This window comes from Ursus arctos, unplaced genomic scaffold (assembly GCF_023065955.2).
Source record: "Ursus arctos isolate Adak ecotype North America unplaced genomic scaffold, UrsArc2.0 scaffold_12, whole genome shotgun sequence".
In the NCBI taxonomy this organism is placed as follows: Eukaryota; Metazoa; Chordata; class Mammalia; order Carnivora; family Ursidae; genus Ursus; species Ursus arctos.
Window position 1 is genome coordinate 32,610,286 of NW_026622786.1, and position 51,954 is coordinate 32,662,239.

Sequence of the window (51,954 nt, forward strand, 5' to 3'; positions counted from 1 at the left end):
GGAGAAGCCTGGGTCTTCATCAGACAAGAAAGCCACATGGAGACTGACTGACTGTTGCCAGTTGAAAGCTGCTCACTCAGAATAATTTTCTTGGGGTGAACTTTCTCTGCCCTGAGACTGTGCAAGTATTTGGGGATCAGCCTAAACCGCACAAACATGGAAGACCCAAGCTGTCCAAAGCCAGCCGTTGGGTTGCATAATTCACATGCATGTGCCCTTGCAGGACAGGGTAGCCAGAGGCCTGGCACAGAGTAAGTGTCTGGATATGCCAGGTCACAGAAATAGGCTTTTTGGGGTACTAGGCATCTGCCTCATTCCAAATCGTAAACTACACAAATGTGCATATTCTTTCAGAAGGCAGACCTAAAGGAATCTGGACTGCCTTGTCAGGCAGACTTACCATGATATCCTCCAATACAAGACACCCGGGACCCTTGATTGGTGGAGAAGCCCAGGACCCCATCAGGCAGCAAATCCAAATAGGGACTGACTGTTACCAGTTTAAAGTTCCCAGATTTGTGGTGAGCCAGTTTCCTCCACCCTTAAGGCTATGCAGTTGATTGGGGACAGGCCCAAGTCTCTCAGGCCTGGAGGGCCTCGGGGGCCCAAGGCTGGCCGACAGGATGTGTACTGTTCAGGCATCGGCCAGCAAGTCAGAGTAGCCTGGGACATGGATCAGGCAAGTGGAGGGAAAGGCTGGGTCACAGGAACAGGTCTTGGGAGTTCAAGGAACCTGCCTAATTCCAAGCTCTCACCTGCACAAATGAGCCTGTTCCCCCTGAAGGCAATACTGGAGGATACTACATTGCTGACTTGCCAGGGAAGATGTGGCTGGCTTTCCAGTATAGTCCAATAAATTACACCTTGGAGCTCTGGTGGGAGAAGCCCGGTACACAATCAACAGTAAGTCTAAATGGAAAATGACTGTAGACCACTTGCAGCTGCCACCTCAGAGTGGCACCTTTTGAGCTATGGGCTCCTTATATTCTGGAAACTATACATGTGTTTGGGCCCAGGCCCTAGGTCCCCAGTCCTGGTAAGCCCCAACTGCCCAGAGTTTACTGAGGGGGTACGTATTACACACGCGCTTGCAGCTCATTTCAGGATTATCAGCGAAGTGGAACATGGCAAGGGTTGGGAGAGTCTGATCACAGGAGCAGGACCTTGGGTAAACAAGGCATCTGCCCAGTCATAAGCCTTAACCTAGCCACTGACTAATATTCCCCATGAAGGCAAAATGTGAGGGTACTGGCAGGGACGGGCTGGGCTAATTCAACCTGGTTTCCTTCAACAGGAAATACCTGGGAGCCCTGATAATGGGAGAAGCCTGGGACACAATCAGACCGCAAGTCCAAATGAAAACTGATTGTTGCCAGTTTAAAGCTGCCACCTCAGAATAATTTTCAGTAGGTGTGCTCCCTCCATCCTGGAGTCTGTACAGGTGGTTAATCACGCATCCGAGCCCCACAGGCCTGGAGGGCCCCTGATTCCCAAGGCTATATGGTGGAATGTGTATTGTGCTCCTGCCAGCTGGAAGGCTAGGGTAGCCAGGGACCTGGAACAGGGCAGCTGTCTGGAGAGGCTGAGTCCCCGGAGCAGACTCTGGGGGAAGCAAGGCATCTGCCTATTCATAAGCTCTAACATACCCAGTGGGTAATCTTACCCGTGAAGGCGAAATAGAAGATTACTTGACTATCTTGGGAAGGAGTTGAGTGGACTGGACATAGTATCCTTCAAAAAGTGACATCTGGGTGCCTTGATGGGCATATTCTGATGTGAGTAGGTAATGCCAACCTGGGTAACTTCCATTTCTAAAGGTGAATCATATATAACCTAATTGTGGGATGAAAATCCAACAAATTCCCAGGAATGATGGAAATTCTTTGACTTAACCTGGAGCCTGATAACTAGTGTTCTATACAGGGTCAACAGTTCTTATCGTTATATGTAGGTGCTTATGCTACCACCGTGGAATTGAGAATTAACTAGGATCAAACTTATACTCTCTCCCCAAGGGGCATTTTATGGGCTCTACTATATTGAATAAGGGGATAGTACTTGGACCTGACCCAGACCCAGCCCCTCCCCACTCTTAGTGGGATGGTCCTGAAAGTATCATAGGAAGGTATAACCCTGGATACTCCCATTTTTCATGTCCAATCACATGCAAATATTGGACAAACTCATCAAAGAGCATCCCAAGGTGGTAGAAAAATAGACATAGTGTTTAGTTGTTGGAATTGTTAGATTCAAAACCCTGACTCTTGATAATTAGAGGTTTTCAAAAGTGGGCCCTTTCTCTTTTATAGAACTGCTTAATGAAGTACTGCTTAATGGAGGATTTAAAAAGAAATCTGAGGAATTGCATTTAGATATTAACTAAAAGAAGAAATTGAAACAATTGAAAATATAAGTGGTTATTGATTTCAAAGTTCATAGACATGTCTGGCAGTGTTGTAATTGTTTCACTACCTGGTACTGCCAAGCTGTTTGGTGTTGGGATAAAAATTTTCAGCTCACTGACAAAACATACTTATATTTCCTGGCATGGATATTATAAAATGAAGTGTCTTTTGTTTTAGTAGCATAATACTGGGGTTCATTTTTGAGGTCTGTATGTCATGCTACCTTCTTTCAACCAAAGTTCAAAAATAAACAATTACCAAAAAGTATTAGTACACTATAATAATTATTATTATTAATATTTTGTTATTTTGGTTAATTTCTCTTTTCATATTTCATACACATTTGTAAAGTCTATTCATGATGAAAGGATATACAAAGACCTTATTGCAGAGTTTTCTTCTTTATATAATATTCTAAATACAAGCTGTTAGAACCGTGGATTTATAGACACCACATTCTAATCAAATGACTTATCTGTTTTTGTCCAATGGTCGTAGGGTGAAAACAGTGTGGGGGAATAGTACAGTGAACACTTTCAAGTATGGCAGAATCAGGAGTGCCTGGCTGGCTCAGTGGTAGAGTATGTGACTCTTGATCTTGGGGTTGTAAGTTCAAGCCCCATGTTGGGTGGAGAGATTACTTAAAAATAAAATCTTTAAAAAAAAATGTTGGAATCATGGGGCGCCTGGGTGACTCAGTCAGTTAAACCACTGCCTTCGGCTCAGGTCATGATCTCAGGGTCCTCGAGTCCCGCCTCAGACTCCCTGCTCAGCGGGGAGCCTGCTTCTCCCTCTCCCTCTGCCACTCCCCCTGCTTGTGCTCTCTCTCTCTCAAGTGATTAAGTAAAATCTTTTTTTTAAATGTTGGAATCATCCTCTATTGGAATTTTATTGTCATACGGTGGTGCATCAGTATGGATTTGGTCAGGAAAATAGAACTACCACTATGCATTAGAGAACGATTATGTTTCATGTGGGAATTATGTCAATATAGGACTAACATAAATGATGCAGGGGAACTGGGGTGTGCAGGTCTATAGGGGAGACTTGGTGGGATAAGGAGTTACTAAGCACTTCAGTCTGAAGCATTCGTGCATGTAGAAAAGATGGAGCTTGTGGGAAATTCCAAAAACCTGTGCCCATCTGACCATACGTGTGAGCCTGGAGAGATCTGTGGAGCATCTGCTTCTGACCAACATTGTGAAGGAAGCCCAAACTGCCCTAGAATCATGGTGTTGGCTCCACTTCTGCCTTCCAAATAACCTTTGAAATTTGTATCTATAATGTATAAAGAACTCTTACGGCTCAATAATAAAAAGAGAAATTACCCAAGGAAAACATGGGTAAAAAATCTGAATAAGAGATTTCTCCAAAGCAGAAGATAATATACGTGTGGCCAACAAGCACATGAAAAGATGCTCAACATCATTAGCCCTTAGGAAGATGTAAATCAAAACCACAATGTGAAACCACTTCGCACCCACTACGGTGTAATAATAAAAAAGACAGGTAGTAACATGTGTTGGTGAGGAAGGATGTAGAGCAGTTTTGGCCTTCATACATTGCTGGTGAGAATGCAAAGCAGGACAGCCACTTTGGAAAACAGACGGGCAGCTTCTCAAAAGATTAGAAATACAATTCCCTTATGACCCAGCAATTCCATTTGTAGCTATATACTAAGTGTAATGAAGTCAGGCACACAAGACCTCATGTTGTATAATTCCATTTATGTGAAGTTAAGGTTGAAATACATTTAGTTTGGCTTCAGTTTGGGATGATGAAAAGTTCTGGGAGTGGACAGTGGTGATGGTTGCATGACAATGTGAATGTACTTAATGCCACTGAACTGTATATTTAAAAATGGTTAAAATGGTAAGTTTTATGTTATATGTGTTTTACCACAAGGGAAAGTTAAAGAATCTGTTTTACAGCTCTAGTGGGCCAGCAACATCTAAATGGTTTGTTATATAGTAGAATCAGTTGAATTTATGATCACATGAATTTAAACTCATTCTATATTGTGTCAGTATCCAAGTTCATCTGCAAGAATTGAAAAGAAGCACCCCTTGAGAGGCAGATGGTGATGTCACATCGTCCTCCTCGCAGCCAGGTAGAGAAGGGGCTAGCCAAGGAGCTATAGCTTTAACAGCAAATTAGTAAGTTGACCTTTAAGAATGAGCTGCTTACTCATTTCCTTATCATTTCAATGTACCAGTGCATGTGCAGAGGAAAAAAATAGTCAATATCAGCTGATAATACTGAAGAGTTGGGCATGCTAAAAATAAAAACTGATCCGATTCCTAATCAGAGTAGGTCTCGGGCAGGTCATTAGTGCCGTTTCCATTTTCCTCATACTCCAGAAAATGTAACAACCAAGACAAAGGAGGTGGGGTTTAGCTGATGGCTCTCTAAATTTCCTCCCACTGCAGGAATTGTATGGAATGGTAAAAGGTAGTCTAAGTGCTCCACTCTCCTTCTATATTTGTAGCATGATTATTAGAAACAGTATTCTGAAAGAGTAGTGGAGATGAGTGAGAAGGTAGACACTCCCGAGCGAGGAGGCTTAATGGAACCCACAGCACTGAATGTGAAATTCCCGTTATAGTGTGAGCTCTTGATGGTGATGAGTACACAGACACCTAGGTCTTCAGGTTTTGTATTAGATTCGTTTTATTACTATTATTGGGGTAGGAACACTCAGTATGAAAGCTACCCCCTTAACAAATCTGTAAATGCACAGTACATTACTGTCAGCCTTAGGCACGTGGTTATACATCAGATCTCTAGAACTGACTCATTTTGTAAAACTGAAACTCTATGTGTGTTAAGCAGCAACTCCTTGTGTCCCCCCTTTTATTAGATTCTGCTTTTTCCCTTTGGGGTGGCTCTAAAAGACAACCCCTGCCCGCTTCAAATCTTTAAGCCTCTCCATTTTTATTATGTGTACTCTGCTACTCGAGAAATGGTAAAAATGAAACATTAAGCCAGGGATAACATTTCCCCCCTCATAAATTGGGCCTGAAGAGGCTTTAGAGTGAGAACTGCCTAACGGTGAGACCTAAAACCCAAGTCAAAAATTTCCAAATTTCTCAACTTAAAGTGAACCAAATGTGTAAAGGGGGTACTTGAGGTGTGGCCCAACGACAGTGCACTTACGTATGTCTTCACACCAACACAGATGGGGTGGGCCATGGGGGGCCACACCAGCTGACTGTTGTGAAGGTGTTTTCAGATTTGGTTTCTGGGACAAGGATGAGATGCTTTTTCACATCAGGCCCATTTATAAGTCACTGAATTGTTCTCCTGGGAAGTCAGAGCAGGGTCTCTGAAGGGTCTCCCTGAAGGAAGAATAACCAGGTACCTGGGGCTGTACCCCAGGGAGTGCTTGTCATTGTCAGTGATGTGGCACCAGGCTGAGTCTCACCTCATTTAAGGGTGAGTGAGTGGAGAGAACACACTGGACTGAACTTATGTGGAAAAAGGGACGGGATCTTCTAGGGCCTCTCAGGAAGTGACATGTGAGGTGCTTTGGACTGCCATAAACTCATAATTATGCAATAATAGCTTTCCAGTGTCCAGGCATTTGTCAAGGCTCTTTCTTCTCCTAAATATCTATCCCACTAATAAAATCCTCTGTAATTTTAGTTTTCCATGTATGCCCTATATTCCAAAAACATCATCACTGAATTGAAGGTGTACCCTCCCTCTAGTGATGTAATCTTTAGCTTGCTGGCAAGGCGACATGCTTATAACGATCAACAGCCAAGCAAGATCCATTGCCTTACTTTTTGCATAGTTCTGAATTCTATTATTTTATTGTGTTTTTCGTGTGTGAGTGTGTGGTAAAAACCCAATTTACCCTTTTAGCAAATTTCGACTATACAATATAGTATTGTTAACTATAGTCACATTGTTAGGCATTAGATCTCCAGAACTTATCTTGCATAGCTGAAACGTACTTCCTGACCAATATCTCCCCATTTCCCTTTCCCCCAGCTCTTGGCATTCTACTCTCTGCTTCTATGATTTTACTATTTCGATTACATATATAAGTGAGATAATGCAGTATCTGCATTTCTTCATCTGGCTTATTTCACTTAACATCGTGTCCTCTAGGTTCAATCCGAATCATCACAAATGGCAGGATTTTCTTCTTTTTTAAGGCTGAATAATATTCCATTTCATTTATCTGCCACATTTTCTTTATCCATTTATTGATTGATGGACATTTAGATTGTTTCCATATCTTGGCTATTGTGAATAATGCTGCAGTGAACATATGGGTGCAGATATCTCTCTGAGATCCTGATTTCATTTCCTTTGGATATACACCCAGAAGCTGGATTGCTGGGTAATATAGTAGTTCTGTTCTTAATTTTTGAGGAACCTCCCATTCACAGTAGCAATAAAAATAATAAAATACTGAGAAATAAACTTTGCCAAAGAGGTAAAATATTTGTACACTGAAACTTATAAAACATTGATGAAGAAAAATAAAGAAGACACAGATAAATGGAAAGACATCTCATGTTCAGGGATTGGAAGGATTAATATTGTTAAAAGGTCAATATTCCCCAAAGTGATCTACATATTCAAAGCATTACCTATTCAAATCCCAGTGATATTCCGTGCAGAAATAGAAAAATCATCCTAAATTTGTGTAAAGTCACAAAAGACCCCGAATAGTCAAAGCAATCTTGAGCAAGAACTAACCTAGAAGCATCACATCTCCTGATTTCGAAATATATTAGAAATCTACAGTGATAAGAACAGTATATACTGGCATAAAAGCCAACATTTAGACTAATGTAACAGAGTACAGAGGCTAGAAATAAACACATCTAAGGCCAATTGATCTTCAACAAAGGTGGCAAGAACATACAATAGGGAAAGGATAGCCTCTTTTAAAATGATGCTGTGAAAACTGGATATCCACATGCAGAAGAATGAAATTGACCCTCACCCCACATCATATGCAAAAATAAACTGAAAATGGATTAAAGACTGGGGCACCTGGGTGGCTCAGTTAGTTAAGCCTCTGCCTTTGGCTCAGGTCATAATCTCAGGATCCTCTGCCCCTCCCCTCTACGTGCACTCTCTCTTGATTTTTCTCTCTCTTTCTCTCCAATAAAATCTTCTAAAAAAGTGGATTATAGACTTAAATGCTGTGCCACCCAGAAGCTTTTAGTTTGGGGTTGATTTTTATAGTTATATCACCATGCCGACCCTCTCTGATTTTAGAATGCTTTAAGCCTGTGAATCTTGTTTTTAAAGGGCCCGTACTCCTTTGTACACACATTTTTCTCAGCTGCAGAATTGCATTAAATAGATTTCTAAACAGAAACTGTTTTAAGTTTGTGTTCCTTCAGAAAGGTTAGGATATCCGCAGATTGTCACCAAATGTTGTGTAACAGGATGTTAAAATGAGACTCTTCCTGTCTGAGAATTTCCATCAAATAAACGCAATTTCTAAATAACATCATTATTTTTGGAGTTAAAGTGGTATAACATGAAAAAACTTCATTTTAGCTAAATTGTCTCATTAACTTCCATAAATTTAGGAAACCATTCAACCATTCTTTCATTACCAATATTTTACTCTCATTATGACTTAGACTACAATTTTTTTTATTTTTTTTAAAGATCTTATTTATTTATTTGACAGAGAGAGAGAGAGACAGCCAGCGAGAGAGGGAACACAAGCAGGGGGAGTGGGAGAGGAAGAAGCGGGCAGGGAGCCCAATGCAGGGCTGCATCCCAGGACCCCAGGATCATGCCCTGAGCCAAAGGCAGACGCTTAACGACTGAGCCACCCAGGCACCCCTAGACTATAATTTTAAATTTAAACTTTAAGAGATTTTTTTCGCAGCAATTACAAACCTGGGAAGCTAGTAGAAAGACTCCAAATTTATTTTCTTCCATTACTAAATAATAATAATAACCTTATTATTTTTAAGGTAATATATACTTTACTTAAATATATAAAATATAAATGTTAAATTTAAAAGATATAAAATGCAAATACAAATAATAAAATTTTTTTAGATCTTTTAGGCAAAAATATCTAGCTTTAAATTCTTCATCTCTAGACTTGCATTTTTATAGCCTCATGAACAAAAACAAAAGGGACGGAGAGAAGCTTTTAATCAAGTTGGCTGAAGGATTGTCTTCATAGAACTTGGGTCATATGCCCACCCCTCCTTCTACATAAATCTCTGCTTCTCCAGATATACATGGGCACTATACCTGGCCCAGCCAGGGTTCCAGTTTTGAAGCTGCTGTGTTCAGTTTCACGACTTACAAGACATCTGTCTGTGATACTGTTGCATACAATTTTGAGTTGGACCATTAAGCTCTAAATTTTGTATTTTTATACTTTACCAGGTCCCCCCCCCCAAAAAAAACCCCAAATCCATTCTAGTGTAAGCAGAGAAGAAAACTGGAAGACAATGGAAAACATATTAATGAATACCTCTGGACTATAAAATTAGGGATGTTATATATACACACATATATGTATTTTTTTGTTAATGAAAAAAGCACTATGTTAATAAAAGTACTTCAAAAAGGAGGGAAGAGAAAAGAAAAGACTAAGTAAAACAATTTTTTTAAAAAAATATCTTTTCTCCTTGACAAAAATACTCTTAAGAGAGAGGCTATTGAAATATTCTCATCCTGCCACTATTTTGTTCACATTCACATCTGGTTCTCTAGATTTGTTGTGCTGGATGAGGAAGACTACAGCACTAATGAAAATTCCATCAATACTTCTTTGGAGATGAGCAGAGACAAGAAAGCAGGGATAAATAGTAACATCATACAAAGTAGACTTTAATAGACTACAAGGGACAAAGAAAGACATTATATAATGATGAAAGTGTCAATTCAGGGGCGCCTGGGTGGCATAGCGGTTAAGCGTCTGCTTTCGGCTCAGGGCGTGATCCCGGCGTTATGGGATCGGGCCCCACATCAGGCTCCTCTGCTATGAGCCTGCTTCTTCCTCTCCCACTCCCCCTGCTTGTGTTCCCTCTCTCGCTGGCTGTCTCTATCTCTGTCAAATAAATAAATAAAATCTTTAAAAAAAAAAAAAAAGAAAGTGTCAATTCAACAAGAAGACATAACATTTGTAAATATATATGTACCCAACATCAGAACCCCTAAATATATGAAACAAGCATTGACAGAATTGAAGGAAGAAACAGACACATTTACGTAACAATAGGAGAATCAATACCTCACTTTAAAAAGAATGAATAGTAATCAGACAGAAGATCAATAGGGCAAGAAGACTTGAGCAACACTAGAGGCCAACTGGACCTAACAAACATATACAAAACTCTACACCCAACAGCAGAATGCACATTTTTCTCAAGTGCAAATGGTATCTTGCCCAGGGTAGACCTCACATTAGGACACAAAATAAGCCTTAATACATTTAAAATTATTGAAGTCATGCCACCTATCCTCATTACAGTGGAATGGAACTAGAAATAAACAGCTGAGGGAAAACTGGAAAATTCACAAACATGTGGAAATTAAACAACACACAACTAAACAATAAATGGTCTAAGAAGAAATGACAAGAGAAATTAGAAGGAGACAAAAACTAAAACATTACATACCAAAAAACAAATGAATAAAATAAAATAACATAATAATAAAATATAACATACCAGTACTTATAGAATGCAGCAAAAGCAGTGTTATGAAGGAAATTGGCTATAAATGCTTAGATAAGAAAGAAAAAAGATCTGAAATTAACCATCTACCTTTACACTTTGAGAAAGCAGAAAAAGAACAAACTAAACCCAAAGCTAGCAGAAGGAAGGAAGTAATAAAGATGGGAGCAGAGACAAATGAGATAGAGAATAGAAAAACAACAGAGAAAATCAACAAAACCAGGAGTTGGTTTTCCAAAAATGTCAACAAATTTGACAAATGTTTAGGTAAAGTAACTAGCTAAGAAAAAAGGAGAGAAGACTCAATTAAAATCAGACATGAAAGAGGAGATATTACAACCAATTTTACAGAAATAAGAAGGATTATAAAGAATGAAAAATTATATGCCAACAAATTAAATAACCTACATGAAATGGATAAGTTCCTAGAAACGCAAAGCCCACCAAGACTGAATCATAAAGAAATAGAAAATCTGAACAGACTTCTAACTTGCAAGGAGATCGAATCATTAATCAAAAACCTCCCAACAAAGAAAAGCTCAGGACCAGATGGCCTCACTGGTGAATTCTATCAAATACCATTAAATTAAATTCTTTAGAGAAGAAGTAAAACCAATCCTCTTCAAACTCTTCCAAAAAATTTTACAGGAAGGAACATCTCTAAACTCATTCTATAAGTCTAATACTACTCTGATATTAAAACCAGACATCAAACATACAGAGAAATTGAATCACTCTGTTGTACATCTGGAAGTAATGTAACATTGTGTCAATTATACTCAAAACAAACAAGAAAACTACAGACCAATATCCCTGATGAATATTTAGACAAAAGTCTTCAATGAAATACTATCAAACAAAATTCAAAAGAACATTAGAAGGATTATATGTCGTGACCAAGTGAGATTTACTCCTGGAATGCACAGATGGTTCACATGTAAAAATCAAGCAATGTAATATACCATATAAACAAAAAGAGAAAGAAAACCACCTAAAAATACCAATTGATGCAAAAAAGCATTTGCCACAATTTGACACCCTTTCATGATAAAAACACAACAAACCAGGAACAGAAGAAAACTACCTCAACATACTTTTCATCCATATGAAAAGCCCACAGCTAACATCATACTCAAAGGTAGAAAACTGATATTCCTCTAAGATCAGGAAAAAGACAAAGAACCTCACTTTTACCACTTCTTTTCAGCATAGTATTGGAAGTCCTAGCCAAACAATTGGGCAAGGAAAAGAAATAATAGCTGCTGAAATTGGAAAGAAGGAGATAAAATTATCCTTGTTTGAAGACAATATAATCTTATATATAGAAAACCCTAAATGTTCCACACATAAAAATTGTCACAATTAATTAGTTCAGCAAAGTTGCAGGATACAAAATTAACACTAAAAATCAGTTGCATTTTTATAAGCTTACAACAAACAAATTGTAAAGGAAGTTAAGAAAATAATTCCATTTACAACGGCACCAAAAACAGGGGCGCCCGGGTAGCTCAGTCTGTTAAGTGTCTGTCTTTGGCTTAGGTTGTGATCTCAGGGTCCCGGGATTGAACCCAGCATTGGGCTCTCTGCTCAGCAGGGAGTCTGCTTCTCTCTCTCTGCCTCTCACTCTGCTCATGCTCTCTTTCTCGCAAATAAATAAATAAAATCTTTTTTAAAAATAGCACCAAAAACAATAAATTCTTAGGAATAAACAAGGAAGCTAAAGACTTATACACTCAAAAACTACAAAACATTACTGAAAGAAATTAAGGAAGACATGGGTGTCTGGGTGGCTCAGTCAGTTGAGTGTCTGCCTTCGGCTCATGTAATGATCCCGGGATCCTGTGATCAAGCCCCATGTCCGGCTCCCTGCTCATCAGGGAGTCTGCTTCTCCATCTCCCTCTGCCCTTACCCCTGCTTATGCTCTCTCTCACTCTCACTCCCTTTCTCTCTTCTTCTCTGTCACAAATGAAATAAAGATAAATTAAAGAAGACAACAATAAATGGAAAGACATCTTGTGTACATGGATTGCAAGATTTAGTGTTGTTAAATTATCAAGACCATCCAAAGAGATCTATAGATTCAGTACAATTCCTATCACAATCTCAATGGCATTTTTTGCAGAAACAGAAACACATTTAAACAACAAAGTGTAATAAACAACATCCTAAAATTTACATGGAATCTCAAGGGACCCAGAATAGCCAAAACAATTTTGAAGAGAAACAATATAGTTGGAGGTTTCACACTTCTTGATTTTAAAACTACAATCAAAACAGTGTGATACTGGCATAAATAATGACATATAGACCAATGTAAGAGAATAGAGAGCCTAGAAATAAATTCTGGCTTATATGGTCAAATGATTTTCAATAATGTACCAAGACCATTTAATGGGAAAGAACAGTCTTTTCAGCAAACAGTTTTGTGAAAACTGCATTTCCACATGCAAAAGAATGAAATTAGATCCTTACCATACACTATATGCAAAAAAATAATTTAAAATTAATCAAATACCTAAACATAAGACCTAAAATTATGACAGAGGGAAAGAAAACATAAGGAAAGTGCTTCATGACATTGGATTTGACAATGATTTCTTTGAATATGACACAAAAGACAAAGGCAAAAAAAGTATATTAAAATTAAAAATGTCAAATATCTGTGCATCAAAGGATACAATAGAATGAAACATGATCTTCAGAATGGGAGAAAATATTTGCAAACCATATTTTTGATGAAGGGTTAATATCTAGAATATATAAAGAATACCTACAACGCAACAGCAAAAAACAACCCAATTTTAAATATGGGGAAAGGACTTGAGTACACGTTTCTCCACAGATGATATACAAATTTCCAACAAGGGTATGAACAGATGCTCAAGATCACTAATCATCAGGGAAATGCAAATCAAAACCACAACTTCACCTCACACCCATTAGGATGGCTCATATCAAAAAAAGGAAGAAAGACTATGACCAGTGTTAGTAAGGATTTAGAATAATTAGAACCCTCATGCTCTGTTGGGGATAATATAAAATGGTGCAGGTACTATGGAAAACAGTATGGGAGTGCCTTAAAAAACTTAAAAAAGAGCTACCATATGACCCAACAAAACCATTTCTAGGTATATATCCAAAAGCCTTGAAAGCAGGATCTTTTTTTTTTTATGTTATGTTATGTTAATCACAATACAGTACTTCATTAGTTTTTGATGTAGTGTTCCATGATTCATTATTTGTGTGTAACACCCAGTGCTCATTGCCATACATGCCCTCCTCAATACCCATCACTGGGCTAACCCATCCCCCCACCACACCTCACTCTGAAATCCTGTTTGTTTCCTGGAGTCCATAGTCTTTCATGGTTTGTCTCCCCCTCTGACTTCCCCCCTTTTGTTTTTCCCTTCCTTCTCCTAATGTCCTCCATGCTATTCCTTATGTTCCACATATGTGTGAAACCATATGATAATTGTCTTTCTCTGCTTGACTTATTTCACTTAGCATAATCTCCTCCAGTTCCACCCATGTCGAAGCAAATGGTGGATATTCATCCTTTCTGATGGCTGAGTAATATTCCATTGTATATATGAACCTTATCTTCTTTATCCATTCATCTGTTGAAGGGCATCTCAGCTTCTTCCATAGTTTGGCTATTGTGGACATTGCTGCTATGAACTTTGGGGTGCATTGCCCCATCTTTTCACTACCTCTGTATCTTTGGGGTAAATACCCAGTAGTGCAATTGCTGGGTCATAGGGTAGCTCTATTTTTAACTTTTTGAGGAACCTCCATACTGTTTTCCAAAGTGACTGTACCAACTTGCATTCCCACCAACAGTGTAAGAGTGTTCCCCTTTCTCCACATCCTCTCGAACATTAGTTGTTTCCTGCCTTGTTCATTTTTGCATCCTAACTGGTGAAGGGTGGTATCTCAATGTGGTTTTGATTTTAATTTCCCTGATGGCTAATAATGTTCAGAATTTTTTCATGTGTTTGTTAGCTATTCGTATGTCTTCTTTGGAGAAGTGTCTGTTCATGTCTTCTGCCCATTTCTTGACTTGATGATTTGTTTTTTGGGTGTTGAGTTTGAGAAGCTCTTTATAGATCTCGGATACCAGCCCTTTATCTTAATGTCATTTACAAATATCTTCTCCCATTCCGTGGGTTGCCTCTTAGTTTTGTTGACTGTTTCCTTTGCTGTGCAGAAGCTTTTTATCAGGATCTTAAAGAGAGTTACACACCCATGTTTACAGCATTATTCAAAATAGCCAAGAGATGTAAGCAACCTAAATGTCCATTAATGGATGAAAAGACAAACATAATGTGGTATATATGTATAATGGAATATTATTCAGCCTAAAAAAGGAAGGTAATTCACATGCTACAATATGTGGACATCATGCTAAGTGAAATAAACCAGTCACAAAAAGACAAACACTATAATTCCACTTATATGGGATATCTAGAGTAGTCAAATTCATAGAAAGAAAATGTAGACTGGTGGTTGTCAGGGACTGATAGGAAAATTGGGAATTACTATTTATTGGGTATAGAATTTCAGTTTTGCAAGATGAAAAGAGTTCTGGAGATTGCACAACAGTGCGAATATCCTTAACACTGTACTGTACACTTGAAAAAATAGTTAAGATAGTTATGTTATACATATTTTACCACAATTAAAAATAAATGTGATTGGTCACATTCCATTACATCAAAGGAAATGGGTCTATTTAAAACTGACGATTACAAATTTGTTTTCTGATATTGCATTCCATGTAACAGCTTTCTTGATTCACATCTGATTTTAGGGAATAATTTTTGATAGTATTATAAACAATGAATCTCTAACATCTCTTAGTACTTAGTTTTTACCATGTTATTTTCAAAAAGCCAATTTCACACAAACATTAGCAAAAATGTAATTAATACTCTCACTGTCTTTTTAATTCACTCAGAACATTTTAGGCAGAGGAAAGCAGACAATGAACCAAAGCTCACAGAGATTCCATGGCATGGCTCCTATCTATACCCATCCAGAAGGCAACACATTGTAGTAAAAGAGTAATTGATTACACAGTCCAGTTCTGTAGCTCAATACCATGGAATGCCTTAGATTCATATTTTTTTGTTATTTTTTCAGAATTATTGCTCATACTAAAGTTCAAATACTAGAGGGAGTACTGAGAAAAAATGAAAACAGAAAGAAATGTTTGTAGTATGTTAGGTTTTTACATTTTTTGTTCTTATTTCTTTGCTCATTTTAAAGAAATATCTACTTGTGAAATTTTCTTGGTATTTAAGAGAACCCCCAAAATGTCTAAGCTCCAGTTTTCCAAAATCTGCATCCACCCTAGAGGAAAAAAAAAAAAAAAGATAAAATATGACTTAAAATAATAGTGATTATTTCTGAACTATAAAATAATAATTTCTAAATTATGTGCATATATATCCCCTAATTTTATATGTATACATCTGCATTTTGTTGTATTTTTTAAATACTTATGTTAATACCAAGAAACCTTTTTTTTTTCCCAAAAAAGCGGTGAGATAAGAAGTAATCAAGTAAAAACTTAAAACAGACAAACAAAAACCTCTTCCCTGCTAAAGTACCCCTGAGGAACAGGTTGTTGAAATATTCTCAACCTACTTTGCTCACATTCACTCCCACTGCTCTGTATTTACAGGGGGGCCGAGAAAACCTAAGCCAACTGTGCGGGAGGGACGGGTGTGGAAGAAGCGAGGATTTTCTACTTCACCTCATTCACACTCAAGTATCCCGACGGCTAGAAGTGAAAACCCACATAGATGGAAGACGAATAAAGCGTGTTCTTTCGATTTCGGCCTCCATCCCGAACCTGAAAAGCATGGCTGTAATATCCGGTTTGTTGTAAGTTCTAAAGAGAACAGTCCGTATCCGTAGAAGCCAGACGCAGGAGCGCGAAAGGATAGGAGAGGGCAGCTGAGAACTTGTCCCCTGACTGCAGCGCCCGCCCTAGGTAAGTTCGCTCCTAAACTTGGTCTTCCATGCATATATCCGTTAACTAACAACAAGAACAAATTCCCAAGCGCAGATTCCACGCTGGCAGGTGGCAAAGACAGCAAAAGAACGGCGAGGGTGCCCGATAGTGTGTGGCCCTTGGGACGTTTTGCTTTGCCTGCAAAGCGACAGCGCGCGCGCCCGCGTGTCCCCGGAATGAGCTGCTCCTCTTCGGTCGTCCCTCCAGGTTTCCATAAAAAGCCTTGCACAGAAGGAGTGCATCCTACTGCAGCCACAGAAAGGGGGCTGAAGTCCTTTCTCAGACTGAAAGACTAAACCCCCGACCCAGTCGACCCTGTCGCAGAGGCGCTGGGTGGGGTCGCTCCCTCCACTTCCCAACGCCCTTCCTCCTCGGACAGGTCCTGCCTGCGCCCTGCTGGGCTTTGGAAAAACAAAAAGATGATCCTTACCTTAGAGACCTTTGAAATCTAAAGTTTGGATCGTCGATTGTTCTTCTATTAATAACATGCAATATTCTGAAGATACTACAAAGCTATATTACATGGAATAATTCAATGGCATTCTTCCTAATCCATTGTTAATCAACTGTTAAAAATAACTGTATGACCTAACTATATGGTTTGTTCATCATGCACTGTTTCTAAATGCACAATCCCCACAAATAATAACTGGCAGTATTATTTAAAATACAGGTTTTGAGCATTTAAGCATCACTCCAGAGAACTCTTACAGACAGTAATTTAGGAAACCAATGATCATATAGCTATATATAATAGAACTATCTCATTCTACTTGTTTATTTTGAGATGAATAGCTTCTTGCCTTGCTACCACAGTCCTGCTTTGCATTAAAAAAATTTTTTAATCACTTTGTCATATCATCTCTTCCCCAAAGCTCTTCAAAATATTAACTATGAGGGGCGCCTGGGTGGCGCAGTCGTTAAGCGTCTGCCTTCGGCTCAGGGCGTCATCCCGGCGTTTCGGGATCAGGATCAAGTCCCACATTGGGCTCCTCCGCTGGGAGCCTACTTCTTCCTCTCTCACTCCCCTGCTGTGTTCCCTCTCTCGCTGGCTGTCTCTCTGTCACATAAATAAATAAAATCTAAAAAAAAAAAAGAAAGAAAAATATTAACTATGAGAACTCTACATTTCCTCCTGATACAGTATTACAAGGCTCATGTTTTACTTCTAATCTCTTCTCCCGCTCATCCATAGAAAAGAAGAGAAATTGTGCAGAAGTCTGTTAAGAATCAAATTGAATTTTTTGACAAAAAGTATTTGTTACCCTAGTATTTCTCGGTAATTCCCAGGTTACAGAACCTATTGACACAGAACTTGTTTCAACACTCTGTGGCTTCACCGGCTCCTTGTAGAAACAGTACATTAACTGTGGAAAATTGAATGTACTGCGAAGTTTTTGTTATTGCCCTGTATCGTAATGAATTAAGCAGGAATGACCTTTTTTCTTTTTTTACCTGTAATACTGATAAGAAAGTCAAGATTTACAGAGGTAGGTTCCTTTTTCAAGGTCTCCCAGGCAGTAGATGATTAGAACTCTAGGTGCTGAAGCACAGCTGTCTCCCTCCAAAATCTGTACTAACATCCCCGCACGTCCCTCGGTCGCCCCTGCCTGACACTGGCCACAGTGCCCTTCTAGTCAGTGGTTTGTGCTGGCTCTGCCTCTCCCAACTCTGGCTTCTCATGGGACAATTTGCTTGTGGTAATCCTTGTCTCCTTCACACCAGCTTTTACTCGTGGGAAAGAATTTGGGTTCTACCCAAACTAATTCTTTGCCTTCTGGAATTTCACCCTCCTTGCCTCCTTAGATACTTATTTTTTTTAAAAGATTTTATTTATTTATTTGAGAGAGATCAAGCAAGCATGAGCAGGGATGAGGGGCCCTAGGGAGAGGGAGAAGCAGAACCCCTGCTGAGCCAGGAGCCTGATGCGGAGCTTGATCCCAGGACCCTAAGCTCGTGACCTGAGCCAAAGGCAGATGCTTAACTGACTGAACCACCCAGGCACCCCTTTGATACTTATTTTTAAGCAATACTTACATAGCATTTATTAGGTATGAAATATAATTTTAAGTGTTCTGTATGTATGTGTTCTAGGATATTTTTTTCTACTGGCCCTACAATTTAGTTACTATAAGAATTCCTGTTTCACAGATGAGAAAACAGAGGCACAGAGAGGTATCTTTCCAGTACACACAGCTTGTAAAGTATGGATTCAGTATTTGTGCCCAGGCAGTTGAGCTCCAAACATGCAGTATGATGCTGTCTTGTCTTTAAATTTGTCAGTCATCCCTTTCTCTCTGGGATCTTCAATCTTTCTCTCTCTGCCTCTCTCAATCTTATCTCCTCACTCTTGCTATAATTTCAGCTGTGCTCTACATCTCCCTGTCTATTACCAACACCTTTGACAAATCCCTTATGTGCCTGAAAATTCATGGATATTTGCCGTGTAGTTAATCATTTCTGCTTCTCAGAAGAAACAAATGGACAATATTTTTTATTCCCGCAAAATGTGGAGAGCAAATATAATATTGAAAGTTATGTAACGATGTATTCTTTATCCAGAAATCATGCTTAGTTGCAGACTGATATTTCACTTAGTGTCTCAAACCAAATAAGAAAATTGTAATTGTGTATCACCTCCTGTCCCAAACCTTACAGGATTATATTATCCAGAGTGGTGAGTTCACTTCTCTCTCTTGAAGGAGGTGCTCAATTAAGCCCAATGAGCATTGACTTGCTTGTGGGCATGTCCTCATAGGAGCACCTTTGTACATGAGAGCTCCTACCACTTCGGGTCCCATACTGCCTGAACGACTATTCGAGTAACCCCACGTTAGGCAGAGGGCTGGAAACAGTGTGGGGACATGTGAATGTTACTAAGCATTATCTTAGAATAAAGGCACAGCAAATGTTCTTTGGCTGGTCTCTATCTTTTGGTATGATGGAATATTCCATTCATTTAGATGAGAACAATCAAGTCAGAATCTAGCTCAGATGTGGGACTCTGTCAGATCTGGGAAGATCCTCAAACATCCTTATGACTGGCGTTCTTTGTTGTAAACTTATAAATGAGAAATGTTTTTCAGTTACATGAATGAATCCTGGACCCATGTATTTCTTTAAGCACTATGTATAAAGGTCTTGCATGTCGAGGCAAGCTGCATTATTATTTCTTCTTCCTTCTTTTACGCTCACTCCCCCAACCAATCTGCCTCCTGTTACTGCCCTTTCACAAAACCTGCCCTCATCACAGGCACTGATTACCTCCATTTTGTCTCTTTTTCGGAATATTCTGTATGTAATTCAACCCCCAACAACCCCTATCCATTGCTGCATATATCATCCCCTGCTTACTTTTCTCCAGACCACTTACCATCATCTAACACATATCTTAGCTCATTTGTTTTGTTAATTACCTGGCTGCCCCTACTAGACTAGAGCTCCACGAGGTGAGAGTTTTATCCATTTGTTCGCTTCTGGATACCAAGCACCTAGAACAGTACAGCACATGCAGCACTCAATAAATATTTGCAGAATTGATGAGCCGCCATGTTGTCCTGGAACTCTTAGAAACTCTTCTGACTACTCTTCTCATCTATCTTCATGTTTCATTCTGCCTCACCCCCAAAAGTTAGTTTTCTCAAAGCAAAGTCCTTTGCTTTCCTCATTGTATTCATTTTATGCATCCCCTGTCTATGGTGATTTTAAGATTCACTTTAAGATCAGTAAGATAAGAGATGTGAGGCTTCTGTACCAAGCTTTGACACACTAACTAGGGTACATACTTTTTCCTTGGAAATGGTGTGTATATTCCATACGCAGAAAGCTGATATGTGTGTCATTTGTATGACCATTAGAGGGGACTTTGGGATCTTGTGTTATATTGAACAAGCTCCTCTGGATTACAGGTTGCCATGGCATCTGAACTCACCACTCCGGCCCCCATTTGCCTGGTAGAAAACCAGAAGGAGCAGCTGACGGTGAATCCAGAAGCACTAGAGATTCTTAACAATATATCTCAGCCTGTGGTGGTGGTGGCCATTGCAGGGCTGTCTCGGACAGGAAAATCCTACCTGATGAACCGCCTGGTAGGACAGAACCATGGTAAGTGTTGTCCTGGGACTGGGGCCATTTGCCTGGAATCATTGCTAGTACAGACTGGTCATGCTTCTTCTAGTATCATCGTACGGAAGAGCCTAACTCCTCCCACTGAAGAAAAATTCTAATTCTCACCACCAAATTTACAACTTCAACCCATTTGTCCACAAAATCTTACTCTTTTATCTAGTAAAAAAGAAGAGTCTCCCAACCCTGTCAATAGATCCTTCTACTTGTCGTCTGGGTCCCATCCACTCTCATCAGCTTAGCCTCTGCCGTGCTCCCTTCCGTTCCTTTCGTTTGCATCACTTTTGCCCAAACTACATGATCATTCCCAGCCGCATAAAAATGTATTTTATTGTGTCATATTTTTAAAAGATAGAGAAAAGGAGGAAGGAAAGAAGAGAAAGAGAGGAAAGAGGGGAAAACCTGTTATTCCCAAATCTCAGAGGAGCGAAGATTCATTTTATTGTTCCATTTCATAACAAAAGTTTGATAAATTACACTCCTTTTCTTTCTGTATTCAGTATTTTCTAATGTGTAAACTATAACACACACAGAAAAGTGTATAAAACATTCACGTACTATAAAGTTATTAAATGAAAGGTGATCCCCTTCGTAATCACTGCTCAGGTCAAGAAGTTAAACATTACCAACACTGAAAGTCCAAATAGGGCTCACCAATGTTTTTCATTTTCATGTCACTTCTTCTTTGCTTTTTAAAGATGGTTTTATAGTCTATGGGTTTCAAAAAAGTTTAATTTGGTCTGCTTTTTAAGTTTATATAAACGGGGGCGCCTGGGTGGCGCAGTCGTTAAGCGGCTGCCTTCGGCTCAGGGCGTGATCCCGGCGTTCTGGGATCGAGCCCCACATCAGGCTTCTCTGCTATGAGCCTGCTTCTTCCTCTCCCACTCCCCTGCTGTTTTCCCTCTCTCACTGGCTGTCTTTCTCTGTCAAATAAATAAAATCTTAAAAAAAAATAAGTTTATATAAACGGAATTATACTCTATGCATTCTTTCGCATGTCATTTATCTCATCAAGGAGTTTATAAAAATCACCTACTTTCTTGTATGTATATGTAATTTATTTATGTTAACTGCTTTATAGTGTGGAATCGTATGAAGATGTCACAGTTTTTTCTCCATTTATTATTAATGAATGTTGTTATTGGTCCCAGATTTTATTGTTTATGAATTCAGCTCTCATAAATGTTTTTGTACTTATATTCTGGTACACACGTACTCAACCTTCCCCTGTTGATTATACGCAGAAATGAACTTGCAAGATCACAGAGTACGTATGTTTTCAGCCTTTCCAGATAATATCAAACAGCTTTTCAAACTTTAAGTTCAATTTACATGATTATTAGCAGTCATGGAGATTTTTTCACACCCTTATTACCATCTGGTAACTGTATAGTCATATGGCATATATCTCATTATAAATCAATTTAAGAACCTTTTCACATTTATTTGCTGTGCATATTTCCTATTTTTTTACTGCAAAAAATTTTATTTCTCCTTTGTTTCCTTCCTCCACCAACTTCATAAAATCTAAAAGTTTTACCTAATCCACAACATTCTTTTTTTTTTAAGATTTATTTATTTTAAAGAGAAAGAGAGAATGAGTGGGAGGGGGCAGAGGGAAAGAGAATCTCAAGCAGACTCTGTGCTGAGTGTGTTGACTGACACGGGGCTCCATCTCATGACCATGAGATCACGACCTGAGCTGAAGCAAAGGGTTAGACACTTAACCGACTGGGTCACCCAGGTGCCCCACAGTATTGTTGGTTTTTTTTTTATCATCTGTAATTAATCATATAAAATGTGAGGAAAAAAACACTAATCAATTTAAAATCTCAGCCCTTCGTGCTCAACGGGGAGTCGGCTTGAGATTCTCTCCCTCTCCCTCTGCCCCTGCCTCCCCAACTGTGCAAGCATACAGGTGCTTGCACATGCTCCCTCTCTCTCTCTCAAATAAATAAATCTAAAATCTCAGCCCTTTCTTCCATGGTTACAGCAAATTAGAATAAGTCTACAGCATTTAGTTACTTTAGCTGGTTCTGATACTGAGGCATACTTTTTTATTTGAGAATCAATGCCTAAAGACTCGATTAATTGTACAATGTTTGAATCATCAGTGGTAAATGTCCCGAGAGTTACAAGAAGTCTAAAAGTGGCTTCTAGGACTTGTACAACATCCACCATTGTGCTAATTACTGACAAGCATTGAGTTTTCTCTTCAATGTTATAGCCTTTATAAAAATAAATATAATAATTTGGAGTCAACATAGTCTATGGTTCAGAGAACTGTGAATGTTCTTATTGCTTCGTGATGTGGAGTTTTGTTGTTGTTTAACTAAGTTGTTGCTTATGGTTCTTACTGATATTTTAGGAAAATTTCCCCACTGTCCTATAGGACTTTCTGTCTCTTTAGAACATGCAACTATTATTTTCAAATGTATTAATTTCTGTCTGGCTCAGCACCACTAGAGGTTGAATCACAGTCCACTAAACTCTCAGGATCCCACACATCCATCCATTTCCCTCCCTCTCTCCTCCCCTCCCTCTTTTCTTCCCTCCCACCTTCCTTTCTCAGTCTATAGTTTCTCCTTCCTTCTCTCTTCCCTTTTACATTCCAATCTCCTTTTAGTTTCTAAGCAAAATATCAAGTCTTTATTTTTCCTTTAAGGAAAATTCTTGACCATCAATCAGAGAAGAACACTTCCTTGTCTGACCCAAATGAATTCATAGGTTTTATTTGAGGGATTAAAGAATTTTTAAAATTGAGAGATAAATATTAGCTAGGGAGTTTCAACAATGTACTTTTTCTTTGCTACTCAAGATGACATCAAATAATAACAAGGCAATTTCCCAGTGGACTACATGGTCACTTGAGCCCATCCCTGCTCTAAAATTCTAGACGCCTTCTAACGACTTCAGAATCTCAATTCCAAATTACTCCCCTATTCCAATACCATACCAATTTTTCTAAATATATTTTTGGTTTTATTACTGTCCATCTCAAAAGCTTAAGGGATTTTTTTAATCTAACAAATCCTGCCTACTTATCTAGGCATTCAGAGCCTCACGTTATGGATAACATGCCTACATTTCAAGACTGAGTCCTCACTGCTTTCCTACTAGGCAACTGTTGCAACAGAACTGGATTCGAGTGACAACTCAATGCTGTCCTTCCTATGTCAGTGTCTTCTCCATTTAGATGACTTTCTCTTAACAATAACCCAGATAAGGAAAAGGAGATGCTACATGAAGAGTGAACCAGAAACACAGAGTTCTTATTTCCACCCCCTCTCTAATTCTACTTAGGGATGCATGCTTTTTCTTTCCTCTTAAGGGTCAGCTAAAACTACACGGATTTGTAGAGTTTACGTTAATCTGTCATGTGACCTATTTGAACCTGTACAGGTGCAAGGTGAATAGGGGGCCCAAAGGGTTTCTTTAGAAAGTCCTTAATCTGCATAAATGTTAGATTGACTGTCACTAAAACGGAAAAAACTCCTCTCCCTGCTGGGCCCTTTCTTTCTTTTTTTTTTTTTTTTCCCGTTTTTTTATTTATTTTTTTATTATTATTATTTTTTTTTAATGATTTTTTATTATATTATGTTAGTCACCATACAGTACATCCCCGGTTTCCGATGTAAGGCTCGATGATTCATTAGTTGTGTATAACACCCAGTGCACCATGCAATACGTGCCCTCCTTACTACCCATCACCGGTCTATCCCATTCCCCCAACCCCCTCCCCTCTGAAGCCCTCAGTTTGTTTCTCATAGTCCATAATCTCTCATGTTTCATTCCCCCTTCTGATTACCCCCCCTTTCTTTATCCCTTTCTTCCCCTACCGATCATCCTAGTTCTTATGTTCCATAGATGAGAGAAATCATATGATAGTTGTCTTTCTCTGCTTGACTTATTTCACTTAGCATTATCTCCTCCAGTGCTGTCCATGTTGTAGCAAATGTTGAGAACTCGTTCTTTCTGATAGCTGAGTAATATTCCATCGTATATATGGACCACAACTTCTTAATCCAGTCATCTGTTGAAGGGCATCTCGGCTCCTTCCACGATTTAGCTATTGTGGACATTGCTGCTATGAACATTGGGGTACATATGGCCCTTCTCTTCACTACGTCTGTATCTTTGAGGTAAATACCCAGTAGTGCAATTGGGCCCTTTCTTTTTTACAAGTTTCACCACTGTAGCTCCTGGGCAACCTGGACTACCCTCTGTCCCTGTGTGTTGTTGACTCCTCCCTTGCAGGTTTCCGACTGAACTCCACAGTGAGATCTGAAACCAAGGGCATCTGGATGTGGTGTGTGCCCCACTCCACCAAGGAGAACCACACCCTGATCCTTCTGGACACTGAGGGCCTGGGGGATGTGAAAAAGGTAAGGCAGGGTGTTGAGAAAACTTCCTTGCTCTTGCCTATTAATTCACCACCTCAATTCCACTTCTGTGACATATTCCCACAAATAGCAGGTGCAAATTATGGATAATGAGGTTAAGTTATCTTACCTTGAACTTTTTCCTTGAGAGCACAAATATTTTGCTATTTTGAGGCAAGATACTCATCTTATTTTTAACGCAGGGTTAATGACACTTATTAAGCAGCTAAATCCAGGGCTCTCTGCTAAGTACTAGACACACTGCAGTGAAGAAAGACCCAGAGGCTAGTTGGGGAGATATCAGGTACTTAGTACCATCGGTACAGGGTGCCATGGATACAACCTCGTTTTAGGTAGGGATTAGATCTAAACTTTCCTGGTGAAATAACATGTGAACTCTCTAAATTGTAACTCATCAGGTCAATGGGACTGCCAGTTAAAGTGTATGAATTTGTGACTTTGAATACAGTAGTCTTGAAAATAGGGTTTAAACAAAGTAATCTATTTAAATAAACCCCAGGAAAGCTTTGCTATTCCAGGAACATTCATAATTATTTTAGTCTAAGTTTCTGGACTTAAGAGGTTAATTCTTCACTGACTTCTAAAAAGCATGATCTTGACCAGTGGAAAATATTGCAAACAGGGTACTTGTAGGTTTGTTGCCTTTACAATGTTAGGTGTGATCAGTAGTTTCTCCTTACTTTATATAAGTCTTAGTCTACATTGTTGCAGTGGTAGATTGTTCGATTCCAATAATGCCCCCCCCCCAAAATAAAGGAGAGATCTAGAAATTCTGAATTTAAAAAAATTTTAATGTTTTAAAACTTCAGAAGTTTTAAAGTCCTCCATATAAAATAAAGTATAAAATAAAAACAGAAGAGAAACTAAAACAATACCTATTAGGCCTCATGAATTCATCTCACCACGTGTTTGAATTTTAGTAAGTTTATTCCTTCTTCGAATGTACCAGCAAATTTTCACACTAAACAACAACAACAACAACAACAAATCCTACAACTTTTTACATACTATTACAGAACCCCTTAATTTAATTCCCAATGAATTAGATCTACCCTAATTATCTCCTTCCTCTGCCCCCCAAAAATGAAGAGGGACTCTTAATAATGTAAATGTTGTATTTTGGCCCAAACTTGTTTCTTTCTATCTAATTGCTTTTGTTTGAAGGACCAAAACATATTATATTATTAACAACTGATGGCAGCAGAACAGCTTGCTAAATTGAGAAGAGGTGGTGTGATTTAGGTAGTGTGTAATTCTGTTTTCCTGGCCTTCAGTGCCAGTCATGTATTATCCTGAATCTCCTTCCGAGCCTTTTTGTCTACTCCCACACTTTTACACATTGCTTCAGCCAAATGGAATAATTACACCTTTGTATGACTTTGCTTCTCAATTCTGACTTGGCTTGTGTTGGTCCTTTCATCTGCATGATCTCTTCATTTCCACAAGTCCGCAATTCCATCATTTCTTTAAAACCCAGCTATTTTCGAATTTTTAAAAAGATTTTATTTATTTATTTGAGAGAGAGAATATGAGCAGTGGGAAGGGCAGAGGGAGATGGAGAAACAGACTCCCTGCTAAGTGCAGAGCCCAATGCAGGGCTCAATCCCAGGACCCTGACCTCATGGCCAGAGCTGAAGGCAGATGCACAACCAATGGAGCCACCCAGGCACCCCAACCCAGCTATTTTTTTTTTTACCTACTGCCATCATTTCACAGTCAGATGTAATATCTTGCTCAGAATTCACAGGATGCTTTTTTTTTTTTTTTCATTTTTGGATTTACTGTGTTTTTCTTTTATATCTTAGCTTTTGGTTCTACTCCTGGAAGAGATCATTAACTTGGTTGCAGTTGTATGTTTAGTTACTGGGCAGCTAACCCAGAAAGTCAACGTCATATGGAACTTTGCATCCACCCAATCAAATGCACTGTCTGGCATTTAGAAGAAACCCAATGAATAGCTATTGAATTTAACTGAATAACATTATGTTTTTAATGTTGACCACAACACATGAAATTTGCTATAGGACTAATTTCCTGTTTATTGGTGCACACCTACTATGTTCCAGCCACTGTGTTATGGAATGGAAATGTTAACAAGTAAATGAAGAGTGGCCTCTTTAGCCTTTTGCTCTAATGTGCTTTCTAGGTTGACCCTAAGAATGACTCATGGATCTTTGCCCTGGCTGTGCTTCTGAGCAGCACCTTGGTCTACAACAGCATGGGCACCATCAACCACCAGGCTCTGGAGCAGCTGCAGTATCCTTCCAGAAACCAAGCCACCAAGTTTCATTGAGTTTACAGGAATGGTAATGTCATCTTTCCTGTGACTTAATTGTCATGGTTGAGGAGAAGAGAACATGGGACATTGAGTTATTTTTTATGAAATGTGTTTCTAAATATGAGCTGAAAATTGTGGTGTAGATAATTTCTCCTTCCTTAGCTAAATTCTCAGCTATGTGACTGAACTAACACAGCTAATCAGGGCAAAATCCTCCTCAACCTCTGAGGAAGTAGAGGACTCCACCGAGTTTGTGAGTTTCTTTCCAGACTTTGTTTGGACTGTTCGGGACTTCACCCTGGAGTTGAAGATAGATGAAACCCCAATCACCGAAGACGAGTACCTGGAGGATGCCTTGAAGCTGATTACAGGTCTCAGATCATGGTCTGGGTGGTGGAAGCTTCAACAGAGGGGTGGGATCAACTAAGCCCTATCAGTCAGCACTTGAATTCAATTTTTGTTTGACCTCGGATTGAGATGCAGTCTAATGGTGAGGGGTGATTGCTGAATGGCGTTTGGTGATTGTTTTTCATAGGTTATTACTTGTGAAACTCCAGCTGCTAGAGCAAGCTCATCGAGGAAATTTAAGAACCAATATTGAACCAAATGATTTTAGGCCAAATAGGTTTTGTGAAACATTTTTCTAGGTTATAGTGCTGTAACTTCCTAAGGCCCACATACTTGGGCTCCATGTTATGTGCTCCTTCTGTTCCATACGGACAAAAATAGCTCATCAGATGAGATGCTGGTAAACCTAGAATCACAAGAAATAAAAGGACCTAAATTTTGTTATGGAAAAATAGAAAAAACATAAAATTTACCATTTTAACCATTTTTAAGTTAATAGCTCTGTGGCAATAAGTACATTCACATTGTTGTGCAACAATTACTACCCACCCACTCCAGAAGTTTTTCATCTTCCCCATCTGAAATTCTGTACCTGTTAAAAACTAACTTCCTGGGGTACCTGGGTGCCTCAGTAGGTTAAGCGTCTGCCTTTGGCTCAGGCCATGATCCCTGTGTCCTGGGATTGAGTCCCTCATCGGGCTCCTTGCTCAGCGGGCAGTCTTCTTCTCCCTCTGCCTGCTGCTCCCCCTGCTTGTGCTCTCTCTCTCTCTCTGACAAATAAATAAATAAAATCTTAAAAAAAAAAAAAAAACTAACCCCCTAATACCCCCACCTACAGCCCTTGGCAACCGCATTCTACTCTGTCTCCATATAGCTACCTCATACAAATGGAGTCATACACTACTTGTCTTTTTGTGACTGGCTTATTTTACTAACCATTATGTCCTCAAGATTCATTCATGCTGTAGCACATGTTAGAATACCTTCCTTTCTAAGACTGAATAGTATTTTTTTTGCATGTATATACCATATTTAAATGACCTAATTTAAAAAGTACATTTCGTGTTTCTATGAAATATTCTATGAATATTTTACTAGTGCCCAGATAGTTACAAATTTCAGAGAAAGGATATTCACACAATAAGTGTCCAGGAAGAAAAAAATGTCCTTCTAGTAAGACGTGCAGATTTACATTGATCTTTCTGATGATTTCGCGTTCTTCTTTCTCAGTCTTGTACATTATGTTACCATTTTAATATTATTAATTTACTATATGTAAATTTTACATGCAGTTTATTTTTATTTTATTTTAGCAAGGTGAATAACTGATGGCACTTGGAAGTAATATTTTTGTTTCATCATTCATGTATTCATTGTTTCAAAGAACTTTTATTGAACATCTGACATATCCCCCAAAATCATTCTGTGAAGCTCTGTCAAGTCAGATACAATTTGATATAGACAGTGTTAAGGTCTCCACTTACCTTTAAGTTAACCTTATCCTATGGATGTTTCTGATAAAAAAAAACTCCAAACATATTTACTTGGTGTGATTTTTTTTTCTACTCTGAATTTTAGAAGTGTTTTTCTTACCATGGTATAATTAGTCCTCCTCCTGATATTTTCACAAGCAATATATTACTCTTCTTTCTGGCATTAATTCATTTTACGGTCCATATTTCATATCTAATATGGGGACAGTCAAATCACAAAAGGAATTCTCACCATTTTTTTTACTCATCAGTCATTTGATAAACATTTAATGAATACTTCAACCACTAAACTCCCTAACAGTGCTAAGGAAACCAACCATAAGTTGCTTCAGTTGGGACTGATGCCTCTCCTCCCATATTTTCTCGGCTCTGCTTCATGCAGAAATGAATTTCCTTGCCTGTGGTGATGGCCCAGGTTAATTTGAAATGATTGGGTTAAAGGAGATTCACAGGCAGAGGAGCTGCAATAATGCAAAGACGCCTGGAAATGAAAGTCCTGACCCTCTTACCTGAAGGCCACTTTCCAGTAATCAATTTTTTTTTCACCTTTGCAGGCACAAATCCCAAAATCCAGAACTCCAACTTGCCCAGGGAGTGTATCAGGCAGTTCTTTCCAAAACGGAAGTGCTTCATCTTTGACCGGCCTACAAGTGACAGAAATCTCTTATTCCATCTTGAGAAGGTGCCAGAAGACAAGCTAGACAGTACTTTCCAGGAGCAATCAAAGAAATTCTGTACCTATATTTTCAATCATACAAAGACCAAGACCCTAAAAGAAGGAATCATTGTCACTGGGAGCCGTGAGTCACCTTTGTCCCAAAGCATGTCTCTGTGTCAGTGTGTGTGGTGGAGCTTTGATTATACCCTGAATTTGTCAGTAATTTTGTTCACATCTGTGTGTAACTATGGAGAAGCAGATGTTCATGGCAAGAAAAGATATCCATGTGTGTTTATTGATTAAAGTCTCCCTATGTGAAGGTCTGCTGAGACTTAATATATCTCAGGAACCTAATCCACTAATCATAAAAAGGCAAGCTGCAGTTAAAGAGAGGACATCCGTATATTGAGGAATCCTATGGGATAACTTCTTGTCTTTAAGGAGAAAGCAGTTATTTTGCAAATTTACATGAGTCAGGCCATAAATAGGAAGCTAGGAGTTCCTGCAAGTCCACTGAGACAGAGAATTATGTGTGTAATCTTATGTGCAGGGCAGGCTTTGTGGGCATGTGACTTAAGCATTCCTGTAGTACCCTGAGTGGAGATGGGCCCGTACTTGCTTTAAGATTCTCTATCCCTGTTGACTTCTCGATCATTTTCAACTAGGAGTTCACATTTTTATTTTGTACCGGGCCACACAAATTATGTAGCTGGTCTTGTCTGTGTCTATTACTTCACCCATATAACCTATTCCTTTTCGTTCTCATTGAATGGGAAACCGTTTTTCCAGTGGTTTCCATGTGCATATTGTATAATTGGTCATTTAAATTGTAATATGATGAAATGGAGAACAATAAAAGAAAGAACAGAAAAACAGTAATGCTGTTAGAAAGGAATAGATTCCCAAGAAGAGAAAATAAAATTTCCTTGTAAATAAGGTGGGGTTTTTTGTGATCTTAGAATGATGCTCCATAAAGACTATAAGCCAATGATTGAGACCTTGGTATTTATCCTCAAATTTCCTGGCTCATTCAGGGCTGGGGACTCTATTGAAAGCCTATGTAGATGCCATTAAGAAAGGAGCAGTGCCTTGCTTAGAGAACGTGGTGACAACTCTGGCTCAGCGTGAGAACTCAGTGGCCGTGCAGAAGGCAGCTGACCACTACAGCAAGCAGATGGCCCAGCGACTGACGCTCCCCACAGACACGCTCCAGGAGCTGCTGGATGTGCATGCAGACTGTGAGAGGGAAGCCATTGCAGTGTTCATGGAGCACTCCTTCAAGGATGACAAGCGGGAGTTCCAGAAAAAGCTGGTGGTAATGTGTCTTAGCATTTATCCTTCCTGATTCCTGCCCTTCTGGATTCATGCTTAGAGTACATTTTTTTTCTACTCTATGGCTCATCTACCTCTCAGGGTTGACAAAGCCTGGGTCTTGTGAGTGACAAGGCTCTACCACGTTCCTGTTCACCTTTTTACTAAAAGATGGGCATTTTATTAATTTTCTATTGGTACATTTAAAAAATTACCATTAATTTATATAAACTTACCATTCTGTAGGTCAGAAGGTAGGCATAGGATGGCACCATACTCTGCTCAGAAACTGCTCATAGTCTGCTCACAGACTGAAAACAAGGTTTTGGCCAAAATGAGCTCTCAGCTGCAGGCTCTGGAGTGGCTCCAAGTTCATTCTGGTTGTTGACTGCATCCACTTCCTTTTCATTGTAGGACTCATGTTCCCTTTTTTGTTGGCTTTCAGACAGGGGGTGCTTCCAGCTCCTACAAGCATTTTTCATACACGTCCATGTTCTCCTTTCTACTTCAAACCAACAAATGACACATCACATTCTTTTCACGTTTTAGCTTTTTTGATTTCCTGCAGAAAACTCTCTGCTTTAAAAGAGCTCATGTTCTTTTCTAAGATTTCTCCACCTCTACCCTCTAGTTATCTCCGTTTCTTAAAGTCAGCTTGTACCATATAATATAGCCTAACTACTGGAATAAAATTTATCAAATTCACTGGATCCAGAACTATGTAAAGAGTATACATCCGAGGAAGAAAATCTTAGGGGACAATTTAATTCTTGGGGACAATTACCATGGGCATCTTCGCTGGAAGTTTGTCTCAGTCTATGACCAGCCTATGAGTGAAAAAAACCTCTTTGTTCATATTGAAGATGTGCCAGAAAGTCAGCTGTATTGTAATTTTCAAGAGCAGGGGAAACATTTATTTCTTTTTCTTCACACACTCAAATTCTTATTAGAAAAATTTGTGAAGAGTTCCAAACTCTGTTCAGAGTACGCTTTAGTCATTACCGGATGATTGAGTTGGGAGGGTGGTGAATGTGCACTTTCATCTATAGCAACACAAATTCTCTGAGGAAACTCTACTTCCAGCCATAATTCACATTCCTATTGCCATTGTTGATGGTTGATCACTGTTAATTATATTATAGCAGAAGGAACCATGGAGTTCATGTCTTCCAACCCAGGGAAGTAAGGGGACTTTCCACAGGTCACACAGAGAATTGGTCAGAACTAGGACTAAAAGTCTCTGACTCCTGGTCTGTTCCATGTTCCAATCTACTCATAGGTGATCCGGATGCTTATTCTAAGAGGATAACATTGGACTTTCCCTTCTAAGCCTCTTTCTATTGGATTTTTCTACATTACCCTGGCAGGACACCATCGAGAAAAAGAAGGAAGATTTCTTGCAGCAGAATGAAGATGCATCTTTCAAATATTGTCAGGCTATAATGGAGCAGCTTTCAGAGCCTCTGAAGAGAAGCATTTCAAAAAAAACTTTCTCTGTTCGTGGAGGACACGATCTCTACTTAAAAGCAAAGAGAAAGGTTGAACTTGACTATGAACTGGTGCCCAGGAAAGGAGTTAAGGTAAGGAATAAAAGGAAAGAGGTTGAACAGTAGAGTGGAGTTAGGTGGTCTTTTTTGTTCCTTGTGAATATCTAAGACTCCAGCACCAATTATGGGGAAAAATCAGAGCAAGGCAATAATTCCACATTTTCGGTTTTTACATCTACAATTAATTAGGTAGAGACTGGAAATAATTCCTCCCAAAGAAAAGATTCACAATCATGAATTCGGGTGAAGCAAAACATTTCTTTCATTTATGAAACATGTCTTAATATTTGGGCTGGGTCCCTGGGGAATGCAAATATTAGAGATACAACTTTTCTCTCAAGATGCTGAGGATTTTACCAGAGATACAGACAAATAGTGAAGTGGATAGTGTATGATAAAGGTTATACTGGTATTCAAAGATACTAACAATGATGGTGATGATAATAAGAATGGTTAACACATTGAGCACTAACTTTCTTTACCACACATGGTCTTAAGTGCTTTTGTTGGATTATTAATTTAATCCTCAGAGTAATATTATGAATTAGGTATACTACTATCTACATTATGCATTTGAGAAATGCAATGCACAAAGAAGTTAATAAATCGCCTAGGGTCATATGAACAGTAAGTGGTAGAGCTGGTAGGGCAGATCAGTATCTTGGTGGCCATTCAAAGCTCAGATGGCAGTTTAGGAAATTATACAGAAGGTAGTTCCTAGAAGTTTAAGATGAAGTATTTATGGATGTCAGCTTTGTTGAGAAAGGCTAGAAGAGCTTCCAGGAAGAAGAAAAGAATATCCAAATACATATAAACAATAGGTATAATGTATTTGTAGAATTATGAGTGTGATTGGCTATAACCCATGGTGAGGTTTGGTGGGGGGTATCAGTGAAAAAGGGGTCTCAAGAACTAGGAAGACTATGATGGAGTTTTTCCATTATCATCAATAGACTTGGAATTTATACTGTAGACATAGAAGGATGGGAATTAGGGATACACAATTTACGGGGTCACATTTGGAGTTTTACTGAACAATTATTTCCATAGCGAGAGACTAGATCTTTGTTGCCTGACATGTATTTGCTCCTTGTTGGTTCCTCAGGCAAATGAGATCCTCCAGACCTTCCTACAGTCACAGGCAGCAATAGAGGAATCCATCGTGCATTTAGACACAGCCCTCACTACGGGAGCCATGGCCTTAGCAGGTATAGGGGAGGGTTTGGCTGACAGTGGGATGGGAGGTTCCTGCAGTGCCTGCTGACAGATCTGACCAGAAGACCTTCTTGCAATAAAGAGTTTCCTCTCCTGCTACAGAACACATGCTCTTTTCAACCAAATCTGAAAATAACAAGACAAGTGGTAGTTGTACATCAGCCAGCAGGCAGAGCCTATATCTTCACACTGAGAAACCTGCCAGTGGTGTGGCCATCTGGCGAAATTAGATATTTCCCAGTCACCTTTACAAGGTCAATTTAGTCTCTGAGTTTAGGAGGGTCAGGTCTGACCTGTTCTTTTGTTCCCTTTAAAAACTTTCATGGGGCAGTGGAGCGGGCCCAAAAGGAGGCAGCTGAGAAAAATCAGGAGCAGCTAAAACAGAAAGAAAATGAGCAACGGCAAAAAATGGAGGCTCAGGAGAGGAGCTTCAATGAAAACCTGGGCCAGCTGGAAGAGAAGATAAAGAAGGAAAGAGAAAACTTTCGGGTAATGCTGGAAAGAACGTTGAAGCATTATCTGCAGGTAAGTCTGGCCTGGATTCAGGCAGATCCTCATTCCTCCAGAAGAGAAGGACAAAATTTTAAGCAAAACCATGATCCAAGAGGGCAACACAAATGGCATATTATTTTCTAACTGCCTCAGTCCATCTGGATCCTGCTGTAACCCTTAAAGCCATATTCTTCCTGCCCCTTCTGGAGTGCTAGACTTTGGAGTATACAAGTAACATCCCTTGGGGAAGTGGGTTGCTATTTGTGGTGATTATGCAATGGTCTCATGAACCACAATTGGGTAGAGTCTGTCTTCTAGTCCTATAGAACCATTAGAGAGATCTGAAATAGATCTGTTTTGTCCTGAAAGTATCCGATTAGGTCTGATATGAAATGCAAGACACCAAAGTTTCCAAAACTTGCTGCGTTTGTTTCCAGATCTGTCTGAATATCCTGGGATTACTGTAAAACATAGAGGAACATCTTTCCTTGGTCCAACCTAGAGCTTGATAAGCAATGTTCTATACAGAATCACTTTTTATTAGATGGTTGTGGCCATGCAATCTCAAGTGAATCTGAGAATTAATTAGAATTAAAATTGTATTCCTACCCAAAGAGCATCATTTGGGCTAGAGTGCATGATGGGAAAAGTTCTCAAGTTTGCGCTAGCCCCAACACCTACCCACCCCCAGAGAGATGGTGGTGAGGACATCTTAGGAAGTTATAAACCATGGATATTCTCATTATCCAGTCAAAAAGTATGGACACTTCATTTTCCCCAAAGAACAATCTAAAGTTGTAGAAAAATAGACACCTACATTTGCTGCTGACTGAATCTTGGTAATTGGGGAGTTTCAAAAGTGGACTCTTTTCCTTTTATAGGTCCAAGAAGAATTGCTTAATGAAAGATTTGGAAAGAAATCTGAGGAGTTGAATAAGGAGATAAATCGACTAAAAAAAGAAATTGAAACAGCAAAAAAAACAGATTCGCTGTTGATTTCAAACGCAATTGAAGTGGCTGGGAAAGTATTAATTGTTGCACTACCTGAAATTTTTAAGCTAGTCCGTGAAGGGAAGACATTTCTCAATGAAAAAAATTAAATAGGCTTAGATTTCTTGTTAAGGATATTATAAAATGAGGCTTCTTTTGTCTTAATAATGTAATACTGTGCTCATTTTTTAAATACATGTGTTGCGCCACTTTCACACAACTTTATTTATTTTCACACTTCCACACAACTTTATTTATTTTCACACAATTTTATTTATGTTTAAAAATAAAAGTGATTACATGGGGCGCCTGGGTGGCTCAATTGTTTAAGCATCCAACTCTTTATGTCAGTTCAGTTCTAGTGAGAAGGAGCCCTGCATTGGGCTCTGTGCTCAGTGGGCTGTCTGCTAGACATTCTCTCTCTCTCTCTCTCTCTCTCTCGCTCGCTCTGCCTCTGCCCCTCCCCCTGCTTGTGTGCTCTCCCTCTTTCTCAAATAAATAAATAAATCTTAAAAAAAAAGTGATTATAAAAAACATCAGTTCATAGCATACAAAAGACAAACTTAATTTTTGATTGAATGAATTAATTTTTGTTTTTGTTTTTGTTTGTTTGTTTTTAAAGATTTTTATTTATTTATTTGAGAGAGAGACAGAGATAGCAATAGAGAACATACGAGTGGGGTGGAGAGGGAGAAGCCAGCTCCCCATTGAGCAGGGAGCCCTATGTGGGGCTCGATCCCAGGACCCTGGGATCATGACCTGAGCCAAAGGCGGCTGCTTCACCGACTGAGCCACCCAGGTGGCCCTAAAATTCACATAAAGATATATTTTAAATGTTACCAAAAACCACAAAAATTTGTAACAACGAACCAAAGTAAATATACCAATCCTTATAGGACATATATGGTATGTGTGTATATGTATGTATATGCACATATATATGTACGTGATCCCAACAAATATGTCAAACATGTTTTGAAAGTAGACAAATTTGTTTTACAGTGTACATCGAAAAACTACAAACAAAAATATCCAATGTAATTCTATAAAGAGAAAAATAAGGAGGGGAAGGTGTCTCCAATAATATGCTAAAACATTCCAACAATTAGCACTGTGGTACTGGCACCTGAATATTCAAACATCAATAAAATAGTATTGAAGTTTGGACATCAACAAAAATTCAGAAAAGAAATTTATTATATAATAAATCTGGCACTTCACGTTAGTGAAGGGATAAGGGATATTCCATAAATGGAATTTGGACTCTATGTAGCCATCTGGAAAACAAAAAAAGTTGGAGTCTTCCTTTCACCATATAAACCTCTAAAACAAATTTTAGAGGTGTCAAAGATTTTAAAATGAAAATTAAATTGTAAAAGATTAAAAAATAGTTTCATAGTAGCAAAGTGCTTTGTCAGTGTGAAAATGATGATAAAAAAGAAAAGATTAACATATTCACCTACATAAAAATAATGAAATTATTCATAGAAAAGATAAAAATGAAGACAAATAGCAATACGAATATAAATTCACAATTTATATCCCAATGAGAGAACATTTCATTAAGCTATAAGGAGCCCTTATAAATCATGAGGAGAGGTAAACAACCCCACTGAAAATGTGCAGAACTATAAGTCGAAAATATAGTTGATCAAGTCTGCTGATAGTAAGAGCTATGTAAAGTAAAACTGTCAGCTACCTGTCTCACCTCCATGATTCGCAAGGAACAACACATTTGACAGAAGACTAGGTTATAAGAATATGGAGAAGCAGGAAGAGTCTGCTCAAGTAGAACAGGGTCTAGAAAGCACAGAAATGCACCCAAATTTTGTTTTCATTAGGATTTTTCAGTAAAGCCCCACAATTCTAGCCCACAATTTCTTCTCAAACAAAAACTCACTTAGGAAGTCTTCTGGAATAGCCTCTGAATTCCAGTTCAAAATGATAATATGGGTAAAAGAGAAGGAAATTTTTCTTTGAGGTCAACTCAACTTCTATGGAATTCCTCTCTAGCTGTCTAGTGCTTTTGATTCTGCTATGGCTAGAATGAATTCCTTCTGATTCTGCAAGCTTCACGTTTTATCTTGATTCTGGGCTTTTGCACCATACATGTACTTAAAGTAACCCTGCTTTCTGGGGCATCTGGGTGGCGTCTGCCTTGAGCTCAGGTCATGATCTCAGGGTCCTGGGATCGAGTCCTGCATCGGGCTCCCTGCTCAGCGGGGAGTCTGCTTCTCTTCTGCCCCTTCCGCTGCTTTCTCTCTCTCTCTCTCTCAAATAAATAAATAAATAAATAAATAAATAAATAAATAAAATCTTAAAAGAAAAAATAACCTTGCTTTCTTGCTTGATATTCTTTATATGGTAGCCTCTGTTCTTCCTTCAGGTCTCCTATTTCCTGACTTCCTGAGACTGGAGGAAGTGACCCTTCTCTGTGCTGCCATTATGCCTTGTCACTTCTACCATGGCACTTTTTATGTAATTGTAAAATTAAAATGACCTATTTACTGCTGTCTCTCCTCCTCTGTCTCTTGATCTTGGGTACTCAGGCTTCATCATCTTATCTTTAGCTCCCAGCACAGAGCCCACCATATAATCACCCAGTGTTCAAAAAATGTTGGTTGAATAAATACATGAGCTGCCATCCAACAAGGTCCCAATTTACCTGTTATAACTGGATTATCTGATCTCTGGGGTCTAAATATAAAAGATATAGCAGTTTCAATCCCTGGAAAAAGACACAGCTGACATGAGTTACTGGACCTTCTATATGTTATGTCTTATTCATACAAGGGTATCAGGTCCTGTTCCCTTCTCCTAATCTATTGCATAGTTTAAACTCCACAGACTTCATTACTTAGCCAACCTTTATGCCACATAAAGCCAACCTTTATGAACACAGAGTGCTTCCTGTGTTAGATCATCAGCTCTTAAGATGATCATTACAGACCAGGGCAATTCATGTCCTCACCAGCCACAGAAGGGCATAAATTGGAGTTAGCATCTAAACACATACAGCACACTGCTTATTCTGAAGTAATTTATTTATTTTTTAAAGATTTTATTTATTTATTTGAGAGAGAGAGAGAGCGAGCAGTGGGGAGAGGCAGAGGCAGAGGGGAGAAGCAGACTCCCCACTCAGCAGGGAGCCCAATGCAGGGCTTGATCCCAGTACCCTGGGATCATGAACTGAGCTGAAGGCAGATGCTTAACAGACTGAGCTACGCAGGTGCCCCAATTTCTGAAGTATTTTAAAGTAAATTATCACATTAATAAAATAATTTACCCCAGTTCCAACCTACTGCTCTCATAGTTTGTGTCTTTCATTTGCTCACCAGGAAAAAGCATCCTTTTCACCCAGCAACTATATGAAAATCTGGTGTCTGTCCAAACCAGGGACTGGTAAAATCCATTATCCCAAGCAGCCTCTTCTACCCAAACTACCTTACTATAAATAACTCCAATGTGTCCACTTAAACCCTAAAGTATGACAAAGTTTTATATATAGTCATTGCTTATTAAATAATTGTCTGTCTAACCAATAACTGTCCAATCTAAAAGCACTAACCCAATACATAGAAGCCACTCAGAAAATGTCCTTTTCCCAGGAAGGGTTTGGGAGGGTAGGCAGGAAATTCAGTTCCTTTATAAACAAAGCTCACAGGAAAATTCGGCTCTTCCTAGAATTATGTTTGACTGCTCCCTATAAACAATAGACTTCATTTATCAGAAGAAAAAGCAAGTGATTTCTTAGCATTAATTCTATTTTCAAGTAGCCCTGCCCTTATTTTCCTTTTCAAACTCACCTATATTAACAAGAAACAAAGATTCAAAATCTGTCCTAAAACTGACACCAGAATTTATTTTCATAAAAAAAGATGTAGATAAACTATAGGCCTGGTCATTTACAAATTGTTAATTACAAACAGAAAGGTAGGGAAGGCAACAGGAGAGACAAACACCATCAAGGAGCTCTGGCTCAATTTTTCTCAGAATGGAGTTTAATATAGCCCCCGATTCTATGGACACACTGGTCATTTTAGGTTCTGAGCCTATACACCTGATGGTTTGGGTAAGAACCTTAATTTTGTATCAAATGTAAAATTGTGCAATGACAAAAATTCTCTCTTGACCAAACTTTAGTCAGCCTCCTCTGAATTCTCTTCTCAAGGAGGCCTTGACTTTGGGGCTTCATGTTTGTCTCTCATTGTCCCATTTTAGCAAGAACCTGCTAAGTCAGGTTAGCCAGAACCCCTCACTCTTGATATCTGATCACCCTTATATCTGATTGGGTTCTTTATCCTCCGCCATCCCCCAGGTGATATCTGATCACACAAGCCTGCCTTCACCAGGAAACCTGTAGTCAGTTAGCCAAAACCCTCCCTTAGCCCTGATGATTCCTCTTAGTAATTTTCTATCTGCTGACCTCCCCCTTCCTGCCTCTTGGCTTTAAATTCCCACTTTTCCTTACATTTGGAGTTGAGCTCCATCTCTCTAACATAAAATCTCACTGTAGTAGTCCTATACCTATCATGACAGGCCCCCTTGAATAAAATCTTTAGGACCATTTTAACAAGTATCATGAGCAATTTTTTCAGCACTGTGATTCTGCAAGAGTCTTCTATTAATTGCCTGTGACATAAAAGAGGCAAAAGTTCTGAACATGTTTGGTTTGACACAAAGCATTTATAATGAAAGACCCCAAGTGATCTTTTTATTATGATAAAGCCTTATGCCAGAAATTTTATGTTTGCATTTTAATTAAACTGTAAAATAGGAACAGAACAGTCTTCAGTTTAAGGTGTACAGTCAGTGAAATGCCGCAAAATGAACACATTCCTGTAATTAATATCCAAGTCAAAAAACAAAGAGCACTGACAATGCCCTAGAAACTTTCTTACACCCCTTTTTCTATCATAACTCTCCTCTCCTATTCAATGATGCCTATTTTCCTGACATTTTTTTAAAAATTCTTAATTTTGGTAAACTACATATAACAGAAGATTTGCCATTTTAACCATTTTAAAGTGTACAAATCAGTAGTGTTAAGTCATTCACATCCTTGTGCAATTAATCTCCAGGACTCTTCACCTTGCAACAATTCCATTTCTCCTATGCCCCAGCTCCTGACAATCACCAGTCTACTACTTTCTGTCTCTATGGATTTGACTACCTCCTGTAAGTACCTCTTATAAGAGGAATCATACACTATTTGTCTTTTTGTTATTGGCTTATTTCACTTAGCATAATTCATTCATGTTCATTCAAGACTCTGTCATGTTGTAGCAGGTGTCAGAATTTCCTTCCTTCTTAAGGTTGAATAATTCTACTGTATTGTAGGTATATACATACAACATTTTCTGTAGATGGACACTCAGGTTGCTTCTACCTTTTGATTATCATGAAAAATACTGCTATGAGCATTGGTGTACAGATATCTCTTTGAGATTCTGCATTCAATTATTTTGTGTATATACTCACAAGTGGAATTGAATAAATCATATGGTAGTCCTATTTTAAATTTTTTGAGGAAACACCACACTGTTCTCCATAGTGATTATTCCATTTTACGTTCCCACCAACACTGCACAAAGATTCTAATTTCTTCCCTTCCTTCCTTTCTTTCTCTTTTTCTTTTAACTGAAATATAATTGACAAATAATATCCTGTTTGGTTTCAGGTATACATGAGAGTGATTCAATATTTTTATACATCACAAAATAATCCCTGCAATAAATCTAGTTACCGTCTGTCATCATATAAAATTATTACAATATTATTGACTATATAAACTCTACACTGTACATTATATCCCCACGACTTATTTATTTTGTAACTGGGAGTTCGTACCTCTTAATCTCCTTCACGTATTTTGCCTGGCCCCCAACCCCTTTCCACTATGGCAAATAACAGGTTGCTTCCTTTATGAGTCTGTTTTTGTGTTGCTTTGTGTGTTCATTTGTTTTGTTTTTTAGATTCCACATATACATGAAATCGTATGATATTTATCTTTCTCTGTCTGACTTATTTCACTTAGCTTAATACCATCTAGGTTTATCCATGTTGTCACAAAGGGCAAGATTTCATTCTTTTTTATGACTAAGTAATATTGCATTATATATATATTTATATATCATAAATTTTTATATTCATAAATATAATTTGTAATGTATAAAATATTGAATATATATATATATTGCATCTTTATCCACTCATCTATTGATGGACACTTAGTTGCTTCCATATCTTGGCTATTGTGAATAATACTGCTATGAACATAGGGGTGAATATACCCGTTCATATTGGTGTTTTCATTTTCTTTAGATAAATACCCAGAAATGAAATTGCTGAATTGTATGGTAGCTCTATTTTTAATTTTTGAGGAAACTCCATACTGTTTTCCACAGTGGCTGCACCAATTTACATTCCCACCAATAGTGCACAAGGGTTCCCTTCTCTTCATATCCTCATCAATGTTTGTTATTTTTTGTCTTTTTGATCATAGCCAATCTGACAGGTGTGAAATGAAATCTCACTGTAGTTTTGATTTGCATTTCCCCAATGATGAGTGATGTGGAGCATCTTTTCATGTGCTTATTGGCCATCTGTACGCCTTCTTTGGAAAATATCAATTCAAGTCTTCTGCCTATTTGTTAATCAGGTTGCTTCGTTTTTTGATATTAAGTTGTGTAAGTTTTTTATCAATTTGAATATTAATCCCTTATCAGATGTATGATTTGCAAATATCTTTTCCCATTCAGCAGGCTGCCTTTTTGTTTCGTTGATGGTTTCCTTCACTCTGCAAAAGTTTTTTAGTTTGAAGTAATGCCATTTGTTTATTTTAGCTTTTGTTGCCTTTGCCTGAGGACATGGGTCCAAAAAAATATTGCTAAGACTGATTTCAAAGAGCTTACTGCCTATGTTTTCTTCCAAGAGTTTTATGATTTCGGGCCTTATATTCAAGTCTTCAATCCATTTTGAATTTATTTTTGCATATGGTGTAAGATAATGGTCCAGTTTCATTGTTTTGTTTGTTTGTTTGTTTTTGGTTTGTTTTGTTTTAAAAATTTTTTTAGATTTATTTATTTGAGAGAGAGAGCGTGCTAGCACATAGAGAGGGAGAAGCAGACTCCCCGCTGAGCAGGGAGCCTGATGCGGGGCTCGATCCCAGGATACTGGCATCATAACTTGAGCCGAAGGCAGACACTTAACCTACTGAGCCACCCAGGTGCCCTAGTTTCGTTGTTTTGTGTGTAGCTGTCCAGTTTTCCTAACACCACTTATTGGAGAGACTATCATTTCCCCATTCTATATTCCAGCTTCCTTTGTCATAAATTGACTGCATATGCATGGGTTTATCTTAGGCTTTCTATTCTGTTTCATTGATCTATGTGTCTGTTTTTAGCTAATACCATACTGGTTTAACTTTGTAGTATAGTTTGAAATCAGGGAGTGAGAAACCTCCAGCTTTGTTTTTCTTTCTCAGGATTGATGTGGCTATTTGAGGTCTTTTGTGCTTCCATACAAATTTTAGGATTACTTGTTTTAGATCTGTGAAAAATGCCATTGGTATTTTGAGGGGGACGCACTTAATATATAGATGCTTTGGGTGGTATGGACATTTTAGCAATATTAATTCTTCCAATCCATGAGCATAGAATATCTTTCTATCTATTCGTGTTGTCTTCAATTTCTTTCATCAATGTCCTGTAGTTTTTAGAGTACAGGTGTTTTACCTCCTTGGTTAAATTTCTTCCTAGGTATTGTATTTTTTTTCATTCAATTGTAAATAGAATATTTTTTTCTTATTTCTCTTTCTGATAGTTCATTATTAGTGTACAGAAACACAACTGATGTATGTATGCTACTTTTGTATCCTGCAATTTTACTGAATTCATTTGTTAGTTCTAATAGTTTTCTTCATGGAGTCTTTAAGGTTTTCTCTGTATAGTATCATGTTATCTGCAAATAAGGACAGTTTGCTTCTTCCTTTCCAATTTGGGTGCTTTTCTTTTCCTTTTCCTTGCCTAATTGCTGTGGTTAGGACTTCCAATACTTTGTTGAATAAAAATGGCAAAAGTAGGCATCCTTGTCTTGTTCCTAATTTTAGAGGAAAAGCTTCCAGCTTTTCATGGGTTAGTATAATGTTAGCTGTGGGCTTGTCATAAATGGCCTTTTATATTGAAGTACATTCTTTCTATACCCACTTTGTTGAGAGTATTTTTTTTAATCATGTATCAATGTTTAATTTTGTCAGTTGTGTTTTGTATGCACCTGATTTTTATCCTTTGTTTTGTTAATGTAGCATAACACATTGATTGATGTGCAGATATTGAATCATCCTTACTCCCTAGAATAAATCCCACTTGATTGCGGTGTATACTTTTAATGTATTGTTGAATTTGGTTTGCTAATATTTTGTTAAGGATTTTTGCATCTGTGTTCATCAGGGATATTGCACTGTAATTTCTTCTTGTGTGATGTTTTTGTATGGTTTCATTATCAGAGTAATGTGGCCTTGTAAAATGAGTTTGGAAGCATTTCTTCATCTTCAATTTTTTTGGAATAATTTGAGAGGAATAGGTACTAACTTCTTTAAATGTTTGATGAGAAGGATATGTATTAACTCTTCTTTAAATGTTTGATAGAATTCACCTGTGAATCTGGTCCTAGATTTTTGTTTTGGGGGAGTTTTAAAATTACTGATTCAATTTTATTACTTGTAATTGGTCTATTCAGATTTTCTATTTCTTTGTGATTCAGTCTTGTATTTTGTGTATTTCTAGGAATTTACCCATTTCTTCTAGGTTTTTGTTTGCATGTAATTGTTCATAGCATTCTCTTGTGATCATTTGTGTTTCTCTGATGTCAGTTGTAACATCTCTTTCATTTCTAATTTTATGTATTTGGGTCCTTTCTTCTTTTTTCTTAATGAGTCTAGCTAGAGATTTATTGATTTTGCTCTTTTCAAAGAACCAGCTTTCCATTTCATCGATCTCTTCTATTGTTTTTTTAGTCTCTATTTCATTTACTTCTGTTCTGATCTTTATTATTTTCTTCCTTCTACTAACTTTGGGCTTTGTTCTTGTTTTTTGAATTCCTTGAAGTATAAGTTTAGATTGTTTATTTGGGATTTTTCTTGTTTCTTGAGGTAGGCTTGTATAACTGACCTTTGCCTCTTAGGACTGCTGTTATTGCATCCCATAGATTTTGGAAAGCTGTGTTTCCATTTTCATTTGTCTCAGGGCATTTTTAAAATTTTCTCCTTGATATCTTCATTGACCAATTGGCTGTTTGTAGCACGTTTAATCTCCATGTTTGTGGGTTTGTTTGTTTGTTTGTTTGCAGTTTTCTGCTTGTAATTGATTTCTAGTTTCATACCATAGTAGTCAGGAAAGATGTTTGGTATGACTTCAATTTTTTTAAATTTACTGAGACTTGTTTTGTGACCCAACATGTGATCTATTCTGAAGAATATTCCATGTTCACTTAAAAAGAATGTATTCTGCAATTTGGGGATGAAATTTTCTGTATATATGTATTAAATCCAACTGGTCTAATGTGTTGTTTAAGGCTAATGTTTCCTTACTGACTTTCTGTGTGAATAATCTATCCATTGATGTAAGTAGAGTATTAAAGTTCCCCATAATTATTGTGTTATTGTCAATTTCTCTCTTTATGTCTGTTAATATTTGCTTTATATATTTAGGCACTCCTATGTTAGGTGCATAAATATTATGAATGTCATAGCCTCTTCTTGGATTGACCCCTTTATCATTATGTAATGTCCTTTGTCTTTTGTTACAGTCTTTGTTTTAAAATTTATTTTGTCGTGGGGCACCCGGGTGGCTCAGTTGGTTGAGTGTCTGACTCTTGGCTTTGGATCAATTCATGGTCTCAGAGGTCATGTGATCAAGCCCAACATCAGGCTCCACACTCGGTGGGGAGTTTGCTTGAAATTCTCTCCCTCCGTCCCTCCCCCCACTCATGCTCTTTCTTTCTCTCAAATAAATAAACAAATCTTTAAAAAAATTATTTTGTCTGATATGAGCATTGCTATTCCAACTTTCTTTTTGTCTCTATTTGCATGGAAGAATATCTTTTTCCATCCCTTCACTTTTAGTCTGTGTGTGTTTTTAGATCCGAAGTGAGTCTTTTATTGGCAACATATAGATGGGTCTTGTTTTTTATACATTTAGCCATCCATGTCCTTTGATTATCAAGTCCATTTACATTTAAAGTAATTATTGATAGGTATTACTTATTGTAATTTAAAAAATTGTTTCTGATTGTTTTTGTAGTTTTTCTCTGTTCCTGTCTTCTTCTCTTGGTTTCTTTCCTTGTGGTTTGATGCCTTTCTTTATTGTTATTTTGGGCTTCTTTTCTTTACTTTTTTTGTGGCTCTATTGTAGATTTTTGGTTTGTGGTTACCATGAAGTTCATATATATATACCTATATATACTATTTTAATCTGATAGTTACTCAAGTTTGAATGCATTCTAAAAGCACTAAATTTTTAAGTCCCCCCCCAAAGTTTTATGCTTTTGATGTCGTATTTTACATATTTTTATTTTATGTATACCTTAACTACTTTTTGTAGTTACAGTTGCTTTTACTAGTCTTGCTCTTTAACCTTCATCTTAGCTTTTTAAGTGGCTGATTCTTTGCCTTTACTATATATTTGACTTCACCGGTGAGATTTTTTTTTTTTTTTAAGATTTTATTTATCTACCTAACAGAGATAGAGACAGCTAGCGAGAGAGGGAACATAGCAGGGGGAGTGGGAGAGGAAGAAGCAGGCTCATAGTGGAGGAGCCTGATGTGGGGCTCGATCCCGTAACACCGGGACCACGCCCCGAGCCGAAGGCAGACGCTTAACCGCTGTGCCACCCAGGCGCCCCACTGGTGAGATTTTTTCTTTCATATTATTTTCCTATGTTTAGTTTTGGCCCTTCTTTTCCACTTAAAAAAGACCCTTTAACATTTCTTATAAGGCTGGTTTAGTGGTGATAAACTCCCTTAAGTTTTGGCTTTCTGGGGAACTCTTTATCTCTCCTTCAACTCTGAGTGATAATCTTTCCAGGTAAATTATTTTTGGTTGTAAGTTTTTTCTTTTTCAGCACTTTGAATATATCCTGCCACTCCCTGCTTTTTTGTTTTGTTTTAAGTAGGCTCCTCACCTAACACAGGGCTTGAACTCACGACGCTGAGATTAAGACCTGAGCTGAGACTAAGTCAGACAGTTAACCAAGTGAGCCACTCAGGCACTTTCTGCCACTCTCTTCTTGCCTGCAAAGTTTCTGGTAAAGGATCAGCTGACCGTCATAGCATTTCTCTCATATGTGACTATTTGTTTTTCTCTTGATGCCTTTAAGATTCTCTTTTAATCAGTTTCTGCACAGCAAAGGAAACAGTCAACAAAACAAAGAGGCAACCCATGGAATGGGAGAATATATTTGCAAATGAAACTACAGATAAAAATCTGGTATCCAAGCTCTATAAAGAAATTCTCAAATTCAATACACAAGAAACAAATAATCAAATCAAAAAATGGGCAGAAAATATGAACAGACACTTTTCCAATGAAGACATACAAATGGCTAACGGACACATGAAAAAATGTTCAAAATCATCAGCCATCAGGGAAATTCAAATCAAAACCACATTGAGATACCACCTTACGCCAGTTAGAATGGCAAAAATGGACAAGGCAAGAAGCAACAAATGTTGGAGAGGATATGGAGAAAGGGGAACCCTCTTACACTGTTGGTGGGAATGCAAGTTGGTACAGCCAGTTTAGAAAACAGTATGGAGGTCCCACAAAAAGTTAAAAATAAAGCTACCCTATGACCCAGCAATTGTACTACTGGGTATTTACCCCAAAGATACAGACGTAGTGAAGAGAAGGGCCATATGCACCCCAATGTTCGTAACAGCATTGTCCACAATAGCTAAACTGTGGAAGGAGCTGAGATGCCCTTCAACAGATGAATGGTTAAAAAAGATGTGGGCCATATATACAAGGGAATATTACTCAGCCATCAGAAAGAAAGATCACCCAACATTTGCAGCAACATGGATGGGACCAGAGGAGATTATGTTAAGTGAAATAAGTCAATCAGAGAAAGACAATTATCTATGGTTTCACTCATTTGTGGAATATAAGGAATAGCAGGGAGATCGGTAGGAGAAGGAAGGGAAGAATGAAGCGGGGGTAAACAGAAGGGGGAATGAACCATGGGAGACTGTGGACTCTGGGAAACAAACTGAGGGCTTCAGAGGGGAGGGGTGGGGGGATGGGCTAGCCCAGTGATGGGTGTTAAGGAGGGCACTTATTGCATGGTGCACTGGGTGTTATATGTAAACAATGAATCATGGAACACTACATCAAAAACTAATGATGTACTGTATGGTAACTAACATAACATAATAAAAATTTTGAAAAAAAAAGATTCTCTTTTTATCTTTAACTTTTGCCACTTTTTAAAAGATTTTATTTATTTTTTTGAGAGAGAGAGAGCACGAGCAGGGCAGGGAGGGGCAGAGGGGGAGGGAGAAACAGGTTCCCTGCTGAGCAGGGAACTAGAGCTGGAATAGGCACAGACCATGGGTGGAGGACGCTGGATGCACTGCATTAGAGCCTCTTTTGCAAGACAGATAAAGCTTGAGTGGGTGGGTAAGGGCCACAGGTGTTCTGGGGCATGCTGCACCTGAGCAGTCATGGTAAGACAGCTGGATTAGGTACAGGCTGGAGGGTCTTGGGGCACGACCATGCTGGGGCTGCCTTTGCAGGATGGCTGGAGCTGGAATAGGCATGGGCTAGGGCTGTCCCAGAGTGCACCATACCAGGCTGCCCTGGCAGGATGGCTGATGCTGGAGTGGATACAGGTCGGGAGCAGAGTGGGATGACCCTAACAGGTTGGCTATAGCACCTGGATCCAGCTCTCATCCCTACTATCATAGTGGAAAGGAAACATAAAAAATGGCACTTGCTGGTACCTTCAACCATACAGAAAGTTCCAGTAGTTCCCCACCCATTTGGTGGATGCTTTAAGAGTAGTAAATGGATTTCCTTTACTAATAGTCTAGTTTCCCTTTAAACCACTGAATATTCACTGTGTCCCAAGGTCAGCGAGTGTCCACACAGACCCCTCAGTGATATCCCTCCCTACTGCAGGTCATCACATCACAGGTGGGGGTTCCCATCGTTACCATGTCTTCAGCTCTCCTACTCTTCTCTGTGTGGTCCCTCTAGTGTTTGTTGTGCAGAAGCTGTTGTTCTTTAGGAGGAATTGTCTATATATAGGTGTAGATTTGGTGTGAATGTGCAGGAAGGTGAGCTCAGAGTCTTCCTATACCACCATCTTAGACTGCCTCAGACACTTTCTTTCTTTCATCTTCCCATCTTTTGCCTTCCCTCCTTCCCGCCTGTTCTCACAAGCACCTCAATTTACGAGTGAGAAGCCCATATGACATCAAGAACTCATGACACCCTGAGATTTTGGACCCTTTGGTGAACATTCCAGGGAAGCCTGGATCAGGGAACTTACAGCCTTGCACAGTTCATGTATTGATCCATTTTCTTAGACTGTGTTGCATCTATTAACCCCTTTTTAATCAACACAAATGCTGGCTTTGAAGGCCTTGAAGGTATAATAGCAACAAACAAGGCAAATGTAAATCAATCACTTTTGCCAGAAGAAGCTCATTGTTCCAATACCAAAGTCATAAATTTGAAAATCCATTAATCTAAATGAACTATCCTTGAAAAGTTTTGGAAACATGGATAAGGGGCCATTTCAACAATGGAGATTAACAATCTATGTGCATACATATTTATCACCTTGAACCAGATGTAATGGGCAATGGAGGGGGGCTAAATTAACTGTCATATTAATTTCACAAATTAGATCATGGAAACAATGGTGAAGATACTTTTTTCAACAAATGAGATCCTCTCTTATAATAATTTTTTTTCTGGTGAATGGGATCAAGGCAAGCTGAAGAATGACCAAGAGTCCTGAGGATATACTTGCAGTTAGTGTCTATAATCACCATCAATGTTAGCGCCCAAAGCAAATTTTACTCAGTTAAGGGTGGAAGAAGAGGAAAAGACAGGTGAACCTGTGTTGAGGGATGTGGGTCAAGGGGAACATCAAGGCCTCTCAGGAAGTAACATTAAGACCCTATGGTTGTCTTTTTCAAATTCACAAATATGTGATGCTAGTATCAACTGTCCAGGTCTTAGAGGATGCTCATTTCTTCTGGCAAGTACACATCCTACAAATATTAAATCCTCCTAAATTTTAATTTGTACCCTGCTCCCCAGGCTGAACTGAAGCTAGGTTTTCTCTCTAGTGGCTCAGCCCCCACTCAGATTATGAACAAATGACAGATATATTACAACAAACACATCAGGCTAGTTCATTGCCTCACATATTTGGGTAATACAAGTTTCCTATTCCTTTTTTTTCTGTACTTCTCCTCCCACTCATGCTTGCTCACTCTCTCTCTTTCTAAAATAAATAAATAAAATCTAAAAAAAAAAAACCCAAATCTTAGTTTTATTGGTTTTTCTATTCCCTATTTCACTTGTTTCTACTGTAGTCATTATTATTTCCTTTCTTCTGCCAACTTTGGACTTAGTTGTTCTTTTTCTAGTTCCTTGAGATGTAAACTTAGGTTGTTGGACTTCTTGTTTACATAGGTGTTTATCAAATAAGCTTTCCTCTCAGTACTGCTTTTGCTGCATTTCGCAAGATTTGGTATACTGTGTTTTTGTTTTCATTTGACTTAAGATACTTCTTAAATTCCCTTTTGATTTCCTCTTTGACCCAATAGTTTTTTAAGAGTGTATTACTGAACAGAATATTATTCAGCTATAAAAAAGAATGAAATCTTGCCATTTGCAACAATATGGATGGAGGTAGAGAACATAATGCTGAGCAAAATACGGCAGTCAGACAAAGACAAATACCATAGGACTTCACTCATGTGTGGAATTTAAGAAACAAATGAGCAAAGGAAAAAGAGAGAGAGAGACAAACCAAGAAGCTGACTCTTCACTATAGAGAACAAACTGATGGTTACCAGAGGGGAGGTCAGTGGGGCAGATGGGTGAAATAGGTGATGGGGATTAAGGAGTGCACTTATCATCATGAGCACTGAGCAATGTACAGAATTGTTGACTATTGGTCTTCAGTACCAAAGACCTTTCTACTGGATCTTTTAGCATAATAATTACAGTTATTTTAAAGGCCCATTCCAATTGTTCCAACATTTAGTGTATCTCTGGTTCTGTTTCTTTGTCCTTTAACAAGAAAGAGTTTTTACTTGATTTTTTAGTATGTCTCATAATTTTTTAATTGATTTCCAAGCATTGTTTAAAAACTAGTTGATCTTGGAATAATATTTATGGGCATATCTCTTTTTGAAAAGGATGTCTGTGGAGGGTATTTATTTATTGTAGTTGTGGTTCAGTTCTGTATGTGTTATGATGCTGCTACAGCTATCCCCAGTGCATTACAAGCTTCAAATTCCTCCTGCAATGTTCTGCTACCACACGGTTCTTAGTGGAAGGACTGGAATACCTTACCTTTAGCAGATCGTGCATAACTGTTTCACATGGGCATTTTCTCTCCCTGTGCTCTTGCTTTTACCCTGATGATAGAATGCTATTACTTGTTATTCAAGGCAAAGTTCTTGGTGAAGGAATGGACATTTCTCTATTCCCCAGGTATGCTTCTACAACCTCAAAACTTGGAATACCAAGCCTGCCTGCCACATCAGGGGAACTGTCACGTCTTCCCTGCATCTAATCTTTTCTGTGAGCATGTGGTGAAAGCCAGCATTTTTGTTTGTTTGGGGTGTTTTTGATTGTTTTATAGTTTTTTAAAAAATTCTGATAAATCAGGAAATGAGTTTAGGAGTAGGGGTGATACAAAAGAGGGAAGCGATGGGGTGGGGGTCAGGATAGGTAGCAGTAGTGTCTCCTTCACCCCCACTCCTGGCGTTATTTCCTTAAAAGAGACAGACTGTCATGTTCCAGAATGGGTGGCTGAGTCCTCTAATGTGCCTGTCTAATCAATATAGGAGGAGATGTCTATCTCATCAGGCAACTCAGTAATATTGACCTCAAAGTGATCCCACACATCACTGAGAATCTTGGCATCACTCTCATCTGACATCTTGTGAGAATGTGTGTATTCTCATTGTGTCAGGAGCTTGCAGAAATTCCAAATTTTCAGGGTACCTTCAATTCAGTCTTTAAAACAATCAGTAATGTAAACATTGATTTCTTCTTACCTCTGTGCTATGTCAAAGATTTAAAACTTTATGTGGCATGTCTCCTCTAAAGAGATTGGTGCCTTTGGAACTCAGTTTACCTGTTTGCCCTGTGTTGTCCGTTCTTAGATGCATTAAAACATTATGACTTTGTAGAATATCAGGTCCTTTCTGTAAGGATGAGAGAAAATAAAGACCTCACACTCTTTTTTCACTTTATTAGTTACTACAACTTTACCAACCTATTAATCTTTGCCAAAAACCAACATTTTGGATGCTTTGACTCTATTTTATATTTGTTTTCTATTTCATTAAGTTCTGCCTTATTTTTTATTTTTCTTCCTTACATGTTTTGTCTACTTTCTTACTTCTTGAGATTGGTATTTAGCTAATTCTTCCCTAATACATCAGTGTAACATGAATTTCACAATAAGAAGTGATTTACCCATACCCTATAAGTTTGATATAAGGATTATCAGTATTTTTCAGGTTAAAATATTTTAGTTTTAATATGAAGTCTTCTTAGAACCATAGATTTTTTTTTAGAAGTGGAATTTTTAATTTACATACTTATGGGGACTTCCATTTATCCTTTCATCATGGTTTCTTAACATGTATCAAGGTAAACCACACTCTGCTTGATTGAAATCTTTTAAGCCCGAAAAACATTTTTCTACCATATTTTAGCACAATTATCTATATACT

At 38.3% G+C, this 51,954-nt stretch overlaps 1 protein-coding gene and 1 long non-coding RNA gene across 3 annotated transcripts; one reads left to right on the forward strand and one right to left on the reverse strand.

Annotated features, from left to right (window-relative positions):
- Window positions 1-11,495: 11,495 nt before the first annotated feature.
- Window positions 11,496-16,390, reverse strand: LOC130543436 (uncharacterized). The gene is made up of 2 exons (XR_008958787.1): window positions 15,844-16,390; window positions 11,496-15,437 (listed from the first exon to the last, which is right to left on the reverse strand). It is a non-coding gene; the product is annotated as an uncharacterized LOC130543436 (long non-coding RNA).
- LOC113254434 (guanylate-binding protein 4-like) lies at window positions 15,984-35,129 on the forward strand. Of its 2 annotated transcripts, XM_026497650.4 has the most exons (11): window positions 15,984-16,083; window positions 20,013-20,208; window positions 24,487-24,614; window positions 26,779-26,888; window positions 27,085-27,281; window positions 29,306-29,551; window positions 30,444-30,724; window positions 32,088-32,300; window positions 33,373-33,475; window positions 33,814-34,007; window positions 34,856-35,129. In XM_026497650.4, the coding sequence occupies exons 2-11, from the start codon at window positions 20,019-20,021 to the stop codon at window positions 35,072-35,074; spliced, it is 1,881 nt and encodes a 626-aa protein (XP_026353435.1). In that variant the 5' UTR covers window positions 15,984-16,083; window positions 20,013-20,018; the 3' UTR covers window positions 35,075-35,129. The 2 variants fall into 2 exon arrangements, with proteins under 2 accessions (XP_026353435.1, XP_048076277.1); XM_048220320.2 differs by lacking the exon at window positions 24,487-24,614 and having other exon boundaries at window positions 16,009-16,083.
- Window positions 35,130-51,954: the final 16,825 nt, after the last annotated feature.

Excerpts from the sequence above, each read along its gene's own strand:
- LOC113254434 (XM_026497650.4), top strand. The coding sequence starts at position 20,019 with ATGGCATCTGAACTCACCACTCCGGCCCCCATTTGCCTGGTAGAAAAC. Across the intron at positions 26,889-27,084 it reads CAGGCTCTGGAGCAGCTGCA|CTATGTGACTGAACTAACAC; the intron begins GTATCCTTCCAG and ends CTAAATTCTCAG. Across the intron at positions 30,725-32,087 it reads AGTTCCAGAAAAAGCTGGTG|GACACCATCGAGAAAAAGAA; the intron begins GTAATGTGTCTT and ends TTACCCTGGCAG.